The 72,089-nt window shown below is 46.6% G+C and overlaps 1 long non-coding RNA gene across 2 annotated transcripts; it reads right to left on the reverse strand.

The window, feature by feature from the left end:
- Positions 1-17,803: 17,803 nt before the first annotated feature.
- LOC106977486 (uncharacterized) lies at positions 17,804-55,544 on the reverse strand. 2 transcript variants are annotated; one of them, XR_008299986.1, is made up of 4 exons: positions 55,312-55,544; positions 53,668-53,852; positions 36,113-36,322; positions 17,804-20,704 (listed from the first exon to the last, which is right to left on the reverse strand). It is a non-coding gene; the product is annotated as an uncharacterized LOC106977486 (long non-coding RNA). The 2 variants fall into 2 exon arrangements; XR_008299987.1 differs by lacking the exon at positions 17,804-20,704 and adding an exon at positions 27,997-28,646 and having other exon boundaries at positions 55,312-55,542.
- Between the last annotated feature and the right edge of the window lie 16,545 nt (positions 55,545-72,089).

A 72,089-nucleotide genomic window follows, 5' to 3' on the forward strand; every position in this document is an offset into this window, starting at 1 on the left:
AGCCTGCGCCTCCCCCCACAACCTTTTAGGCCTGCCTGTGGCATCAGGACCGTGCAAGATTTCAACATTGCTGCCAGACTGTAACCCCTCACCTTGTGGATTTCCAAGCCACGGCCAGCTGCTCCCTGCCCCAGGGCTGGGGCTCCCCCGTAGGCCCAGGGACCCGCTTTCCTGGGGCACTTCCCAGTCCATGCCTCCACAAACAGCAAGGTGTTTGTGGAAGTGTAAGTAACCCCTCTTATGGGGATATTAGGGACCCAAGCCCACTTAGTCACAAAGGTGTAAGTGACCACAGAGGGAAGGGGATGGCATCTTCTAACAAGATCAGACAGAGAGCAGGCTCTTTAAGTGCACTGTTTAAAAATCTCAGCAGACTTTGAGCTTCCACGTGGGAAGAAAACCACCTGGGGCCAGGCTAAGTCTTGGACATGCTGCTCTCGGCCACACTGAGCCCCTTCATTGGCACCTGTCCCTCCAGCTGCAGACAACATGGCTGGCCCTGGCTAGGGAGGTCTCTGCACGAGCAAGCGGCCCCAGCAGGGCTCCGGTGAGAATGGACCAGAGCCCAGGGTCCAATACGAGGAGGAATCCAGGTCAAGGCTGCGCCCTGAACAGAGCTGATGTGTTAACTAACCTCTGTAGTGCTGAGTTTCACACGCACCTGAACTCCTTACCGTCGGGGTCCCCCAAAGCACAGTGCCCCCCTGCAAACAAATGTCGATTTGTACACTTCCTTTACCCTCAGCTCATTCCCTCATCTTGCCCACCATCTTCTTAAAATAAGCAAAAAATGGTTTGGGTGCCTTCCCCAAGTAGAGAGGAGTTAATACGCCTAGTGAGGGAACTGCAATTAACTATGGGATCGGTGTTACAATCAGATCCTGTCGGAAACAACACAGGGATTTTCCACGCTTGCTCGGGTTGCAAACTCCCTCTCAGGTTGCAGGTTAGCGCTTGGTGCAGCCTCGGTTCAGAGCAGAGGAAACGCACAGAAGGGGACAGGCTACTTGGTTCCTGGGGGGCAAGTCCGCAGAAGATAATGACAGCGTGAAGCCCTGGAGGAGAAAACCGGAAAGACAGACGTGTGTATGGAGTGAGAGGAAGAGAAAAGGGGCAGGAAGCGGGAAGGGTTAAAGCTTGACAAGGCAGGACCAGCACCTGGCTGTATTTGCTCAGCTGGCCGGCCACCTCCCCCAAGCTAGGCCCAGGTCACACTCGATCAGCAGCAGGCTGGAGGATTTGCTCCGTGAAAGTGGCAGCTGCTCCCGGTTGGACTTTGCTCGAGCTCCCTGGGCAGAGAAGCGAGATGTCCAATTTCATGAGCATCTCACTGGCTCCCCAGGTGCGTCAGAAAATGGAACACTTCTTACCTAGGCACCGCCAGCATGCTTGTGGGTAAGGAGGAAGCGGATCAAAGCAAATCAACACTTCCTTTAGGAAAAGCATCCGCTCGCTGTAAGGATGGTCCGCTGTCTGGGTGAAGGGCAAGCCCGCTTCCGGAATCTGTGTGCTAAGCTGTGACCCAGGGGACCGGACAGCATGTCCACGGCTGTGGGTGATTCGGAAGTTCTGCCATGACACGGTCCGCCCGATTTGCTGAAGTGTAGTGATGTGGTTCAAGTACGAAGACTTGTGTTTCGAGGGCCTCCCACCGTGCTTCTGACATTTCACATACACGCATAGAAATTTAAAATTTTCTGAGTAATAAAAGGGAGTCCCTGCTTAAGAAATGTCACCGTAACGCTGTGACGTGAAGATTGATATCACAGTAGTATTAAGAAAAAATAGGATTGCCTTATCTAAAGCTGTGCCGCTTCCTTTCCAAGCCATTACTAAGACCAGAAATGAAACGAACTCCATGTGACTTTAACCTTCATAAAGTGTAAACTTGGCCAATCTGTCAAGCAAATAGCACGTAGTTATTGTCTGCCTCCAGCTGGGTGTCACTGGGCAAGTGTCACAGAAGTGTGACACTTGTTTCCGGGACTCAAGACCTGCGGTGCTACAACCAGGACAGTCCCAGGCAAACCGGGATGGTTCGTCACCTTTGGTGTAACACACAAGTGGGCCCAACACGGGGATTCCTCTACTTTCTGCCGAATTAACTCCTACCCTCTTGTCAGGGCTCAATTAGGTCTTTGCACGCTCAGTGCCTGAACCTCAGGGTTTCCCCTCCGAAAATCTCCACAGTGCTACGACCCACCTAAATGCTCTCCTCCTTGGCACAAATGACATGCTGTGCTCCTGATACCCCAGCAGCAGCAGCACCTGGGAGCTTGTTCGAAATGCAGCATCCCAGCCCCCAACCCCAATCTGCACTTCTAACAAGATCCCCCCGAGGATGGCATCCAAATATGAGGCACAGTCCTCTCCCTTTCTCCAACTGATTTGAGAGACGGACTTGTGTCTTCCAACCAGGGTGTAAATGTCCGCACAAAATGAGGCTCTATCTCCTGCCGTGCTAGGCACGCAGCGGACACTCGAGTACCTTAAATACTTGGATTGCGCAAGAGTGCTGGAAAGTAAACTGGCCGTGTGCTGCGTGGAAATCACATCGTGCTCTCTTTGCTTCCTCAGCCTCCGACACCATGCTCTCTTCCTGTTTCCAGCTGCCTCTAGCCTCCTCTCCCTGGGCACACCTTATTGCTTCCTGCGGGAGTTAACAGACCAAAAAAAGAACATAGGCACAAAAAGACAGTGTGGTGGCATCTTGGTTAGGGAGTGTGGACGTTTGTGATTCGTCTTGGCAGTTTGCGTCTGAGCCCCTCCTGTGTGAGGAGAATCCCCCAGCCTTGAGTCTTAGGGGAAGTCAGACAAAGCCTGGTTTATGTCTTCCTTTGTGGACCATACTTTGAGTATGGACAACTGGACAACAGAATGTTCTCAAGTGTTCACTAGGAGTGTTGGCATGTGACCTTGGCTTCTCCCTTCAGACACTCTCCACGCTGGTCCTTGCAGACAGAACTGGTTCTGCAAAGACTCGGAGCCCAGGCAACTACTCTCAATGGGGGTGGGGGTAGTTGTGCAAGATTCCCGGGGCAGACAAGGAGTGAGGCTGGGAGGGCAGAGCAAGGCGGAGGCTCCAGACCAGCAGGAGAGACTGTGGTTCTCTCCCCAGGCTAGTCTACAACAAAGTGATTTTGTGGCAATCAAGTTTCTGAGCCTGGTTCTCAGACTTTCCAGTTCTTCAGCTACTCGGTATACTTTCAATAAATTTCACTTCCGCTTAGATGGTTTCTTTTAAGAGCACTGACTTATAGGAGATAGATGTTCACTTGTGAGGGTAAGGACCTCCCTTCTGGATAAGGAGGGCTCCAGGTTCTCAGGAGGCAGGAGAAGCCAGGGGATTCAGGAAGAGTAATTAGTGCTTGAGAATCCAATCCAAGAAGTTACATTGTTTTGCTTTCCTACTACCTTCTCTGAGCACGAACCAATCAACGGTTTGATTACATTGGAAGATATTCAGCCAAGTCCCAGGGACCTATGGAATATCGCACACATTGTACTCTTTAACACAGGAAAAGAAAGTCACAACTATTTTCTTCACTTTGGAAACTGCTTGATCTGGCACAACAGAACTCAGTCAATCCATCAAAAAACTATGTATTGAACACCAGCCACATAGAGACTTGGCTAAAAGTCTGCCCAGTCTGCCTGGTGGAGAACATCCAAGCCTCAACTCACAACACCCCACAACTGGGATCAGTTAGGCCCATGCAGAGTCTGCTTTAGATACTTTTGAAAAAGTAAATGTCTTCCTAAACCTTCCATTCACCCTGCAGTTCTTTTTCCTTCTTGTTGGGTGATGGGAGAAAGAGGACAGATACAGCATCCCCTGAAAGGTTTACTCACTGTGGCCAGAGCTTCGTTATTGAGGAAACAAAAAATCAAAAATCACAGAGGAAAAAAAAGTATCCTCTATTGTCCAGGAATTAAATACACGTGGTCGTTTTTTTGTTTGTTTGTTTGTTTTTGTTTTGTTTCGTTTTCCCAACGGAAGCCTGCCTTTCACTGGCTGAAGTCTTTACATCTGTATAGCCTAGAACAGGAGGAATCGCCTCTGGGAGCAGTGAATGATGTGGTTCCTGAGTGTGGCCCGCTCCGGCCTGGCCTGGAGCCCCCGTGGAACACCTCAGAAGACTGGAAACCACTAGTCCACTGAATAGATGGAAGCTTGCAGGGGGTCAGTAGGACAGTACCCATTCCCCAGTGGGGACCAAAGGGCATCCGACACACTGACAGCAACATGGACCTACTTCATCCTTCAGGACATAAGCCAGATGGTCCTTCCCATACAGCGATGTCAGCTCAACTCAACGGGCACTCTGTGAACACACTCCCTCGAGTGCTGCTGTGAGCAAGGGATTGGCTATCCGTGGAGTTTACAACTTGGTGACCCTCAGAAGCAAACTAGTTACGACGGAGTGGTCAACTTTCGTCTTTCCCAAGGATTCTTTTTTTGGGAACTCATCGGAAAGACAGAACTAACGAGTCATTTGAAAAGTTTGGCTCACCCTTGTGTTTGGCTATTGGTGCATAACACCCGATCTTTTTTACTAACCTTGGAAACGCAGTCGACTTGGGGCTTCTGCTTCCTGCTTGGAAATTCTGCTGTAATGTCTCGTGCTCCAGCAGCTCTTACAGCCTTGGGGATGAAAGCTTTACCTGGACGGTGGTAGAGCAGAAAGGTGGAAGAAGACTGTCCCTAATGACTTCTCAGCGCTGGGTTCCTTTACAAACAAGAATAAAGCCTGGATGGTGAAGCTACTGTGACCGGGTTTTTAGCTGAGTACAGTCCTTAACTGATAAAGGCTTGTCATGGCGGCGCTATTCAAAGGAGAAAAAAGAATACTTACACATCCAACAATAAAGGACTAAGTTGCAGTAATATATAGTTGGCCAAATGGCTCTTTTGTTAAACACTCCTTCATCCAATTACAAAGTATTTATTAAGTGCCTACTATATGCTGGGAATAGTGCCAGACGTTGTCGAGCCAGTGATAAATAAGCAGATACGGACCCTGTCCTCCAGGACTTGTGGGAGACTGCGAAACGGAACAGAAACACGTTCCTGTACGGTCTATGGTCCCATTACACTGTGCTTCCAATGTCTGCCCTTTGGGCGGGACAATGTGAGTGGCCCTCCCGGACCCCTCCATTGTGAGGACACCTGGGGATATCTCTCAGTCTTCTTTTCGGAACCTCAGTAAAACTCAAGTTTGAATATCGCACAGAACCCAAGAAAGATGCTTCCAATGCAGCGTCTTCTTCGGTGCAGGTATGACTGTCTTGGGCAGGCTTCTTAACACAGGGTGTAGGATGGGCCGGGTTTGGAGGAAATGGGGGCACAGCGGCTGTCTAGAAGGCTACTGCAGTCACTGGGGTGAAAAAGAATTCCCTGATGCAGCGAAAGCAGGCAAGAAGAGAAGGGGAAAAATGTCCAAAATGTTACAGGGAAGGAGTTTACAGGCCGCGGAGGCCCTGGATGCGGGAGGGTGAGGTGAAGGGGAGATTGGAAGGCGGCTCCAGATGTCCAGCCTGAAGACTCAGGATGGCAGCATCCAGAGTTGGGGCAGGAAATGGGGGAGGAGGAGCGGTTCTCTGAGATGAAGCTAAGTTACCAACAGAGGAAGAGCAGTGGTTTTACACATTTCGTTGCACAAAAGCAAAGCCCAGCAAACCCAATTCAACTGGCGGGCGACTTGTGGGCACCTGCAGTGTGTTTAGCACAGCATATTCTATAACCTCATTATCACCCACTGCTGGCAAATAAGCCGTCCACACTTCCCCTCCACAAGCGACGCTTTTTTCAGACGTCTAAAATTTTTTGCTCCCCTTAACTATTTTGGAGGGAAAATTTCCAAGCTGTTGCTACAGACTTCCTAACTTGTGAGCTCCGTTAACACAAGCATCGTATTCTCTCATTTATCTGTACCATCCCTGCATCACTCATAATCCTTTGAATACGGGAGGTGCTCAGATCGAATGAGGGCGTTTAGCTTTTCACACCAACTCAGAGACAATGTGACGTACGTCAACTATGTCCTTGTGATGCTTTAACACATAACCAAGTGTGTGTGTACACAATACATCCCGGAGACTCGTGTCTGCGTTGCTGGTTCTATCCTCCTCCCTTGATGGGTCTCTCGGCAAATCATTTATGATTTCTGCAGACTCTTCCTGTGACGATCTCCGCACCCCTGCCTTAGTATGCCAAAACCAAACAAGCAAGGGGAGTAGAAATCTCATCTTAGTAGAGCCAGGAGGCTCTGAGTGACAAAATAAGAACACGTCTTTTGAGAAAAGCCGTGAACTTCCATGCCAGGTGACAGCACCAGCACCCAGCAGCTTTGCTAAGCAGGTAGCACACACTGGCCGGTCACCGTGCGAGGCCACCACAAAGAGTGCTTGGAGAGTATCTTCATCCAGTGTCCCTCTAGGGCAGGCACTGCTGTGATGCCCAGTTTGAATAGGAGGGAATCAGGCTGATGAGGTCCCATCATTAATAAGTCACAGAATCAGGATTCAAACTTACATCATCGGACTCCTAAGCCCATGCTTTATAATAGGGTTTTACGCATCCCTGGAGGCCTTTGGGCTCTTCCTTTTTTCTCTCTTCCTCCTCCTCCTTCTTACTTTTCCTCCTCCTCCCTCTTCTCTTCCTTCCCCTCTTTTTCATTTTCATTTGTTTTGACATTCAAAGTTTTATTCCCAAGACACAAGTCTGCTAGGGTCCAACCTTCAGATAAGCCTTTTCTGTGTGATTTTGTATTTGCCCTCGAGTAGTTTAAAACGTGGCTGGAGACTCTGGGCATGGAATACGGCAGAAGTGCAGACAGCGTGTCTGGCTCAGTGACCCACTGCACGTAATGAAATTTGTAAGTCTTTAATCCCCACCACGACCTGTTTTCATTCTTCTCGCCCACCACCGTAGACTTTGGCGCCCTATATCCAGTCTTGATGGGTTTCCAGGTTTGTACTGTTTCTTTCTTGCCCTCCTTCCCTCATGTCCCCTCCATCAGAAATTACATGTAGTCTTGAAGACACAGTTCAGGGCACACCTTCGGGGTGCGTTCCAAGCTTCAGCTTCAATTAGCAGCATGTTCCGTGTTGCTTTTCTGCTTGACCAAATCTCTCCTGTTCGTCTTCTCTGGAGTTTATGATGGTGTGTTTCTCTCCCACTAGATTATGCCCAAGAGGCAAAAACGATGTCTCAACCCCTCTCCCGAGTCCAGAAGGGTGCTGTGCTCCTGTTTCTGTGTGTTGGCTGAAATCTTCATATGGGAAGACACTATGTCTTTCAGCATGATCACAGGTACATAATCTCCAACACAAACAATGCAGCACGGGAGAACTTCAATGACTCTTGCTCTCCAACATCAATCTCGGTAGGAAATTGCTTCCAGCAACATCGGCCTTGGCATGTGCTAAATTAAGTCGCATGTCTTTGTCCTGTTCATGCTACAATGGGCACAAATGTATGACGCTTTGATTCTTCTCAACAAGGGTCAAGATGTCTTATAATTTAAATTAATAAACCTTCAAAAATCATCTTACTGGGACTTTATGAAGCTTGCTTCAATCTAATACAATATTCAATGTAAGTGACTTTTTAGTGTATTTGCTTGAGACTATGACCCATGCCAAAAATTACCAGAAAGGTCAGCAAAAATAAACTGGCGGCTGTACTTAAAGGTTTGTGGTACACTGCCCAAGATATCTTCAGCCAATATTTTTTATGGCTGCCCAATCAGTGTAGGAAAGGTCAGCTAGTAAATCTTTCATAGTCTGCACTGAAAGTAGTCTTCACTTATTCCTTCTTACAAATGACTAGGACCTATCCAAAAATACGGACTGGAAGTATACCTCAATAAAAGTTTCAGGGAATTTTTGTGTGTTATTTACTTAGTTAACTCAAACACTTATCGGGGCGCCTGGGTGGCTCAGCCCGTTGAACATCGGACTCTTGATTTCAGCTCAGGTCATGATCTCATGGTTCATGGGATCAAGCCCCACACTGGGCTCTGTGTTGGCAGTGTGGAGCCTGCTTGAGATTCTCTCTCTCTCTCTCTCTCTCTCTCTTTCAAAATTAAAAAAGAAAAAAGCTCAACACTGGGAAGGGGAGGGGCAGAGGTAGGATCACACAGGGAGAAGATGAGCTGCAATGAAGTCTTAGGGCAGCCTCAACCGACAATGTAAGGATTCTGATGATGAGACAGCTCTGCAAAGCTGTCCTGAGTTGGGGGCAAGACAAACCAGGCCTTTATATCTCCATGCCAATCAATTTGTGGACATGGTCCGTTCCCAGAAGGGAGCATGACCTTGAACAAGGTAGCTTTATTCACCTGAGCAAATCTCCAAAGGGGACCAACAGCTGAGGTGGAAGGGGGCACGGCCAGCAGGTGGGGTAAGGAATCTCTCATTCCTGTAAAGGTCCATCACAGCGTCCCCCAGCTTGTGGTAACTGCAAACATGAGATTAAACGAAGCAGGAGTCTTTACGGTTGTCTGCTTAGAATCTTTCGTGGGCAAATATGTGCTATGAACTTCAAGAGGGGAATTTACTGTACAGACCTTCCCAAATTTACGTGAGCTCAGAGTATTCCTGGGGGTCCGTATTAAGTAACATTCTTTGATGTTAGGATACTTAGGGTACACGTGCACCAGCAATCACAGTGCCACTGGACAAGTGGGAAATAAAGGAGATACAAAATGCACTAGGGTACAAAAATGGACTCCAAATGGATCACAGACCCTAAAACCATGAGACTCTTAGAAAAAAAGCATAACTGTAAATCTCTCTGATCTTGCATTAAGCAATGGTTTCTCAGCTAGAACATCAAAAGCACAAGTGACACAAGAAAAAGAAAGACACCGGCCTTCACCAAAATGTAAAGCTTCTGTCCTTCATGGACTGCTTCAAGTAAAGAAGCAACCTAAAGAATAGGAGAACATACCTGCAAATCCTATCTCTGATAAGAGATTTGCACCCAGCATGTAAGAAGAGGTATTACAGCCCACCAAGAAAAAGACAAATAACCTAGTTTAAAAAGTGGCAAAGAATTAAAATAGACATTTGCCCCCAAACAGAGGTATGAATGGCCAATCAGCACATGAAAAGATGCTCCATGTCATGAGATATCAGGGAAATGCAAACCCAAACTACCATTGAGACGCCAGTTCCCACCCATTCGGATGACACGGTCAAAAAACAATAACAAGTGTTGCTGAGGATGCGGACCAATGGGAGCCCTCCTGCATTGCTGGTGGGAATGCAAAATGATGCAGCTGCTCTGGAAAACACTTTGGCAGCCCCTGAAAATGCCAAAAATAGAGTTAGCGCGTAACTCCGCCGTTCCACTCCTGGATATATACCTAAGAGTGGAGACCTACGCCCACGCAAAAATTTGTATACAAATATTCATGGCAGCATTGTTAATAATAGCCAAAAAGTGGAAGCAACCCAAATGTTCGTGAACCGATAGATGACCCACATGTGGAATATCACTTGGCTCTTAAAAGGAATGATGTAGTGATGCATGCTACCAGACGGATGAACTTGGGAAACATCTCGTTAAATGAAAGAAGCCAGACCCAGAGGTCAAATACTGTGCGATTCCATTGGTAGGAAGTGTCCAGAATGGGCAAATCCAGAGAGACACCTACAGCAGATTAATTGTCAGGGGAGGTAATGGGGAGTGACCGCTGATACATATGGTATTGCCTTTTGGGGTTAACAGAAATATTCTAAAATTAGACCGTGATGAAAACTGCACAACTCTGTACCCATACTGAAAACCACTGAATGGTACTTAAAATGGTAAAGCATATGGTATGTGATGATATCTCAATAAAACAGTAGGGGCAGAGATGAGAGGTCCACAAGTTTTGTCAAAGGGTACCAGGGAAGTCTGTCGGAGCTCTCTTGCTTGCAAGTGATAAAACTCAAACTATATTAAGAAACTTCTAAAAGGAAGTGAGAAAGGAATTTGTCGCCTAGCATAGCTGGGAAATCGAGAGGCGCAGCTTGCTTCAAGGCCTCACCAGAGGCACCCAGCAACCACAGACTGTTCCCCTCAGTGCCTAGCAAGTCCAGCAGAAAGAAAGCTGTTCTCCTCCAAAATCCCTAGAGCAATCAAAGGGAAGAATCTGACTGGTGCTGCTTGGAATGCAGAGCTATTTCTGAACCAATTACTGGCAATAAGATGGCTAGGATATTCTAATTGGTTGTCCTAAGTCATGTGACTACCCCTGTGGGCGGGTACTCATGGGGGGGGGCGGTGGCGATTTACAGTCTAACAAGGGAATGGAGAATGCAAGCTGGATGTAAAAGGAGAAATGAGTTTGCAGGTGAAATAGAATATAGGAAAAAAAAATGCAAAGGAAGAGAATTCCAGAAGAAGGATTCGTATGATGCCCTTTTGGTTACCTGTGATTTTCATGTCACTTCCCCCCAACCATCAGAGTCCTTCCTGGAGGATTAATAGTAATGATATTAATCTAGTAGTTTTACAGTAGTTTTATGTTCTACAATGAAGACTAGTCAACTGTATTCTAAAAGGCAATGATTGGTATGAGGAATTAATATAGACTCCAGGTTAGGACTTAAGCCTTACGCAGAACTTCTTGCCTTCGGGATAATTTGGCTCAGCTGGCCTAGTGTAACCCACCCCAAGATCTTTCTTCTGCCTTTCTTCTCATAGCTCCCCTCCTTGGCCATCAAAGAAATTGGCACTGCTTCCCCACAGATCTAGTCTGTGCAGCTCAGTGAGTAGAATTAAAACTTTCTCAGTTGCCCAAGGCAGAAACTTGAAATCACCTTTAACTCTTCCCTCGACATGCAACCCATTATCAATTAGTAGAAATGATGCCTTTTAACCGTCTTGAGCATTGCCTTCTCACCTCTGTTCCCAAGGCCAATGCAGTGATTTACCTCTTCATGAATTCTTGCTTGGGTGGCCATAATGGCTTCTCCTGGTGTTCCTTCTCCATCTCCTTAATCCATCCTTCATACTCCGGCCACAGTGAACTTTTAAAAATGCAAATGGCTACACTTGGGCTTAAAATTCTGCTCTCGAGATGTAGTCCACCGTCAGTTCCCTTGGATGTATATTCCCAAATCCCAAACGAAGTCACCCAAACTTTGGTGTGTAAATAAAAACACCTCTGGGCCCCCAGCTCACAGTGATGGAAACATGGAGCTCTCATTTATCTTCTTCATCTCAGAAACCTGAACCAGCCCTGGATCCAACCTTCGTTTACTTGTTTCTGACTTGGTCCCAGATGCCTTCAGTATAAATGTGAGGTATATCAAATTGGAAGCATTGACTGAATCACCGAGAGACAATAAGTGTGTTTTCAAGTGAAATAGGCCACTCTGTAGGGCTTGCAAGAAGAATAAGCCAAACCCTGTTAAACTCTCAAGTCCCTCTTTCTCTTTGAGGCTATGAAATAAGTCAACACTGGACCTGAAGAGGAAGGATTTGTGAGAACAAGTTCCTTGGAGAGCTGCACTAGCAGGCCCTTCCCTCAAAGCAGGAAAGGGCGGGATGCGCCCCTGTCACCTCTAGTTGCACGCAGGTGGCTCCAGGCAACTATTCAGAGACTTTAATATGTATCCCTGGTTTGGGGGAATAAGTGACAGAGTAGACTCGATTGGTGTCTTTCTACTGGAAAGTTTAAAATGGGAGAGACAGGCTGGCTAGCTGCTGATGAGCAGATCAAAACAGAGGTGGGCACCCGGCCTCAGCCTGCATAGCTAGACTTCGTTGGGACAGACCAAGTAGGATGCTTCCATGGCCCTGATGCGGGCCATGAGCAAGAGGAAGCCAATGATGACAGCTTAGGATCAGTTATTAAAGCCTCCCGGGGTGGGAGGGGAGGCTTCATTTTAGGTGCTACAGAGAGTAAATGACCAGCTAAACTAGAGAAACATCTACCCAGGTAAGAGGTCTCTGGAGTCAGGAGGGGGAGTAGGGTTGAGAGAAATGGGATCTCCAAAGAACGTGAAAAAGTGTCCCTTCCGACAGGGAGCTTTCACAACTGTCAACATTCGGAAAGCACAGAGCCATCTTAGGACGGCGTCCGTGAAGAAAAAACTTTCTTATTCCCGTGACCTGTCCTCCACCCCTGAACCAGCACCAGCCTGAGCGATAAAAAGTGGGGGAGAAGACGGAAAAAAACAGTCAGGAGATTTTCTGTGGAAGGCCAGACAATAAACATGTTAGGCTTTGGGGGGGGGGGGGGGCATCCAGTCTCTGATGTAGCTACTGAATTCCACTGTTGTAGTGTGAAAATAGCCAGAGATGATCTTTCAATGAATGGGTGTGGCTGACTTCTAGTGAAACTTCATTTACAAAAGCAGGAAGATCGAGCTCATGGCCCATACTTTCCGGATCCCTGCCCTCCCTACACTGTAGGTTTCAGGAGGGGAGGAGCTTTGTTTGGTTATTATTGTATCTGAAATGCACATTGTAGATAGCAGCAGCTTCTCCGTTACCTATAATGCAGATCTGGTTAAATACAATGAATCCTTTTGTTATCTTTCCATTAGGACCCAAGAGAAAACAGCCAGTATCCTTGGAGAGAGGAAACTAAACTAAAAGATACTTGACTGTAGTCAAAGGGCTTCTTTCTGTGAGGGTGAGCCACACAGTATGGGAGCACAGCAGAGCAGGTAAGCTTGTATAGGTTACAAAGAAGGCATATTCTAGCACATTAAATGCTATGCATAGGCTTATAACTACATCACAAAAATGTAAGCTTCCCATTGGACGTGGTTTATCTTCTTTATCTTTTCAAGACTGACTTAGCACCATATCCTGTACATAGGGGACAACGCTAAAGGGAAGATTAAATAAAAGAAGGTCAATGCCATTTATAAACAGCCAAAGGGATGTTCAAAAATGCATGTATGATTGAAGACAGATCTTTCCTGAGAAAATTCTGTTAATTAAAGGTGCAGTAGTAGAAGAAGGAAAGAAGCACCATCTGATGCCAAAGAAGCAGTTTTATCATTTGGAAGCTTATTATAATTTTAATTTAGTCCAGGTATGACAGCAAGACATTGTGTTAATGACACACACTTTTATAGGGATCCTTTTCGTTGACCGTGTTGGTAGCACAGGTTCTATCAGCATTGAACTGCTGAGATCTCTGGGCTACATAGAAATGCTAGGTGTGTACTTGAATTGTTCAGATCCAATTAAAATTAACTACATACCTACTTTTCTCTGGGCAGGGGGGATATAGCATACTGCCTGGGGGCACCAGCTCTGAAGCCAGACTGCCCAGATGTGACTACGGGCTCCACCACTCACTAGCTATGAGGCCTGGAGAAACTTAACCTCTCTATATCTTAACCTCAGTTTCCCCATCTGTAAGATGGAGAAGAAAAATAATTGCTTCACCAGAGGTTGTTATGAGGATTAAATAGAGAGTATGTGTTCAGTCCTTAACACAGTGCCCAGCCTATAGTAAGCACTCAAAAAATATTAGGTATGATTATCATCCTATTTAATTTATCCTCACAATATTGCACTGACTTTGGTGTGATTACCATATCGTACCAAAGAGGAAGCTGAGGCTCAAATGGTAACGTCCCAGAAGTCATCAGTGGCCCGTAGTCAAGGATAACTGGGTCAAGTTCATCACACCAGGAAGCCTCCCAGAGGAGGGCTGGGTCAAGGGCCATTATATGTGTGTGTCTAGCTTTGGTTCCAAATTTGCTTTAAAAGAGAATCTAATCCCTGTACTACACCATTTCCATCTCCTCTAAAAGTTAAAATTATTTATGAGAACTTCCAGGTAGACTTTCCATTAAAAGTACTAGATTTTCCTCTATAACAAAAGAAAAACTTATTATTCGAAAATAGCATTGCTTTGTTAGGAAGTGTAATAATAGTCATCGTTTTGTGTAGTGTCCCTGGCTGCTATTCAAAGCCAAGCCCACTATCCTTTCATTGTTTTTTCTTTAAATCAGGAAAGACCTGAAATTTGGCTCTGAAAATTTCCTTAATTTGTAAGAAGAAATATTCCCCTGGAAGTCCAGTTGTTATGACCAAAGAGGAAAAACAAAGCTCTAACAAGAAATGACCAGCACTGAAACCACGGGGTTTTCAGAATTAAATTGTTGAATTTGTGTCACATCCTTTCTTGGCCATTCTCTAGACATCTCTGCCAAAACTAACAAAAATCACTGCTTCAAGCAAAAATCTTCATAGGTAGTGACACTGATAATACCTCCCCATGCAGAGCCTCAGGGAAGCATCTGGATGGAGCTCAAAGACAGGGATGTGCTGAATCATTCCCCCAGGGAGGGGATTTCTTTAAAGCAGTTTCAGACAGAAGAATAGTCACCTTCTGACCTCTGAACAGCTTTCTCTGGCAATTTCCAGAATGTCTGCTTCCAGAAACATTTCTTCCTTTGTTTCACCCCCATCAAAAAGCACTTACACAACACTCATTCACCTCTGGGGAAGCATCAAAGATGCAGGGGAAAAAAATCATACATATGGTCCCCGTAGCCTTGGAATTTATAATCTGAGATGCAGACACGTGTAAAAAGGGTACACAGACAAGAAGAGGTATTATGCCAATACATGGCCAGACAGTAAATTACAGAACTTACCTTCTATCTACCTAATCCACTTATTCTCCTTCCGCCTCAGTTTCCTCTTTTTCTTTTAACTGAGAGAGAGAGAGAGAGAGAATGAGAATGAGTGAAGGAGGATGCAGAGGGAGAGAGAGAGAGAATCTCAAGCAGAGTCTCTGCTCAGCATGGAGCCCTACTCGGGGCTCAATCCCACACAACCCTAGGATCATGACCTGAGCCGAAATCGGGTCAGATGCTTGACCTACTGAGCCTCCCAGGCGCCCCTAAGTTTCTTCCTTATAACTGAGGGAGGTAGGGATTCCATCGGGCACTAACACTGTATGAGCTTAGGATGCGTAAACCTCGAAACTGAAGCAAGTCACCCACACTCAAGTAATTCTCTGTCCAGGCAGATAAAGGGAATCCACAAGCTGCATAGACTGTAGACGAGACAAGCCTGCCTAAACTGTCAGAATGACAGAAGAGATGGCTCTGGGCCCCGAAGTAAGAGACAGGGAAATACAATTTTCAAAAGTTTAGAATGAACTTGTATCAAAGTGTTAACTTGTTAGTGAGAACCAGGAGGCCAGTCAAAGCTGGTTCGAAGAATATTTGAGAAACCGAGTTTTTATAGCACTGAAGAAAGAATTTTGGACTAAGATTTCTAGGGTAGGTTCAAAAGTGGTTCATGTCCAGAGGTCAAAAAAAAATCACCATGTGGAGTTATATTTTCTACTACACTGAAATAATTTAATTTTTTATCAGGCAAAATTTTAAGAGCTAACACATTGCTTTAGAGAGTCTGGGCCCCAGTCAAGGGGCCAAACAACAGGGAAACCCATCAATAATTAAATATTCCCTGGGTGGGCCTGTTGGGTGCGCTCCAGTGGAAAGACTTCCTTTTCCTCGCTCCCAAATTTTGGATAGAACTGGGGGTCACAAATGATCTCCAAGAATAACTTTTGGTTACACACACACACAAAAGAGGCTGCTCCCCCTGCATTTTTGTCTTAATTAATTTACCTAAGTATAGAAAGAAGTGTCAATAAAATATGTAAGCTTCAGTGAGGATGGTCAGCAAACACAGAATCATAGAATGACACTCACAAGATGTTTGCGACTTCGTAAGCGATCTGGGTTGCATTTTCAATGGTCTCTATCACCTCTCTTATTCCCTAGTGTTTTCTCTCTTTCGTTTTAGGATTTTCTTTTTTCATTGACTCTTCTTCTGCAAGCTAGGAAACCATACCTAAGAAATTCGTCTCCTCTGGTTTCACCTGGAGGAGCTACACATTTGAGTGAATTCTTCTCTCTTTTTCTCTAGGTCCCCCAAATCTGCAAAGGTCCCTGGCTGCCAGGAAGCGACCTTCTTTACTGGTAGGAGGACTCTGCAAGTTATAGAACAGGTATCAGATGAGTTTCCTAGAAAGGTTTTATGAGTGTTAGTCCCACATAGAAAGCACAGCTATTATCCCTTGGTGGTGAGTTTAGCATACCTGCTAATTTTTTTTTAAGAGAGCGTGTGCACGTGCAGGGGAGAGTGGCAGCAAAAGAGAGAGAGAGAGAGAGAGGGGGAGAATCTTGAGGCTCCGTGCTCAGTGCAGAGCCTGACGCAGGGCTTGATCCCATGACCTTGTGGTCATGACCTGGGCTGAAATCAAGGGTCAGATGCTCAATCGTCTGAGCCACCCAGGCACCCCTGATTAAACAAAATTTATTTGTAAAGATGACCTTCCAGGTATAACCTTTGCTATATAATTATTTTTTCTAATTAGATCCAGGTTAAAAAAAAAAGATTCTTAACGAGACTCTACAAGTAACTGTATTATCATGAAAATGAAAGAAACTCAATAAAAGAATTTTTCCTGAATTCTGAGGGGTCAAGGAAAACAACCGACATGTTTCGTTTTAATTGTAAAAGCACAGCCTACCCTACTAAGTGTTAAAGAAAGCTATAAGGGAAGAGAAAGAAACAACAACAAAACAGCCTGATTACAAAGGGGGCAAAGGATTTCAATAGACTTTCCTCCAAAGAAGAGAAACAAGTGGCCAGTACGCACCTGAGAAGATGCTCAAGTTCACCAGTCATTTGGGAAACGCAGAGCAAAACCACAATCAGATACCGCTTCGCCCCCCCCATGATGGATTTAAAAAACAGAAACTAAGGTGTGCTGGTAAGCGAACTGGAGCGCACGCATTACTGGTGGAAACGTAACAGGGCGCCGCTGCTGTGGACACAGCCGGACATTCCTCAAAAAAATTAAACACAGAATTACCATATCATCCAGCATTCTACTTCTGGGTTTATACACAAAAGAAGGCAAAGCAGGGACTCAAACACATATGTGCACGCCCAGGTTCACAGCAGCATTATTCACAGTAATAGCCAAAAGGTGGAAACCCGAGTGTCCCGTCGACAGTTGAACGGGCACACGGAATGTGATACAGACATACAACGAATGATTATCTGGCCCTACAAAGGGAGTACACCGTGACGCAGGCTACAACGTGGCTAACCCTTGAGGACATCATGCTAAGTAAAATAAGCCAGTCACAGAGGACAAATACTGCGCGATCCCACTTCCATGAGGCCCCTAGAGTAGTGAAGCTCCCGGAGACAGAAAGTAGAATGGCGGATGCCAGGGGCTGGGGGGAATGAGGAAAGAGAGGGTAGTGTATAAAATGGAGAGAGAGTTTTCGTTTGGGGTGATGAGAACGTTCCAAAGAGGCACAGTGGTAATGGCTGCAAGCAAATGAGAATGGACTTAACGCCACTGGATCGTACACTTAAACGTGGGTAAAATGCTAGCATATTTTACCACAATAAAATGCCATTGTATTTTCCCTAAAGGGAAAGCACAAATTGACACAAAATGCAGGCATGTGTGGGCATCCAGGACCCATGGCGTATTTAATGTGAATGTGCATACGGCCGCTGAATTATCTGATAATAAAACCCAAAGGAACAGCTTCTCTGTAGTGCATAAAAATAATAGGCACAAATACCTACACACATGCATACAGAACTGATTACACAGCTTGCAGGGCTTAGGGCAAAATGAAAATGAGGGCCTCTTATTAAAAATATATATATGCGTATACACACATACATATATATCTGATTCAGTAAAAGGCATTTATTTATTTATTTATTTATTTATTTATTTATTTATTTATTTTTTAATTTTTTTTTTAACGTTTATTTATTTTTGAGACAGAGAGAGACAGAGCATGAACGGGGGAGGGTCAGAGAGAGAGGGAGACACAGAATCTGAAGCAGGCTCCAGGCTCTGTGCTGTCAGCACAGAGCCTGACGCGGGGCTCGAACTCACGGACCGCGAGATCATGACCTGAGCCGAAGTCTGCTGCTCAACCGACTGAGCCACCCAGGCGCCCCAATAAAAGGCATTTTTAAAGATGACATGCCAGGCATGACCTTGGTTCCCGAATTATTTGGTCTAATTATATCCCGGTAAAAAGAAGGTCACATTTCCAAAATGAAGTTGGCTCCACGTTTCAATGGGCTAGCTTATTTAAAAACTCTTCAGGTATCCAAACACCGTCCGTTCATGACTTTGATTTAATATTAAGCTAAGGTTTTACTTTTAACTAAGGACGTTGAGAATTATATTTAAGCTGATGCACTATAGAAAGGATACGGTAATAGTTGATGTAAAACTTGTCAGAACTCTCATTCAGATTAGTGAACGCTAAATTTTACGCTTCTCTTAATTTTAACCGTGACACAGAACTGATGTTGGTTCATGGGATCAGTAATCCACTGGAGCCTCAGGAGAGGCAGTTCCTGAGACTACGCAGCACGCGAGGCCCTTCTTGGGCAAGTGAGCCCTTTTGGGTCTTTATGTGGCACAATCTCTAAAGCTGCCAAATGTTCAAAATGTTCAAAACACGAATGCATAATAACAGCGTAAACGCGTCAAAGATTCCTTTTACTCATTCATGAAGGAACAGGTAGGGAGACAAGCTGACTGAGGGAGCATCTGAAGTATGGTGTTAAAGCCACTGAAGAAGAATGTGGGATAAGACAGCTACTGGGTTAGATTTTCAAAATTGGTGTATGTCCCTCCATAACCATACCCTTTGGGGTCATCTTTTCTACCAGGCAGAAATCATTCGTGTCTCCATCTGGCGGCATGAATCTCCAAGTAACCAGTGGATCCAGGTCCTGATCAATAGCAAACGGTGAGCCAAGTGAGGGTACGCATCATTGAAGAATCCTTGGAAGAGCCTTCATATCAAACTCCAGCACAGCAGTGAAAGGACACGCATCCCTCCCTTGCCTTATTTTCACACCGTGGGTAACTGTTCTTAGCAAGGCAGGCGGCTGGTGCAGTTCGAAGAAGGAAGGGTGAGCAGGTGAGCCCAGCACGAGAAGGCAGATGGCTGAGGAGGCACGGGTGTAACAGGAGTGTCCTCGTAAGATGGCCCTTGGATCTGCAAGGCCCAGGGCGGCACGGTTTCCTGGAAGAGAGCTGCGCTGTCTGCACCGACAAGGGGAAAGTTGTGGCACGACCTGGGAGCTGACTGGCCCAGAGCTCCTCAGGCAGGACCCTTGGAACCGCTTTGAGAGCTTTCTTACTCCGATCCCTCTCTGACCTGAACAGTCAGTGCAGGTCTGTGTCAAATGGACTTCTAACGTGTGGTCTAGAAAAGGCATTCCCACCACTTTGCTCCGGTGCGCAGGGTGAAGGGATGCCAAACCACTGCCCCCTTGGAAGGGACCCCCGTGAGCCTTCCTTTGCTTGAGGAGGGCTGTCCCCGAGGCTCTCCCACTGCACACGGAGCTTGCTTCCCGATTCTGTCCACACCTCTACCCTCACCGCAATACCTCGTGCCAAACAATACTCTGCAGCTCAAATTCATCAGCCCCGTGCCAAAGACAACCCCCGGTGGCCCCCACCGCATCGCAGCCCACACCCCTCAGGCTCTCTGCCTGCCTGTCTGATGCTTTCTGTCTCATCTGCCAGCCCACAGGTCCTTGTCCTTGTCAGTCCCTCCCTGACACTGCTCAATGTGTCCTCTTCTGTGCATGCTCAGCTGCTTTTCTCCACCACCAGGCATCTCTTGGCTCTAGGTACCTCCCCCCTCTGACTAGCTCCCTGCTCGGCGTAATCCCACACCTCCAGCGGCTACATCCCACCGTCCCAAAGTACTCGGCTTTCGGCTTCTCTGTGTTCTACATCTTTCTTGGCTAAGGCCTGAGGCTTCCCCCTCCACTCTGCTTCAGGAACACATCCCGTTCTCCCCAGGGTTTCAAACACACACCAGGTGGCCTGTGGATTAGACCTATGGTTCCCTGGGGTTATTCAGGACTTTGGGCCATTTCCAGATTGTCTTTGCAGCTGTAGCTTTCCCAGGCTGGCTGCAAGTTCCGCACACGACCCAAGGCTGGGGTGGGATTAAATGTGGAACCCCTCCCTCTGCCCAGGTGTCTACCTGCACCTCAGGGCCCTGGGGCTGGGTCCTTGGAATCACCTCATCACCTTAGGTTCCCAGAATCCCAGAACAACCCTCTGTGACTCTCAGGACAGCTCTAAGAGGGATCCAGGCTTCTTTCTTCTCAATCGGCCTTTCCAATTTTTGGAAAAGGCAGAGATATAATTAGGGGAAGTATCTGTGCCTGTCATCCAAAGCTTTTAGAAAAACCCACACAGGCAAGAGCTCTGTTCACCACTTCTCCTAGCCTGTCAGGGACCAAAGAGGTAAACGGAGGGAAAAGGAGATGCCTTTCTGGCTCCCCTCCCTCGCCCCCAGCCAGCCCCAACTCGTCAGGCTACCAGGGGAACCCTCACGGGGCACAAGCTCCCACGATCCCTTTAGCATCAGCTCTCGGCTACACACAGGCCGTGACAAGTATCTGGGGAGGCTTTCCTCTGACGCTTCCAAAGGAATCCAGAGGCCCTGTCCGTCCTGCTGGTCTTCCCCCAGGAAGGGTAGTTGTAGGGCTCGGAGCTGCTGGCCAAAAACTTACAGCTCAGGTTTGAGTCCCAGCTGTAGCATCTAACGGTCATGTGAATTTGAACGACTGACTCGTAACTTACCTCATCCACAGAGGGAATATTATCAAGGCCCGTCATACAGCAGAGGTGTTCTGAGAACCAAAGGAGGTTTCAATCACTTGGCAGACAATAAGCATTAGAGACATCTTAGTATTACCACTCATGGTAACAACACAATCAAGAATCATAGTAACATTTTAGGTATATCCTTGATACGCTAATTGTAATAACCTCTATTCTCTGAACGCCTATCGTGGTAACAGATCTTAACAGGTGCTCAGTCCCCCATAGACTCCCTTTTCTTAACCTCACACAGTGAGCCTCTATTTCCCCATTTCTCTTGCCCAGGCAAGACATGCATTATTTCCCGAGGATTTTTGTTTTTCACACCTTCTTTCCCACTTCCTCCTTAAATTCTCTCCAAAGACCCACACCTTGGACGGGGGGGGCAGAGTTCCATACCATCGAGGCACGCTTCAACCCACTCTGTCCCTCCGTCCAGTGCGGCAGTTCCTTCCTCAGCTCCAGTGTCACCATGGCACCTCCCAAAGCGCACAGGCGTCACACGGAGCAAAGGTTTTGTGACCAGGCACATTCTCAGAAATTAAAGTTCTGTTGCTTCGCTTGGAGAGACTTTTCAGACTTGAATGCCCTGACATACATCACAAATTTCCAAGTGAAGGATGTAGAGTGCTACTTCCCAAACCTATCTGGCCCTGGAACCCTTTTTTTTTCCAGCACAGTATCTCACGGGGTCTGTGTCCCAGTGTGGACACTCGTCTTCCCACATCAATGGGGATCACTCTTCTGATCCTCTGCCAGACAAAATCTCACCCTGCGGAGAGGTTTCCTTCCACACTGAGCACCCAGCGCTGCCCGGCTCACAGTCCTGTCATCCCCCGCCAACCTTAGCAAAAAAAGCCAAGGATATACTGTGGTGGGGGGTGGAGGAATGCAAGCAGGATTAAGTGCGCAGGTCCCTCTGGCACCAGCCTCTCTAGAGAGAAAAATCCCAATCTGCCAGCGGGTCTAGACCTATGGGCTCCTTGGCCCTGGAGACCACCCAAAGAAACTCCCATCCCTGACAGATGAGGAGAGATTTATCATCCCATCCCAAGCAAGCAAGAAAACACTGATCTCCTGGGTAGAGAGGGGAAATTCCACCTTTCCTCTGAAACCGGTTTGGGAGTTTCAATCCTACTTGGGGATCTGGGTTTCTCCTTCAATTTAAGTTTTCACTTCAGCTTGCATGCAACCATGTGTTGGCTGTGTGCCAGGTGCTCTGCTAGCCCCTGAGGGAGCCAAGGCTGCAACAAAATTGTCACCAGGGGAGCACGATTTGCCCTTGAAGGGCCTGCGACACATGTCTTCTTTGTCTTGGCTTCTAACAGAGATTCTCGGAGCAGCCTTAGTTGTTGGGGGAACCAGCGCCTTGTCAGGCCACCGGGGGCCATCGTCCCTTTCTGCTGTGATGCTATGCCCGAGGGATAAGTCTGCAACAAATAGCCTAATTGCTCTCTGCTGACAACCCATGGCCGGGGGCAGAGATAACTTACCGTGAAGTTGCAAGAGCCTCTGCCCTGCACAAGCCCCTTCCAAGACCATGCCCCTGACATTGCATTTATAATTTAGTTTCTTTCCCTTATTCCTCAACAGAATAAGTACTGACTTCACAAATCCCATCTCCACCTTCGGTGGGTGAGAGGCCCACACCTTTCTAATTTGGTCCCATTTCATGGAAAGTTACTGGACCAGAAGATGGTTCTGGAGTTGATGGAACATGACAGAGGTTCTGTGATCAGCTCTCGGTTGGGTACATTTGCGGAGAAGACTGTTTCCTGGCCAGGCACTGCAGTTGCTGGGACTGAGTCACTGGGACGGCCCCAGCACAGCCATGTGCGCCGTGGGACAACCGAAAGCCAGCCGCTGACCTTGAGCAAGCCAGGGTGCTCAGAATCCAGCTGGCCAGTGGGCCGAGCCATAGAATGAATGACTCTTTTCCTACCCAACCTCACTTTCAGGAAAGCTCTAGTGAATATTAGGAGTTGTCCAGCCCTTCTCACCCTGTTACTGTATGTGTATATTTCCCCCCAGACCTTTTTTTTTTTTTTTTCTTGACATTGTGCAACTCATCATGGAGCTTCCACAGAGAGCAAGTAGCCAGCAGAGACATAAATAATGACCAGTGTTCCCCATGACAGGACTTCCTATTCGAGTAACGGTTGTGTGTGACCAGCTTGGGACTCGTGCCCTTTGCCTCAAGCATTCTGACCAGGGTCAGCTTCCTGGGGCTCAGCCCCCCTTTGTGTCCTGAAACTTCAAAGCAAAATGCTTCGTTGTCTCAGGCATGTCAGAAATCACTGGATTCTCTTTAAAGTTCTCTATAATCCATTTCCCCCACTTGTCGCTTCTAAGATAAAACAAGGTTCTCTAACCTTTTGCTGTAAAGCACGTTGGACAAGAAAATCCAACCAATGGTTTCAGGGCAGTCATTTATTTGCGCTCTTGCCCATCCCTTTGGGGATTAAAATAGAAAACAAAATCCATTCTACTGCCCAACAGAGCAGCCTCTCTGGAAGCATGAGACGGTTCTGTGGGTGGAGAGCCAGTGCCGGGGAGACAGGCGGCTCGCAGCTAAGCAGAGACGCCGCCCTATAAAATAGGAAAGAGCCCCAATAAAAAGGCGGGCTTTGAAAAAGAACCCCCAGGGCCAGGCCCACTTGGTGGGAAACAGATGTGCTTGTGACGGAAGGGGGTCTGTGGGCCCCGTCTCTCACTCCCCTAACAGTACAGCTGCGCCTCATGCCTCGCTGGCAGGCCCCGCGTGGAGCCAGGGCCTGAGAGAATTGTCCCTTGCAGCCGTCAGTTACTGGCTGGGTGACTGGACATTCCCTGAGCTATGACCCTAATATAAGTGTTCCCAATTAACAGGGAGAAGGGAAGGGACTTCAGATCCACTACTTGGAAGGGACAGTTAGGAAAACATGTCTTAAAAGTGTATCCTCCTCTGCTTTGAAGGAAAAAGAATTGATAGCTTTCTGTCTTCACTGTTGAAGTCCTCTCTCTACAGAAAAGTAAGAAGGCTTCACGGACAAATTCTTCCCACATCAGTCTGCCTCCTGTCTGCTCCTTAACTAAACAAGGGTCACATTCTGCACTCGGCCACCCTCCGGCTGCTGAGACATGTGGGCTTCTTCCCAAGTTGGTCGTCGGGTCCGGGGCCCGGGCACTGTCCTTGTCCTCTACATCGTGGGCCGGAGGTCACTGCTCATGCCAGCAGCTGTATCCACATTCAGAAGACCTACTTCCGGTTCATGCTGTCTTTATGATACATTATATTTTTACACGAATGTTGACAGTCTCCTGGTTTTCTCCTTGGTTTACACTGCTGAGACGGAACCCGGGTCCCCATCCCGTCCCAAGTCTGTGACACAATGTTTACTCTGACTCTATTCAAGCCTGTCTCCGTATGGAGGTTCGGTTGATAGAGGTACCGTCTTCTTCGTCCCCCTTTTGACTTTGACCTTGTTTTTCTCCATGCTACCTACCATACAGTGAGCACCTGCTCTGAGGCAGGCACCACGCTAACCGAGCATTACACACTCACTCGGTCTAATGCTCGGTCTCAACCAACCAACATCAGAGAGAGAGGCGGTCTGAGCTCAGACAGGGCCTACAGCTAAGCCTGGTCTGTCCAGCTCCGGAGGCAGAGCTCAGCCACTGACCGGAACAGCTTTACTCTCCTGCTGCCCCACTTACGAGCACAGCAGAAGGAACAGAGTTATCGGAAGAGGATCATGAAAGGTCCACACTCTAAGGGACCCCTGTGCCCCCAGACTAGTGCCATCTTCATTATACAACCGGAAGCAGTGAGTGCCAAACCGGCTTGCTCAGGGCCAGCCAACTTATTAACTGAAGATGGAGAGATAAGGTGGAGATCTAACAATGTTGCCAGCTCGTGATGCCTCTGGGAGAAACTTTATGGGGAAGATGCTGGAAACCATGACTGAAATTTGGGACTAAGGTTTGTATACGGATTGGTTTTTCCATGCTTCTCCTCTTCCCACATGATGGAAACACTGACAGCTGTACAAGCACCCCATAAAAATACAGGATTTCTGCATGGAAGGTAAGTAACATTGGAAGCTACTCTCTAACAGCCTTGTGGCTTTTCACATAATGTCTCCTGTAACTGTCCTTTACCTGCCCCACCTGTGACAACTGAGGTGACAGTAGCCTCATCTTTTTTTTAATCTTTTTTATGTTAATTTTAATTTTTTAAAATTTACATCCAAATTAGTTAGCATATGGAGTAGATAAGGAGTAGATTCCTTAATGCCCCTTACCCATTTAGCCCATCCCCCCTCCCACAACCCTTCCAGCAACCCTGTTTGTTCTCCATATTTATGAGTCTCTTATGGTTTGTCCCCCTCCCTGTTTTTATATTATTTTTGTTTCCCTTCCCTTATGTTCATCTGTTTTGTCTCTTACAGTCCTCATATGAGTGAAGTCATAGGATTTTTGTCTTTCTCTGACTAATTTCACTTAGCATAATACCCTCCAGTTCCATCCACGTAGCTGCAAATGGCAAGATTTCATTCTTTTTGATTGCCGAGTAATACTCCATTGTGTGTGTGTGTGTGTGTGTGTGTGTGTGTGTGTGTGTGTATACACACCACACCTTCTTTATCCATTGATCCATCGATGGACATTTGGGCTCTTTCCATACTTTGGCTATTGTTGATAGTGCTACTATAAACATGGGGGTACATGTGTCCCTTTGAAACAGCACACATGTATCCCTTGGATAAATGCCTAGTAGTGCAATTGCTGGGTCGTAGGGTAGTTCTATTTTTAGTTTTTTAAGGAACCTCTATACTGTTTTCCAGAGTGGCTGCACCAGCTTGCATTGCCACCAACAATGCAAAAGAGATCCTCTTTTGGCATCCTCGCCAACATCTTGTTGCCCGTTGGCCATTACGACAGGTGTCAGGTTGTATCTCATTGTGGTTTTGATTTGTGTCTCCCTGATGATGAGTGATGTGGAGCATTTTTTCATGTGTCGGTTGGCCATCTGGATGTCTTCCTTGGAGAAGTGTCTATTCATGTCTTTTGCCCATTTCTTCACTGGATTATTTGTTTTTTGGGTGTTGAGTTTGAGAAGTTCTTTCTAGATTTTGGATACTAACCCTTTATCTGATATGTCATTTGCAAATATCTTCTCCTATTCTATCGGTTGCCTTTTAGTTTTGCTGATTGTTTCCTTTACTGTGCAGAAGCTTTTCATTTTTATGAGGTCCCAGTAGTTCATTTTTGCTTTTGTTTCCTGTTTGCTTCCAGAGACGTGTTGAGTAAGAAGTTGCTGCAACCAAGATCAAAGAGGTTTTTGCCTGCTTCCTCAGCAGCCTCATCTTTTTAAATTTTTTTTTATTTTTAGAGAGAGCGAGTGTGAGTGAGTGAGGGAGGGAGGGAGGGAGAGAGAGAGAGAGAGAGAGAATCTTAAGCAGGCTCCATGATCAGCATGGAGCCGAACGTGGGGCTTGATGCCACAACCTGGGCATCAAGACCTGAGTTGAAATCAAGAGTCGGATGCTCAACCGACTGAGGCTCCCTGGTGCCCCAACAATAATCTCATCTTAACTTGAGATACAGACACTTCACAACACCTGGCCTCAATGCTGACGTCTGGGTTACCCCACAGCACAGGAAAAGCATGGCTGGAAATCAAAGGTATGTGGTGTGACCAGAATAAGCCAGAACTTTTCTGTGTCTCCTCTCTGTCATCCCCTGATGGGGGCACCTGGGTCCCCTCTTCCATAATGTTGGCACCCTACAGCAGAAGCTGCTTGCAGTGAATGAAGTTCTCTCCATGTTTAGAGGGGAAACATATCACGTTCAAAAGTAAGTTGAGTCCCCTTCCCAATCTTGGACCCAAGATTGAATCCAACCTCTTCACCCCCTTCAGCTGATCTCAGGCTAATTCCTCAAGCTCAAGTCCTAACTATCTTTGCTCCTGGATCCTTTGCTGATAACCCAGTCCACAGCGATGTGCCCCCCACCTCCAAATCTCTCTGAACTGCTCTGGTATTGAGCCTGAGCTAACTGGAAAGTTTTTTGTTTATATTTTTGTTTTGTCTTTTTTCTTTTCTTTTTCCTTCCCTTCCCTTCCCTTTCTTTTTTCTTTTCTCTTCTTTCTCTTCTTTTCCCTCCTTCCCTTCCCTTTTCTTTCTTTTTTCTTTTTTTTCTTTTCTTTTCTTGCCTTCCCTTTTCTTTCCTTTTTTTTTTCTTTTCTTTTCCTTTCCTTTCTTTTCAGTAGCTCGCATCACCACACCTGAATTTGGAGGCCCTTGAGGACCAAAGCCTGGTTCATCTAATACCCAGTATGCCTTATATCTAGCGCAGCTGCGAAAGGTCCTTGGGGATGATCCATCCATGACAACATTGCCATCTGTGCCGTGGTTCCTGTTTCCTGAAAGAGGGAGCCAGTGGCACAGGTTTATAAAGAGTCTGTCTCTCACTAGAACATTGGCACTTGTGGGGCAAAGAAAGCTTTTTATAGATTAAGTGGTGCTGCTTGGGACTTGCGAATGGGGGGCTGGGCCCAGTGAGGGGAAGGAAATGCTTTTTCTCTGCTTCACCTCTGTGTCATGAAGTTGTTCTGGCCACTCTTGCCCATGGGGAGGGGGAGGGCATTGACTGCCCGGACAGAAGGTTCTCCAATGGCCTCTGATAGGAAATGCAGGCTAAGGGGGTCCCGCAGCAAAGGACTCAGCCTTCCTCGGCCGACTGCCCCCAGGGCAAGTCCAGCCTGTTGCTCAGGCTTGTCCGGTGGGGCTTTGGCTTCTTTAATAAACTGTGTGGTAAATCTCAGCCCTGCCGACATTTGTTGAGAAGACATTTCACGAAAAGTCCCAGTTGAGAAGGAACGCTGGCTGGGCTCAAGCCACTTCTGAAAACAGGCAGCTGCACAAAACCCCTGGGCGCTTCTGTCCTGTGAACTAAAAGGATGTCACAGGCTGGGCTGGGGACATAAGGTGCTGGGAGAACCACGGGGGACAGTTCACAAGGTGGCCTCTGACACTGAAGCGTGTTTAAGATGGGGATCCTGTTTGGGAGTAAAGGAATCTGGAATGTTCCCCTTAACAGCTAGATTAAACTATGTTGGCTTGTTGGTGTGCAATGAGCCCAGCATGATGTTAGGTGACACTTGAAACCAAAAAAAATACCGATCACTGCCAGAATAAGTATTTAAGAGGCAGGGTTCCTCCGGGCATGCTTAGGGGAGAGACAGATATGACCGAACATGGTCAAAAAGGTCGGTGGAATTTGTGTGACGTCTACAAGGATTGCGTACTAAGTACAGGTGTGTGTGTGTGTGTGTGTGTGTGTGTGTGTGTGTCTGTGGTGTGTATCTGGGGATGCATCCTAGGACCAGGGCATGGCCTGAGATACACAAGAGGAAATATGCACCATGTTTGGGGGTCTTACACTGTAAGAAGGTATAGCCAGCCAGAGACAAAGGGTGACTAGTAGCAGATAGGCAGAGTTTGTTATGTTGTGGGGCCTTGAATGACAAGCGAGGTAGTTTGGTTTTTCTCCCATGACCAAGGAAGAACTGTGGGGGGCTGGGGCACATGGAACGGAACAGCAGGATAAGGGTTTTGGAGAGAGTCTGAAAGCAGAGTGCAGAGGGCTGCCGTCATGATTCGGGCAGGATGCTAGCCAGCAATGCGGCCCCCGAGACTGCTCAGCAGAGGACAGAGACAGCAGGCATCTGGGAGGAAGATTCAGTCTCCTACTGGCCCTTCCTGGAGAATGTGCTTGTTTCCCTTTCCAGCCGACTCCACACACACTGAAGAATTTGAGAAGAGTTTGGAAAAAGCATTGCTTTGGTCTTATTGTTCTTCTGTCCACATCCTCATAGCTTCCCTACTGTTCACCACATGGAGCTCAAACTCCTTAGCTTGCCTTCAAGGCATTTACCAGTGATTTTCATACTTTTTAAAAGCAGCATGACTTTTCTTCAAAGGTGACCTTAAAAACCAAGAGGTAAATGTCAAAAGCAGAGCATCTCTGCCCAAACCTGCCCACAGGCCTAGCACATTCTCCCTCTCCAGGCAGTCGACCCCCATATGTTCTAGTCTCCAGTCCTTCAGCCACCACCCTGTCCCTATTCCCCCAACCATGGAGTCTCTGAGACCCCTCCCCAAAAAAACCCCAGGGCTTTGAACCCAGGTGGAACCCGTTTTCCTACCAGGTCAGTTTCAATCTGCCTTTTCTCCCACTGCTCTTCATGCCCATCAGAGAGCTCCATCTTCTGCCCTAAACACACATTGGACCTTGGTATTCCACTGCTGCTGCTTGCCCTTACCCTGAAATGATGACCCCCACAGCATCTCGCATGCTTCCAGACCTCAACGTGTCCCACTCGTGCCTATCTTCTGCCATCATTGTCATCATCACCATTGTCATTACCACCATGAGCATCACCACCATCATCACCACCATCATCATCGAACAAAAGCTTTATTGAACACTTACAATACCCATTTAATGTAGATTTTTCTCATTTCACGTTCAGGTACATCCAGCTAGGAATTATTATTTCCCTCACTTTACAGACAGACAGGAACTAAAGTATAGAGTGGTTAAGTCACATTCTCAAGACTATCCAGCTAGGGAGCAGCTGAGCCAAGAATCAGACCCAGGCAATCCAACACAAGAGCTCTCAATCCCAATAAGCGCCCTACAGAGCCTCCACAAACACATACATGTAGGCTGGATGAATCAGGTTGATGAGTGAGAGAATACAAGTAACAAAAGAAAAAATTCATTAAAACATTCAGCAAATATGCATTATTCCTACCGTGTGCCAAGCACTGTGCCAGACTCCAGGCAGATGGTGGAGAAGGTGGACGCTATCTCTGCTCCCCTTGGAACTCAAAGTCTGGGGAAAGGAGTCACAGGTGACCATGGGTTTTCCAGTGTGAGTGATTCAGAGATGAAATGACAGTGCCACTGGGAGAGAATTCAGGAGGAGGAGTGAACTTAGAGGCAAGAAGATGATTTTGGCAGGCGGTCTGCTGAGCTTTAGGTACCAAGGTAAAACAAATTAACAAATGAAATTGTTCAGCAGGTGATGGAGATACTGGCTGGGAGCTCAGAGAGAGACAGTGGTGGGAGATGTGGACCTGGGAATGACATAAATAATGCTGACGCCTAAAGATAGGAGCCTATACCAAGATTAATTTGAAAAAAATTAAGTCGAGAGCCAGAAGCCAAGCCTTGGAGAAAGTTCCAGAGAGGATGGACATCTCCTGAGAGAAGAAATGATCACAAGGTATCAAAGAGGCCAAGAACTGAGGTGTGAAGGAGAGGACAAGGTGGTCAGCAGTGTCAAAGATCTCAGGTCAAGCAACCAAAAAGAACACGAGTTCTTTCCATTTCAGCTTGAAGAAATTTTTGCTAAACTCTACGAGCACGGTTTTAACAGAGGTGTGAGGGTTAATGATAGGTTACAGGGGACTCGTGTGTGGGGGGGGGTGGGGGGGATGCATGATGAGAGAAAGGCAATAGCCGTTTTGTAAAGTCACACCACATTGAGACACTGGCATGAAAAGAGAGTAGTAACGGCCAGTTACAGGAAGAAAATAGCGGACAAAATCAGTTTTACTAATGATGTGACCTGACCCATATATAAATACGTTTAAATAGGACAGTCACTAGATTTAAAATAGAACTCTTTAAAGCCATGCCAACTAAAATGGAACCCCCAGAGTTGACCTACACAAATCCCAGGAGTTCCTACTTCAATGAATGGTGGTCTCTGCTCTCTGTTTTCTGTTTGGGATCATAACTTAGCTTGGTCGCTTTCTTTCTTTTGTAACTAAAATTTTTAAAATAAAAGAAACAATCTGGTTAATCCCCCAAATGTATTTTTCCTTAGGGAAACATTTACATTCTTATGACCCCAAATGCTAAGCCAATAAAAGCAGGAGCAGAAACCATTATTCATTGTTATCGGCAAAAAAAGCAGAAGGGAATGAAAGGCTCAAAGAATTTTGGTGTTTTGGGGGGAGAAAAATGACTTTTTTGTCTTTGTATTTTTATCTCGTCTGCCACCATAATTTAGATAGACAGAAAACAGGCCTGGCAATTGGCCGTACACATAAGGCCAAATAGCGCATTTCCCAGAAGATTTAGAAAAAGACCACTGGGGCTTCTTTATAAAAACGTGACAGACTTAGACGTGGGACCATGGGAGATCATGAGAGAGAACTCTCTCTTGTTGAAAGAAATTGCTAAATTCAACACCAGAGTGCACTGACTTGGGAACCATGAAGATACAATCTTTCTAGACTACTCATTACACGCTGACCTCTGTTCCAACTCAGGCCCAGACAGTAAAGCAGTGGGCAAATCAGAAATAATGAAATAGCAACAGCCTTGAGGAGAGGCTGGGGCAACCGAGGTCATCTGGGCTGGAAAAAGAGGAAATGGAGAAAAAGATATGGATCACATGAGTAGCTGTTAGCTCTTTCTGTTAAGAACCAAACAAGAAGAAATGGTTTTAAACTCCCACAAGAAGTCTTTAGCTTGAGATTAGGAAAGACTTTCTGACCATCTGGTTTGTAAACACTGTATTGCTAAGGGTCATTGACATTACTCAGGTTCAAATCCCGTATCTTCCTACGTGATCTTGAGCAAGTTATTTAACCTCTCTGTGCCTGGATTTCCTCCAAAGTGGGAATTCAGTAGTAACTGCGTTGGAAGGATTTCACGAGTTGATCCACATACAGCGCTTAGCAGAGGAGCACACATGACATCACCAATACTTGATGAGTCACCATTGTCATCATCTGCTATACCCAAGCAAGCATCGCCTCGGCCCACAATTATCAGATACGAAGGAAATGTATTACAATTTTTCTAAAACTAACTCAGTGTCTATTTTAAGCCCCCATTTGGAGGAAACATCTCTGGCAATTCGGGGCCACCTCCTTTCCTTGTGCACGGGGAGGGATGACTTCTGTGTGGTCAAGGTGTTGGGGGTGGGGGGACTGGTGCAAGTCTTGTCCTGGGGTTGTCGTTAGTCCACACCAGCATCCTCACAGATCCACACAGGCACCTAGCATCCTTGAGGCCTCCTTAGGCCCAACTCTCTTTCAGCTATTTCCATGGTCTGCTTGGGAACAGATGGCCATGGGATCTGGAAAGCTCCTCATAGGACTCCAGCCCTGAGTCTGGATCTCCTATTTGGAGATCTAGTCACTTCCCCAGAGCTGGGTGTAGGAGCGGTGAAACCCATGATCCCTCTGCCAACTGATTTCTCCAGGACCTTTTATTCCCTTCCTTAGGTCTTGACCAGAGAGGGCAGGGGATGGGACCTACTTGGTTTGAGACCCCAAACTCTACATACACAGCTTACTTGTGCTCTGAATCACTCTTCCCTGTGAATTATAAGGATAAGTGACGGACTGAAGCTTTGGTTAGCTCGCGGCATTATCCCACTGTAGTCTGAAGATATTAATCTTTCTTTTTTTTTTAAATTTTTTTTAATGTTATTTATTTTTGAGAGACAGAGAGTGAGCCATGGAGGCCCACACGTTTCTAGACTGCATTTTAACCTACAATTTTCTACAGACTATTTTATTATTGTTTTCTTTTATTTATTTATTATGGTTTCTAACCAAACAGTAATAATACTCAAACCAGAAAATTTGGAAAATCCAAGAGAACATTTAAAAAAGCCAGTCATGTTGGGGCGCCTGGGTGGCTCAGTCGGTTGAGCATCTGACTTCAGCTCAGGTCATGATCTCACAGTCTGCGAGTTCAAACCCCATGTCAGGCTCTGTGCTGACAGCTCAGAGCCTGGAGCCTGCTTCTGATCCTGTGTCTCCCTCTCTCTCTGCCTCTCCCCCTCGTGTGTGTGTGTGTGTGTGTGTGTGTGTGTGCACGCGTGTGTGTTCTCTCCCTTTCTCTCTCTCTCTCTCTCTCTCTCTCTCTCTCTCAGTATAAATAAATAAACATGGGGTGCCTGGGTGGCTCAGTCCGTTGAGCGTCCAACTTTGGCTCAGGTCACGATCTCATGGTTCATGAGTTTGAGCCCTGCATTGGGCTCCGTGCTGACAGCTCAGAGCCTGGAGCCTGCTTCAGATTCTGTGTCTCCCTCTCTCTCTGCCCCTCCCCCACTTGTGTGCGCTCTCTCTCTCTCTCTCTCTCAATACTAAATAAATAAACACGGGTGCCTGGGTGGCTCCATCAGTTGAGTGTCAGATTCCGGCTCTGGTCATATCATGATTTGTGAGTTCAAGCCCTGCATTGGGCTCTGTGCCGACAGATCAGAGCCTGGAGCCGGCTTCGAATTCTGTGTGTGTCTCTCTCTACCCCCGCCCTCCCACTCGTGTTCTGTCCCTCTCTCTCAAAAATAAATAAATATTAAAATTTTTTTTAAAAGTAAACACTAAAAATTATATATCAAAAAGTAATATGAATAATAACACAATAACAACTATTTGAACAGTGCTAGTGATGTGCCAGGCACTGCTCTAAACATTTTGTCCATATTCACTCACTTAACTTCATAGTAATATCATGAGATACACGCTCTCATGATCTTCATTGTGCAGATGAGAAAACCAGGGCATAGAGAATAAATAACTTGCCCAAGATCACCCAGCTGGTAAGTGAGAGGGTTGGGATTCGAACCAGAGTGACTTCAGAATGCATGCACTAACCATTACACAACACTGATGAATGGATAGGAGATGGATGGATGGAGGACGGTGGATGGATAGACAGTGGACAGTAGATGAACGACGGTGGATGGATGGACAGATGATAAAGGATGGAGAGATAGTGGGTGGTAGGTGGAGGGAGGGAGGGAGGCAAGGATAGATGACGGATGGACGAATGGGTGGTAGCCGGATGAAGGCACTAGGCCAACAACGGCTCAGATACCTCTCTTAGGTACATGTGACATCAATATTTAAAATTCATGCTCTGAACACAAATTGTGGTTTTTAACATTCTTCTGTTTCAAAATGAAGTGGAGGAGGGTCCATTAGGAGGATTACAGGCTCTGAGCTACGTAAGAACTCAGCCTCTAGTGTATTACACCTTCCTTGGAAAAGAAACACCCCCGCCACTTCTCGTGTAAGCCTCTGTGGAATGGAAGCAAAGAAGTTACACTTTTCCAAGAGGAATTAATCCCAGAAGAGTTCCTTCAGAATCTTGGATACGAAATGTTCCTTTAGAGCCAAGACTAACACATATCTTAAATAAAAGTGAAAAGAATATTTCCAGTTACCCCCCAAACCATAGATTTCTGTCTCTAGTCAACAAGTGCTTATCTTAAACCTCCAAAGAATTAGATGAGCTCTCCTTAAATTTTACTCTCTAATGAAGAGACCAGTTTGAGGTTCGCCAGCTCTGTGGCTTTGGCATAGCAGTCACCAAACCTCAGTGACAGGCCTGCTTTCCATCCTCATGATAATAATCTTCTCACTACCAAAATTTTTCTCTAATAAAAGCGGTTTGTGTGCCTTACTCTTAGCAGACTCCTAGAGCCTGATTAGATAAGAAAAGAAGGAAAACACTGTGGCTCTAGGGAACTGAGTGGGACTGAGTGCTTACTCTGCCCCAGAATAGCTCACATGCCCCAAGAAACCATGAGCTTTGAAAAACTTAACCTTGGTAGATTTTCAAAGGTGTATACATTTGCCCTTTTCTGATTTGTGTTTCAGAGATAATAATTGAGTTTTATTTCCTTTTTTAACTGTTCGATGGATAGGTCTAATTAATGTCATTAGCGTTTTCCATTGGTCTGGAATTTGACTGTGCCTCAGTGAATTTAATTCTCCATTTCGGTTAGGTCATGTTCTACAGAATTCTGCAAGTGAACAGCAGTGGGCGGAAGGCTGGTACATGATGTGGGCTCAGTTACTTAGAGCCACAAAATGCTATACAAGTCACTGGACATTTCTCAGCTCCAGCTGTCTGACTGGCAACATGGAGACAATGTTGTTCACTCCACCATGTAGGTATTATAAAGGATGTATCATCGTCAAAGCTGGTGGCAAAGTGTAGCAATTAATAACAGTTAAGTAACAAATAAGAGGCATTCTGTTAAGCAGAAGAAATCATGATAAAGTAACATTTCATCATTATATTAACATGGCTTTGAATCTACAGGGTAGGTAATAACCAAGCTTCATATACCAGAGACAAATCCCTCTGAAAATATCAGTGAGGCAAACAACAAAATAATTTACCATCATATGCAAGTAATACTAAAAATGAGTTGCTATTACTGGTAATGGCCTACATAACCTACATTTAGGTACAACATCATGCCAAAAAACCTTTCCTTTACTCTTAGAGTGGGTAGGAGGGAGTAGGTCGGGTATCCTGGTCTTATCACGTAGAGGGGGCATAGTCAGGGGGCCATCAGTGGCCTTTCTCAATTTTAGTTCTTTAGAAAAGATGGGGGGGTATTTATGAGGGTGAACTAGCTGGAATTTATGGTACTTGTGGTTTCCAAGAGAGTTTAGAGTATCAAAGAATCCATAAGCTTTAATTCCACCCATCCCCTTCCTCCCTGCAAATAACATTCTCCCCAGAGATGGCCGCATAAACTGCCAGGAACAAGTATGTTCTAGAGCCATCGGATTTTCTTCCCTGGTACTGTGTCAGAGTCTGCAGCCTGGTCCTCTAAAGGCTATTCCCAGTGTCCTAAGCGCTATTTAGGGCCTCAAATACTAACCAGATGAGCCCTGACCTCAGAAACCTCTGGGACTCTAAAGATGCTTTGTCCACGTCCAAATGACCAAAGGAGACACCCCACCCCTCCTTCACAGCCTCTTGTCACTTAAGTAGTATCTATTAATAGCTCTTCCCAGTGAGCTTTGAATGGGCCCAGCGCATGAATTTCCAGCGTCCCTTGCTCCAGCTAAGACAGTGAAGGATTTAGGAATCATAACACATGAGGGAAGGCTGAAGGAGCAAGAAATAAAGTCTTAATGTGCTGATTTTAGACACTTAAGGGCCTTTTTATAAAAAAGGAATTATCTTTATTTGGCATGACATCAGAGAACAGAATGGGGACCAATGAGTAGAAGTCCTGTGGAGGCACATTGTTGGCTCAGTATTAAGAAAAACAACCTTTAGCATCAGAATGGACCGCCTCATGAGGTAGAGTTCCTTAGCACTAAACGTGTGCACGCAGAGGTACTCTGACCACCTATTAAGAGGAGTTATCTTGTACTGAAGAGAAATTTGGTCTAAAAGCTGGACTCCAAGGGTATGAGGCCCTTTCCAATGCAGATACCAGGATTCCAAGTTCATTAGTGAGTTTTCTCGGACCTGGAAATTCCCCCATCATTTCTTAGGCCAGACCTCCCCTTTCGATCTTTGCAGAAAGCCTGAAATAAGAACAGTTCACATTCTCTGGATGTCATTCTCCCCACCCAGCTGAAAAGGTGACTATGACAGACACCCACCTGCGAGATGGGGTTCTTATTACTGTCCCTCGGGGCAGGTGCAGGAGGCCGGTCAATGAGGTTAGCATTTCCTCATTTTCTCAGAAGCCCACTGCTCTTGTATAACCTTTCTTCCTGTAGAACGAAGGAATTTGTCGAGTTCATCACATCTTTCTCAGGAGTATGCAGAGACTAAAACAGGGCCTGGGCCGCAGTAGGTACTCCATTAACCTTTGTTCAAAGAATGGATAAACACATTTTAAAAGCAGGAGAAAACAGTGTACCATGCTTGACCCAACAATTAACTATCTTAGCCATTCCCGACCCACCTGTAAGATAGGGACAGATATACTAATGGTGCCTTGCTTTTGGGTTGCCTTTAGGATTAGAGGGTATGCAATGAAGGTAATGTGCTTAGCAGGGTGTCTGACACATAATCAAGGTTTAAGCAATGCTGGCTCCCCTCAGCACTGTTATTCTGTTATTATTACTTTTATTTTCAATAATAACCATCTGGGACAGGGTAGAGAAGACAGATATTTAACATTAGAACAGAATTTCTTTCCCGTTACCTCTTACATCACATCATATCACTCCATCTGGAGCTAGCAAACTATTTCATGACTTTGAGGAGGAAAATCCAGGACTTCAGCTAGCAAAAGGAAGCCTTTCCTTGCTTCAGAGTCAGATTCCTCAGAGCACCTGGGACCAATGCTCACTGGTAATTCTAGAGCCGGCTGTGACATCGTCCATGTGGATTTACACATGGAAATGAGCCTTGGGCTTCAAAGGGGGCCAGGGGACGTCTAAGAAGACTGTATATGGTGAGTACTTGCTGGAAAGCATCATAAAAGAAGGGGTCTGTGACTTAAATTTCCAAAAGTACTTATCGACAGTTGAGACAATCTGGGAAAACCAAAACATGTATTTTTAAAATCTTGCCAATTCTAGCTATGGGCTCTGCCAGTCCCTCTGGATGGGGCGGGACCACTGTGTCTCCATTTTATGCGTGATATGCCTGTTGGACCCGAATGAGGAGGAAAATGGAAAAATGAGGAAGGCACGACATCTTCCCCAGTGAGCAGTCTGCACACACACTTAGAATCGGCAGTAACATCTTTCCTTTGTGCTAACATTCCAGCAAATGACCTTTTCTTTATAAGCCGTGAAACTCCTGAAGTGTTCTGCTGATTAAAGACTTAGTATAGAGGCAAATGATTTATTATCATTTTTTTTTTTAAAATTACAAAGGCCCAAAGAGATTCTATTATTTGTCAGTAGCCACAAATTATTCATTTGCTAAGTGGCGTGAGAGGCCTATAATCCAGGCGCCTAATTAACCATGAAACCATATGCCCTGGCAATAAAACTTCAAAAATTATCTAGTTACACCAATGGCTGTAAGCACTATACAAGTACTTGATAAAAGCTCCAGGACAGCCTGGATGTGACTTATTAGCAAATTATAAACCAAGCCCTTTCTAAACAGGCGGGTAACAACAGGCCTTTCAAACACCTTTTCAACATAACTTATTCTACCGGGTCCTGCTATCGCATAACCACAAGCACAAATGCAGTCCGCACTCCCTTCTTTACGGATTCAAGATGGCGTGTAGATAGCAATTCTCAAAAAAGGGTTCTCGGAAGGTCAGCTGTGCTCTTCTCATTCATCAAAAGAAACTGAACCGTGAATACAAGTAATGTACTTAGTTTTAGACTACTTACGTGATTAAAACCATATCCCAGAAGAGAACTTGTAGATTTATCTTTTATTAAGTGTAGGTGGTCATGACATTATTGTCCTAAAAACAGAAGTTGTCTTTTTTTTTTTTAGCTGATCTTCCCAAGTGCTTCTCAAAAATAATTGCTTCAATGTTCCCCAACTGATGTGAATTTAATCTAAATTCTATGATGAAGAGGTTCATTGTCATTTGCAATAAACCTTTGCCTCTTTATTTGCCCAACATGATGGCCATCTGACATCCTGGTTTCCTTCTTCTAGACCTTGGCCAGGACCCCAGCCATTGTTAAAACAGCACAGCGTATTCATACCTAATTTCAGTGGCTGGTTGTCATCAGATAGTCATGTAGTCCATTATCCCACACAAAAAAAATTCTGGTGGCTATACTATTAAGCAATTATTAATTAAATGGAGTGTGATGGGATGCTTAAAGTGACCCCAAGATTAAACTCTCATTTGGACCTTGTTTGATGACTAACAACCACTATCACCAATTTGGAGATATTACAACAAAACTCTGCTGCTGACAAAAATATTAACCATGAATGATGAAAATTTTCAGCTGGGACCAGAACATCTGGAGTCCATTAAAACTGGAAGATTTTCCCTCTGAGTCCTGATTGCCAAAGTTAGAACCAACCACCCAGAAACCGTGGCCCTCATGCAAACTCAATGTTTATGTTTCATTAAAAATGATTTCAAGGATTTACATCTTGCTCTACATGGCCCAGTTCCCACAATTACAGCCTCTAATCTCACTGGACATATCCTTGTGCATAGCAACGTTCCTCCTCTCTCGGGCTTGGAAAGAGGAGCTTCCTGGGGAATAAGTCCAGATTCCTTTTTTTTTGTATCTAGAGGCCAGTCAAGAGTGAGGAGCACAGCATCCTGAGATAAAGGAGGAGAAGAAAACTAGGATTCAAGACCCCACAAATCAATATTAAAATGTAAAAGACACTATGCTAGGATTTGCTCCCAAATATATAATAAATCTATAAGAAGCAAGAAAAATGACTAATGGAAGTTATATAATTTCAGCTATGTATTAGTGTTCTATTCTCGTAACAAATCTCCACAGATTTAGTGGCTTTAAAACAACACAAGTTCATCATCTTGCAGTCTGAAAGTTAGATGCCCGACACAGGTCTCACCAGGCTAAAATCAAGGTGTGTGCAGGGCTTCCTTCCTTTGTGAAGATTCTGGGAGAAAAATCTACGTCTTTGTCTTTCCCAGTTTCTAGAGGCTGCTCACACTGCTTGGCTTGTGGCCCCTTCTTTTATCTTAGAAGTCAGCAAGGTCACACCTTTCTGACTGCTCCACAGGTACATCTCCTTGATTAATATGGGCCTAGCCAAATAATCTAGAAAAATCTCCCCAAATCAAGATCCTCAACTCAATCACTTATGCAAAATCCCTTTTGCCTTAGAAGGTAACATATTCTGGGCTCCGGGGATCAGGATGTGGTCATCTTTGGTGTGGGGCATTATTCTACCTATCATAAGCTATTTCTAGACTCCAGATAGTAAAGAAGTTTGAAATCCAAATTTCACCCATCTTCTCCCTCCTCATCATTCCTTTCAGAATTGAATTTTAGCCTGTTGCTTTTACCCTAGGAAACAGGAAAGAAGTTTTCACTGCAAAATGCCTTAAACATAGAGCAAACCCAAATTTGAATAGTCCACAATTAACTTCTTAGCTGAAAGTTTTCCAAAATTTTCAGAGAGACAATTTGTTTATTTTCATTTTTTTAAAGTTTATTTATTTGGAGAGAGGTAGGGAGGAGGGGAGGGGCAGAGAGGGGGAGAGAGAACCCCAAGCAGGCTCCACAGCTGTCAGCACAGAGCCCGACACGGGGCTCCCCATCTCATGAACTGTGAGATCATGACCTGAGCTGGCACCAAGTGTGGGAAGCTTACCAACTGAGCCGCCCAGGCGCCCCCTGGACACCTTAGTTGTTAAAGGGACAGTGCAGCTATTAAAAAAGCAACAAAACAAAGCAAAACAAAACAAAACAAAGCCACAAATATGATTTTCCCTATGTTTTCTGCTGCGAAGAGTGTTACCAAATATAATCTTCACTTATTCGTTCAACAAATACTTGCTGTTTACCAAGGCCTAGGTTCAATGCTATTTTGTGGATTTTCCTTACAGCAGCTTCCTATCTCTGAGAGTCTAGCTGATATTCTCCCACTCTTATGACCTTAAATATTGACTTTAGTCAAGGGGTATCTGGGTAGTTAAAAAAAAAAAGAGAAAAAGAATGTTCTAGTCTGTCCTAAAGACAGCTGAGTTGAACAACAAAATAGGAGGATGTTCTCTTCTGAAGACAGCCGAACAGCTGTTCCAGCAAATATTAGGTATTCTTGCCATGAAAAATAATGCATGAAGCGTAAGTGAGCCATGGAGGCACACACGTTTCTAGACTGCATCTTAACCTACCATTTCCTACAGACTATTTTATTATTGTTTTATTTATTTATTTATTTATTTATTTATTTATTTATTTATTTATTATGGTTTCTAACCAAACAGTAATAATATTCAAACCAGGAAATTTGGAAAACCCAAAAGAACATTTAAAAAAGCCAGTCATGTTGGGGCGCGTGGGTGGCTCAGTCGGTTGAGCATCCGACTTCAGCTCAGGTCATGATCTCACGGTCCATGAGTTCAAGCCCTGCATCAGGCTCTGTGCTGACAGCTCAGAGCCTGGAGCCTGCTTCGGATTCTTTGTCTCCCTCTCTCTCTGCCCCTCCCCTGCTCGTGCTCTGTCTCTCTCTGTCTCAAAAATAAATAAAAACATTCAAAAAAATTTAAAAAAAAAAGCCAGCCATGTTATACGTCAGTTATATCTCAATAAAGCTGGGGGGCGGGGGGCAGTCGTAAGGCAACCATAAGGTAACAACTGACAACATAATATGTTTGAAACTAAACTCTCAATATTTTTCCCTATGCATATGAAAAATACATGTATTATAACCCAAAACTGATGTATATTCGCCCTTCTACAGTATTTCCTGTGCTGGTTAACAGGCACCGAAACAGAAATGGAATGGTTGCGTCCTTTCATATGAATACACTATAGCTTTCTCCAAAGGTCACCTTCGGTATTGGATACCTAGTCTGTCTCCAAAATTCATTGTCACACATAACGCTTTAATGAACTTCCACATGAAATTCTTTGCAGACATCTCTTAATTTCTCTGGGTAAAGTCCTAGAAATTGAAATGCTGTATGAAGGAATGTACAGTTTTTAAAGTTTTTGATAATATAGCAACAAATGGCCTTAAAAAAAAACAAAGCTATGCTGATCAACACCTCTGCACTGTGTAAAACTGCCAGGGAAACTTACCTGTCACCCTGGTTAAGAAGAGGCTTTTTTTTTTTTTTTTTTTTTTTCTGAGAGTGTCAGAAATTTAGCATTGGAAAGGATTATTGAGGAAGGTCATCCAGTCTTTAACCTTAGTGGTATATAATACACTAGCCTCATCTGGTGAGATTCTAAAAACTGCCAGTCTCAGGCCCGACTCTTGGAGACTCTCATTTTATTAGTCTTGGGTGGAGCCTGGGCATGGAATCATCTTAAAGCTCGTCAAGTGGCTCTAATGTCAGGCAAGGCTGAGAGCCACTGAACTCAAGGGTCTTTTGAATGAAAGAACTTTGCAGACGTTTGGGTTCAGATGTAGGTCAAACAAATTCTTGGCTTTTTCCTTTAATTCTTTGACTTTACAAGACTATTTTTGAGAACACTGGGATACTTTATAAACCTCTTTAAGGGAATCACATATTCTTTTAGTGATGTCCAGGTGAACTAGAAATGGCAGCCCTGGTGCCATCACCAAGACTTCAGTCCGAGGGGAGAAAGTAGTTCCAGTGAGGGGTTTGGCATTGCAATCTGGTCAGAGATGGAGAGAGCCCACTGTGGACACCCACCGAGTCTTAGAGGACAGTGTGAACTGGGGGGATAGGCGCGCCTTTGGAATTCAACATACTATTGAATTCTAGCCTTGTCATTTGTTACTGGGTGACCCTGAGCAAACGCTTCACTGTTCTGGGTCACCGTTTTTTCCATCTGTAAAATGAGGCTCTATTCCAACCACCTCACAGGGCAGGGGCGAGGTTTACGCTGGGATAATAACATACGGTTCCCAGGCACTGATCAAAGACAACCACCTTTACCAGCCAGGAGTGCTTCATGCATAGCTTTCTGTGCAGTGCACTTATTTCTTGATTTATTTTCAATATAAGGGGACCCACTTGTTCCGACTATGCTCCCAGTTAGGTCACATGGGTTCTAAGACCAGCTTTGCCACTCCCTAGAGTGCAAGTCACAATTTCCTTGTTTAAACATCTCAAGGCCCCTCCCAACCTCAACAGTCTCTAGAAGAGATCTTTTCCCCTGCTTGGAATTTTTGATATTCACATTAACCGTACTGTAAGAGAACATTCCACGGTACTAGTTAAAAAAAAAAAATCTGTAACTTATGGAGCGCCTGTTATGCACATATACATGTTATGGCATTTAAAGGTCACAACAAACATGGGAGGTAGATATTTGCATCCCCATCAATGGGGGAGGGAACAGATCCAATGAAAAATATTTTTTCCATAATTACGAAGTCAGCATTTGGCACAAATGAGATTTGAACACAACTTTATCACAGTGCCCTTGTCCCCAGCATGCTGAATTCCTAAATACTGCTGGTTATTACAACAGGACTGATTATTCAGGGATAAACTCTTCCTTCAGGGTTTTTCATTTTCCTCTTCCCTATTCTCTGACTTCTTACCAATTGTTATATTAACCCCTCCACAAGAGTTTTTGCGGAAATGGGAAAAACTCTAAATTCCTAGTGATCTTCTAGATTTCTTGGAGTGACCCATATCAATATTGCCTGCCAAATTCTAGGGCACCTGGGTGGCTCAGTCGGTTAAGCGTCTGATTCTTGATTTCAGCTCAGGTCATGATCTCACGGTTCATGGGTTCTAGCCCCACGTCAGGCTTTGTGCTGACAGCATGCGAAGCCTGCTTGGAATTCTCTATCTCCTCTCTCTCCTACCCCTGCTCGCATGTGCACTTTCTCTCTCTCTCTCTCTCTCAAAATAATTAAGCTTTAAAAAATTTAAAAATACATATCCTACTAAATTCAAAGCAAGTACATCCCCAGCTCATCTTTTCTTAGCTGGATCCCCCAAATGTCCCAGACTACCCCAACCCTGACCCAAGAGCTGACGAAGCAGGAATGGAAACCAATGGCAGTCTGAACAGATTCCAGCTAAAATAACTGTGCTTTTCTAGGTTTATAAAATATACGAACATGTAATCATATTGCTCAGGCCCCTTCCAGGGCCTCGGAGACGGTTCACTGAAATGAGGGGCCCCTAGGTATTTGCTCCCTCAGCGGCAGGAGACCCACCTCCAGCATTTCCTTGCTCAATGGCATTTTGCAATGAGACTTGCTCTCATTCACACATGGCTACAGACACATTCATAGTCAAGTGGAAATAATGACTGCTATCAAATATGGTCTAATTCCTCTGTTACTGCTCTCATAACTGATGGATTTCCTTTCTTAAAATTCAGAATTATTTGATTTTAATTATTTGCAGCCATCACATGATCAAAGAACTTCAGGGCTAGAAATAAACAGAGGCACTACTAATCCACAAACCGTTTGGATTTCCAGGGATGAGAACATTGAAGCCTAGAGAGCCTGTGTGACCCAGGCAAGCTCCAGAGACAGGCTCTTGTCCATAGCAGGGCACTGCTGAGCGCTTATTCTGCCCAGGAGAGGGAGAAGCACAGACGTGCTCACCGCCCTAGGGATTTTCCTCTGCTTGGGGAATCTGGATATATTTCAAGCAAGACAGTAGTTGATAGAAGTGAAATTATTGCCAGAGGCAAGAAGTGTGACCTCTACCCCATTCAATACTTTTAACATTCAAAATATAGAAAGCTTATTAGCTTTACCTATCAAATGTGAGCCTCCTACCACTGATTCATCCAGCTCCTCCTGAACCAACTGGGCTATCAGTGCTGCAGAGAAGTCCCTTGGGGGTTGAAGATCATACGATTTGAAGAAACTTCCAAAGGCTCTCCCTTTTTATCCAAACTTTATTGTTTTTTGCCAGAAGCACTATAAAACGTTACTGCAACGGACAGGTCCAGTGTGTTTTATAAAGTACAGGGGTGTGTGTGTGTGTGTGTGTGTGTTTAAATAAGACAGAATATAATCTTTCTGAGAATAGAAATACAAAATAGTTGAGCTAATCCCAGGAGGAAAATGACCAACCCAATAAACTATTTTCCAAATTAACTGCATCCTCTAAAATAATTTTGTGGATCCATTTTTAAAGAAATCTTCACAAATATAGAAACTCCACATAATCAATCCATGTCAACATTCAAGAGCAAATGACTTGTTGCTTCTGGTCATGGTCTTAAGTGAGAAGGAAAATCTTGGCCAAACGACTTGCAGGAGATTATGGGAGGGGACAAAGAAGAAGTGGGGTGGGGACCCTCCCTCCAGCCTTAAGGTTTTAAAATCTTTCTTCTTTTTAAAACCGTGGAATCTTTCTTCACATGGACTGGCATGAGCTCAGCAGTGAAACACAATGGAGGAAGTTGTTCCAGTGAAGGCAGGGGTGAAGGTCTTGCTCCCCCATCTTCCCTTACATACATGGACACACAGACACACTTCCCCCAGTTCTATTTCCTAAGGCGCCTGTGAATCCCTAGAAGCCCCTTGAGGCGCAAGTTCTTTAAAGTCTAGTTAATGAGCACTACCAACAAATACAAGTTTAAGGAGCTAAAGGAGTCTGATAGTACCCACTTGCAATCATGCTGATGGATATGATGTGGAATTAAGATTTAAAAAAAAAACAACTTACTTGAAATTGAAAAAGATCAAAACTCTAGAATAGTGTGGTCTAACAGAACTATCTGCAATGATGGAAATGTTCTGTGTCTGTGCTACCCAATACATTAGTCACGAGCCATGTTTGGACATGGAGCCCTTGAAATGGGGCTAATGGGATTGGGAACTGAACTTTTAATTTTATGTAATTTCAATTAATGTAAATGTTAATGTAGACGGCCTCACATGGTTACCGGCTACTGAATGGTGCAGTTCTAGACCATTTCTCTTATGTAGGTAGAAATACAAGGAGAGACTTTGCAATGAAATACATGTCTACTCTCCTTGTGGAAGCATCTGATGAAGCCGATCATTCCCTGCCCCCCACCACCTCATCCTTCTTAATCTCCTCTCTGTTCCACCGAAAGGAAAGCTCAGACAAGAGCCCTTCTGTATGAGCTTCTTGTTGCTGCTATAACAACTTGCTACGAGCTAATTCTTTTTCAGTTCCTGAGGTCAGAAGTCCACCCTGAGCCTCTGTGGGCTAACATCAAAGTGGTGGCGAAACGGCATTCCTCCTGGAGGCTCTGGGAGAGGATCTGTCTTCTTCACTTCCCTAACTCTTGAGGTTGCAAGCACTCCTTGGTGGAAACCCCTTTCTCTATCTTCGCAGCCAGCAGTATGGCATCTTCCAGTCTCCCTCTGCTTCCATCATCACATTTTCTCCTCGGATTCTGACTCGGAACCTCCTGCCTCACCCTTATAAGGACCCTGTAACTACCTTGGGCCCATCTGAATAAGCAGAGATAACCTCCTGAAGCTCAAGATAAACTCAAGAACCTTACTTTAATCATAGCCACAGAGCCCCAGTTGCCATGTTATTGGGCAACATATGCACAGCTTTTGAGGCTGTAGGCATCTTTGGTGGGGGGGTGGGCATTATTCTGCCTACCACACCTTTTCTTGTGGATTAACTTGAAGTAAGGCTAGTGCCTTTCATTAAATTCATTAATGGCCAGCTTCGAAAAGGTAGCCTTGGTTGGTAAGGCTTCACCACAGTTACCCCCAAGTGAGGTGAGGTTTTCTCACTCTTTCCTTTAACCTGGTGGTTCCCCAAATTTAGCCAGCATCAGATCACCCGTGGGCTTGTGAAACAGATTGCTGGACTCAAACCCCGGAGTTTCTGATCCAGCAGGTCTGGAGTGGGCCCAAGAAATTTGCATTTCTCAGCCAGGTGCAATCATTTTAACATATGTCCATAAATTCTTTAACATCCCTCCTTTCAAAAGATGGAGCCTTACTTTCATCCTTTGGAGTATGGGCTAGATTTCGTGACCCAATTCTAACTATATTTGATGGATGTGAGGGCATGTGATTTAAAGACAAGGCTCTCTCATTCTCTAAGCATCAACTTCCAGCCACAGTTGAGCCTTCAGATTACTGCAGCTTGCAGTAACAACTTGACTGCAACCTCCTAAGAAGCCCTGGGTCAAATTCACCCAGATAAGTCACTTCTAAATTCCTGACCCACAGAAACTGTATGAAATAAGACAAGTTTGTTGATACTTAAAGCCACTAAACTTTGGGGTAACTTATCACACAGCAACAGATAACTAATACGTCAGGTGGTGCTGATACCACTGGTTTGGGGACCACATTTTGAGAACCACTGGTCCAACCCACACACTGTGGAAGGCACCAACATTTCCCCTGCCTGCCTGGATATGCTTCAGAGAACCAGAGGAGGGTAATGTTCTTTGGTTTATATGTACTGCATATTCATTTTCTGTTTTCTGCAGATGTATTCTGTTACCAGCAGCCACTCTCTTGCTGAAGAGCTTTTACTGGGAAGAATAACAACAGTATGGCAACTGATAGCTCCACTCCAGAAGCCCATTTCTGTCTACTCAGGCATCAAAAATGTCCTACACATGGGTGAAGAACCAGGCAGGTTTAAGGAGAAGAGGAAATGTTTGAAAGACTAGACCATCACTCTCTCTCACCCTCTGTTCAGCCCGGAGGTGACGATGAAGAAAGAAAACAAAACTCTTGACAAGAGAGGGACGGATAGTACTAGGAGCCAGGAGAGCAAAGGGGTGTCCAACTGTTAAATAATGGGAAACCGAAGCTTCTCCCATTGTGTCGGAGAGGCCAGTTCCTGAGCCAGCTGTAGAGGAAATGGGGAGTTTACATTATCTGGGATGTCAGTAAGAACTGAGTGGACACACTTCCTGTCTGGTTCTCCCCAGGGATCAGCAGCCTCTTCGGCAAAGATGCTCTTCCAGAGGTTTCATTTGTTGTTTACTTTCTCAATCGGCAAACGTGGTCCAAGAGGGGAAATATGGCTCCAAGAGGGAGGGAAGGGAATGGTCGTGGATACAGAGCGCCACACAGAAGGGAGCGGAGGGGGGCTGGGAGGCGGGGAAGGGTGGCAGTTTGGCAGGATGGCTGTCTCTGATTCAGGCAGCGTCAGGCAAGCTGGCCAAGCTGGTGCATTTCAGCGATACCCGTTCTCTTTAATGGGGTGTCTCTGGCTTTTCCATTTATTTTATAGAAACTTAAAATATGACATATGATTCCATTTATGTGAAATTCTTGGAAAGGCAAAACTAATCTAGAGTGACAGAAAGCAGAAAAGCGGTTGCCCCAGGCCAGTATTGAGGGAGGAGTGGGAATTTGGGGTGTGATGGAAACGTTCCATATTTTTGCTGTGCTCGTGGTTACCCGGGTGCACACATCTGCCACACTTGATTGAACTGTACGCTCAGAATGGGTACATTTTATTGTACGTAAATTATATCTTAATAGTATGGATCTTAAAAAAGTATGACTCATGAGGAGCCCTCTGGTGGGGCATCAAAGACTGGTTTGGCAAAAACAAGAGTTATCTGGTAGAAAAGGGATTCAACTAGTTGTGTGTGGTCTGAGAAATGGAACCAGAATAAATGTGTGCATGCTATAGGAAGCAGATTTCTATTCAATGTATTTATGTCAGTCATTTAACAAAGGTTCATTGAAAGCCCTATCTGTAAAGGTCTTTAACTCTCAGATGTAAAAAAAAAATAATAATAATAATAATAAATAATTTGGCTTCTCTATTACCCATTTTCCATTTAAAAAGCCAATCTTTCAAAGAATGGAATATCCTTTGATTTGAGGTTTTCCCATCTTCCCGGAGGTCGTGTCTGACTTCTAGCAGGTTCTCTTAGTGCCAAGGCATTGAGGGGATGTCTAGCCCTCAGGGCCTACTCCATACATCCATGCAGGGATCTTCCCATTCTCAGCCTTGGCCATGAGCCACGTGGTTGAAGAGCTGGCGCTGGCTGCAGTCCACGTAACCTTGACCTTCTGTGCCATCGCTGAGCCATGTTAAGGGAGGGCGTCGTGGTCACTCTGCTGCTTTTGTGCCATAGTGGATATGGGGTATCCCACACCCAGCTCTCTGCGAGTCTGTCTCTCACCCCATGTGCCTAGAACTGTGACAAAGACACAATATGTGTGTGGTGTTGCTGCTTCCCAGGACGCCACCTTGCAAAGTGGACCCCAGGTTCTCCAGTCTTGGGTCCCCCGAAACATCCTGGAATCGCGGAGACGCGGCCTTAGCCTAGTGGTTAAGAGCAACAACTCTAGACCCAGACCCCTCGTATCCGTGCTCTGCCAGCTGCTGGCCATATCACTGGGGGAAGCATTCATTTCTTCTGTCTGAGTCTCTGCCATCTGGGGGAAGTCATAGTTCTTGGTCCACAAGACGCGGTGGGGGGTCTGATGAGGTAACACCCGAAGCTCTTAGAAGAATGTGTGGCACGAGGCTCTTGCTTACGGACTTTCCACACCTCTGCACGCCCTGCCATCACGGTTTTTACCTTTATGGCTGCTTCTCTCTCTCCCTGAGCCACTCCCTCGCAGAGAGAGGGTTTTGCCTCTGGGGCACCTGGTATAATCTCTTTAATGGTCCCGGTTTGAGAAAACACTTAGTCCAAAGGCTTTTCTTTATTTTTTCCTGCTTTCCCCTCTATGCAGGCCTCTCCCTTGAAGCAATAAGGAAAGAATAACTGCTTGAAAGAGCATAGGGAAAAGCGGGAAATAAGGACAGAAAAAAGTTCATTTGTATTGATGTCGTCAAATCCAACACGACATCAAACGCATTCTATTTTCATTAAAATGCAGGAAAAGGTGCATCTTACAATAAGTGAAATTCTGCATTTCCTTCTACACAATACAATATCTGTTCTACGCAATACCCTGATGAAGGAAACCAGTAGGAACCCTGATCAGGGTTCAGAGGAAGAGATGTGGCTTGAGTTATTCCGGTCAGAGGAAAGCTCAGAACCCTGAGCTCAGAACACTTTACAAGGGCTGGGAGGAAGAAAAGGTTTCTCTTCTGTGCGCTGTGGTAGGAATATTGGTACAAAGCCTAGCATAACCGTAGCCATTCGCTATATGAGTTTCCCAGGATTGTCATAACAAATTGCCACCAACTGGATGGCTTAAAACAACAGAAATTTATTCCCGTACGGTTCTGGAGGCCAGGTGTCAGCGGGTTCGATTCCTCCTAGAGGCTCTGAGGGAGCATCCATCCTGGGCCTCTCTCCTACATCCTGGCAGCCGCTCCAATCTCTGCCTACATCACCATGTGGCCTCCCCTGTTTTTTTTTCCTTCTCCGTGTCTTCTCCTCTTCCTCTAAGGACACCTGTCATTGGATTTAGGGCCCATGAAGATACTCCAGGATGATCTAATTTTAAGATCTTTAATTACATCTGCAAAGATCCTTTTTCCAAATAAGGTCCCGTTCAAAATTCCAGGTGGACATATATTTTGTGGAGCCATCATTCAAGCTGCTGCAGAGTAGTTAAAATGTAAGGGTTTTCTAACTGAGCTTCTGGGAACCCACATGATACTCAAGAGTATGTGGCTGATGTTCAGTACTTTCCAAATGGCAGATTTTGAAAGGCAGTGGACATCTACTACCTGGTTGAAAGCCGGGGAACGAAATTAAAGGAGAAAAGAAGGGCCAGGTACTCGGAAGAAAAACATAACTTCAGAGCTTTCCTAAATCTCTCCTGGTGCCCAACTGATATCATTTCTAAATATTTAACCACATGTCATAATTACTGTGGTCTGAGTCTTTCCACCCACACAGAAAGGGCTAGAAACGTGACCATGGCCAGACAGCCATTCCTTCCATGAAGCTCAGGAAGCAGACGGGACATTATAGCCCTATAGGTTCCCGGATACTTGTCTAAATAGGCTTCCCCTGCCCTGCCCTGCCCCAAATGTGTTTTGTAACTGTGATCTCTCATTCCTGCTTCCTAGGAAACTTCTCAAAGGGGTAGCCCTCAGCTCTGGCTCCATTTGAGCCCCCTGGTGACGTCTCAGACCTCAAAATATTTAGAGAGGACAGCGGCCTTATTCTAAGAGTGCCTTTGCCAGTCAATTTAATTGTCAAGTGACAATTTAACTCTTCTTGAAAGGCATATGGGGCATATTATGTACAGATCAGGATGCTTTAGTTTGGAAGGAACAGAAGTTCAAACTTAAAATGGCCAAGACATTAAAAAGACTTTAGTAGGGCTCACAAATAGAAGTCCAGATGTATGATGGGTTTTAGACTTGGATTGATCGGGGCTCTGGCCCCATTTTTCTGCAGTTCTCTTCTTTTCGACACGTTTCGGCGGGCTTTCTTCTTGGTAGCAAATGGCTACAGTTATTCTAGGCTTTGTACCAATATTCCTACCACAGCGCACGGAAGAGAAACCTTTTCTTCCTCCCAGCCCTCGTAAAGTGTTCTGAGCTCAGGGTTCTGAGCTTTCCTCTGATTGGAATAATTCAAGCCACATGTCTTCCCCTGAACCAAACAGGTAGGATTATTCTGACAGGTAGGATTGATTAGATTAATGAAGGCCCACCCCGAGCAGGAATGGGGACAAGCCCCCAAACCAAATGTGGCTCCACCAGCAGGGAGAGACGCACTGGCTGCCAAAGAGGCAGCACCCAGTGTTCCTCTACCCCCCCTCGCAGCCAAGCGAGGCTGACGTTCTTTCTAGAAGCATTCCTTTCTCCAGGGGTTCACAAATGTGCTTTACACTTTGCAAAGGATGTTCATTTGAAAATCACTGTGATGTAGCAAATCACACAAATATTTGGCGTGGAGATAAAAAAAATCATCTAATGACCTGTGGTCCTTTCAGAATTAATTTTCTCTGATCCGAGGCATGATGCGGTGAAGCCCCAGCTCCCCGGTGTGTTTAAGAAGGTGTTTGTTTGTTTAATTAATTTATTTATTTAGAGAGAGCGTGCACACACACAAGTGCAAGCCAGGGAGGGGCAGAGAACGAGGGAAAGAGAGAATCCCAAAGAGGCTCTGTGCTGTCACCAGAGAGCCGATGCTGAGCTCGAGCCCATGACTCTGGGATCATGACCTGAGCTGAAATCGAGTCAGACACTCAACTGGCTGAGCCTCCCACATGCCCCAAGAATATGTTTTTGATTACTGTGAGGTTTGCCCATAACAACAAACATCTTTTAAACTTGCCTCTAAGAGGTCATAAGATGAAGGAAGAAAAATAGATAACAAAATTAACCCAGGAAAGAAAGAAAGAAACCTAGTTTTTCGCCAATGGATGATGTAATGGCTATTTTGATGTGTCAATATAGCTGGGCCACAGTGCTCATGTACTGCATATAGATATAGATATACCAAACATTATTCTGGATGTTTCTGTGAGGGTGTTTTTGGATGAGATTTACACTTAAATTGGTGGACTCTGAGTAAACCAGACTGCCCTCTAAGTGTGGGTGAGCCACATCCAATCAGTTGAAGGCCCAAATAGAGCAAAAGGCTAACTTAACATCCCCCAAGCGAGAGGGAACTTTCCAGAACAGCTTTCACTCTTCCTGGCTTTCAGCAGATGCCTTCGGACTCAACTACCACTTGCTGAGTCTCCAGCTTGCTGGCCTCATCCATCAGATTGAGACTCACCAAGTCTCCACAATCGTGTGAGCCAATCCCTTAAACTAAACCTCTTCCTATAGGCAGCCCCATCCTATCGGTTCTGCTTCTCTGGAGAGCCCTGACTGGTACAGATGGTGATAGACACGAGCGTCCCCATGGGAGGGGAGGTTACAATATTTGTCCTGAGAAGTGGGCGGTTCCGGTAATTATTGCTGCGTGACAAACTATACCAAAACTTGGTGACTTAAAACAACTACCTTACTTTTTCTCAGAATTCTTGACAGCTGAGTGGTTCTTCTGTCGGTGTCACCAGGGGTCACTCGTATGGGCACACTCAGCTGGTTTGCTAGTGGCTGGGCTCAGGCGGCACGTGGAGACGGTCGGACTTCTCTCTACATACCTAGTGTCAGGGCCCCTCTCTCCCTGTGACTTTTCCACGTGTCCCTGCGGTGGTCTATGTCAAGGCAGCCTGACCTCCTACACAGAAGCCAGGGACATCGAAAAGGGTAAAGCAGGAGCTGCAAGGTCTTCTTGAGGCTAAAGCCCGGAACTAGTGCAAGGTTAAATTCCATCGCAGTTTATTGGCTAAAGCCAATTACAAGGACGAGCCCCGATTCAAGGGGAGGGCACCTCCCAAGGGCCTCCATACTGCAAGTATGGTTTATGGAGCCCCATGATCTTATCTGATTGACACCACAGGCTAAGCGTCCCATTCTGCAAATGCATCCTTCAGCTCTATCACCACAGAAGAGAGGTTGAGATCTCCTGGCCTCGAACAACATAAGGCAGCCAGTGTGATGGCCTATAGGTTTCCTCTCCGGCCCAAATACTCAGTCTCCCTAAAGCCTAGTGGCACCTGTGAGCGCTCTCTTTTCCCATTAGCCTTCTTCAGTACCTACTGTCCCTACATGTATCGTTTCACTTTCCCCGCCCACACTAATCTGGTGACTCATATTACATGACTGATTATGACCAGATTCTCTCTAAAAATGGGGAATGGAAGATTAAAGTAATTAACCGGCTCCTTCAGGCAGGCTATTTCCTATATTAGGTCTTAATGCCTTCATTTTATCATTCAAATAATCAGGTGAAAACTGGAGCTTTGGAAACATTGTCCTTAGAGGACCTGATTTTGCCCTTGGCTTCTGGACCTCGGCTCGCCCGGCAGGCATTGTCAGCGGAACCCCATGTAGCATGCAATTCGCAGATACACAAAGCCCATCTGAGCCACCGTGAATGTCACGAGTCGTCTGTGAGAAGAGCATCTAGGAAGCCCTGACGGCCAGGATGGGAGGGTCTGGGGAGCACACACTGGTGGGAGGGGGTGGGTTCCAGGCCAGCATGTGGGATCACTGGGGGTTCTGGACCTTCTAGGCACAAGAAATCCGTGCTCAACCAGAACCTTCTCCAAGACTCTTACTGATGATGCCCAGGACGTGGCTACTTGGCTGAGCCTCTGGGAGCCCAAGAAAGAAAGTGAAGCCTTGAGGAACACATTTCAAACCCATTCCATGGCTCCTGGCAGAAGGAAAGTCTAAATTTAGATTTCTGACCAGACGGTTTCAGACACAATGTCTTACATGACAGGAAATGAACAGGTTTTCAGGAGAGAGGGGCCAGCTCCTCACCCACGGATGTATCTACCACACGGGAGGGGACACGTGTCAAGCACTTCCTACAGATGAGGCTCTTGGAAGAGGAAGGGGACGTCACAAAGAGCAATAAAGCCGACCCTGCTTTAAGAAGCCTTTGGTCCAACAGACGTGGATCCTACCTCTGCAGCCCGGATCCTGCCCGGCTTTGGGATCACAGAGGGGGCCAAATGTGCTGGGAGATCATTCTGACGACAAGAAGGTTAGTTCTGAAAGAAGTGAGAGTCAGCAAGATCTTAGCGGGCAAAGCCGTGGGCAGAACAGAGCCACGCAGGGTGGCTGGGTGAGGGGGACTGGCACCTTGCCTACGTTCTATAGTCTTTCACCTTCTTGTCTCACCTGACCCTCACCTGACCTTTCACCTTCTTGTCTCACCTGAGCATCACTGCCTCTTCTGCCGAGGAGGACGCTGAGACCAGAGAGGTGAAGCGGCTGCCTTCAGGTCACACAGCCAGTTCAAGGCAGGACTGTGCCTCAGTCACGGCACTCAGGCCGCAGAGATCCCGACACAGGGGAGACAGGGAGGAGGAATGTCAGTCTTCTCCCCCAGAACAGGCATCCTGCCAAGTTCAAAAAGCAAAGTGCCTTGAGTGGAAGACAGCCCACAGGTGAAGGCAGCCCCCTGGCCATCTGCCCAAGGGAGGCTGGCACAGTCGCCTGTGACCTGGGGACAGCGGCCTCTCCTGTCCCAGACAACAGCACCTGCTCACCTGATCACCAGGCAGAGGAAAAACAAACCTCTGACAGCCCCACATCCTTCTGAAGCTCTCCCCAGACGTAGCGCCCACGGCAACCAAACAGAGGGCCAACAGCACCATCCCGACCGCCCTGAAGAACCCCACAGAATGCAGGTGGAGACATGCCCGCAGTGGGACCGCCCACCTAACTGAGCACTTACTATGCGCCAGGCGTCACACCAAGCGCTTGCAGTGGGTTACCCATTTAACCTTTCCACAGCCCTGGGCGGGAGTACCGTTACTACCCCACGCACCAGCTATAACCTCCACCCTGGAACTTCCCCTTCAGACACTCCAGTAACACCTCCCCTCAGGAGAGCCTAGCAAGTGACAAGTGAATGACACAATAGAATGTAAGCGCCGGGAAACCAAAGTTTGTGTCTGTTTTGCTCACCGATGTCACCCAAGCTTCTAGGACATTGCCAGGCACGTGGCAGATTTTCAATACATATTTGTCGAGTGAAGCAAAGAACCATACAACCACCCTAAGATGCACATGCTGAGTTGGCCAAGCAATTTGCTCCCACACGTTGGTCCTGAGGGTTGAAATTCAGATTTTTCCTTACTAAAGCCTAAGAGTAAAGTCCCTCGATGCTGTAATTCTATATACAATGTGATTGGTGAATGAGCCACATGCTCAGCCCCAGCCCTCGTTCACAGGGAGAAGGTTACAGAGGGAAGGGGACATACTTATTTGCCCCCAGGCTTATTTGCCCAAGGTGCACTTGGTCTGGCTGGATCCCTACCGCTCTGTCCACCGGCCCCAGGGTCTGGATTCACCTGCTCAGATATACCCCAGCCACAGGGAGTGTAGAATTGGCATGAAATAATATGTGCCCCTGAGCAGTAAGAGGGTTCCTCCCACACTGGCGTTTCGCTAGGTCTACACAATCTGCCAAGTGAGTGTGTTTGGCTCTCCAGATAAACGAGGAGCCAAAGGGTGTCTTTCTGACTGAATTCTTGGCATTTTATTCGCGCTTCTAAATAAGCAAAGTTAACACTGCCAGTGTTCTCTGGCACCGCTGAGGGCTGTTTAATGAATAAGAGAATCACAGATCGTGGTGGTAAAAGGGCCTCAGAAGTCACCTGATGCGGGGGTTTTCAAACCTTTTAGTCAATGGAATCCTTCTTTCAAACATAACCTTACCCTGAAATTTATCATTGTATACTATCGATCATACCTTACAGAACACACATGAGATTATATTACAGGAGAGAAGCTGGCAGTGCTGTGGATAAAGTCAGGGGGCAGCCGAGTCCCCTCCCCCCGGCCCTCTCTTACCTTTCTTCCTTCTGGCAGCCAGTATGGGTTCCAGAAACACCAGTCTAACTTCACCCCCTCCCTAATGCAATGGGAAACAAAGGATCAGGGAGGTGAAGGGACTCGTCCAAGGTCACACCGCTAGGTAACGACCATGCTAGGGCTTGGGGTTAGCACTTGCTGTAGCGCGGCGCCCGCGCAAACCCACTTTCTACAGCCCGGCGCCCGCGCACACCCACTTTCTGCAGCCCGGCGCTTGCGCAAACCCAATTTCTATGGCCCGGCGCCTGCGCAGCACACCCACTTTCTACAGCCCGGCGCCTGCGCAAACCCACTTTCTAACCCTTGCACTGGAAGAAACACCTGCTGGCGCCGGGCAAGTGTGCCAAGAGGATGCTCCGCCTGCGTTGGTTGAGGGTGTTGCTTATGAAAGACAGTAAGGGCTACTTTAATATAAAATCTCAACTCTAAGGCAGAGTGCCCCAGCTCCTACTTTGGACATCCGAAAGGTGACAGGGCACTCACTGGCCTTAACTTCTCGTGTCCCGAGGAAACCTTAGTCCTCAAAATGGGCTCTTCAATGGCAGAGAATGCACAAACAAAACAGTCTTTTATTTATCAAAAATGAGGCGCTGGGAGTCATGTTAGGGAACCCAGCCCGCGCTCACCCTTGTGCAACCATCAAGACACAGTGTCCTCCCTGTGAAAGGCAGCACGTGACTCCGTAGACTCTCGAAACTTCCTCTAGCTCAGAGATGCTAAGAGCCTAACAGATACAGAAAACAAATAGCTTCTCCCCCAGGTGGAGGAGTCTCTTCTCATACTGTCTCCTACCCAGGCAGGGAAAGAAGTGTAACCAGATGAGCCCGCGGCCACAGTCAGGGCCACGTGCCCTCCAGTGAGCAGAAATGCTGTGACTCACACAAATATACTACATAAATGCCTCCAACCCCCCAATACCCCTGCTTCAATAGGTCTTTCTTTTGCTCGGCTTCTCGGTTACCTTTCTCCTTAGCTTAACCTACTTTAAAAAAAATTTTTTTGAATGTTTATTTATGTTTTAAGAGACAGAGAGACAGAGTGTGAGCGGGGAAGGGGCAGAGAGAAAGAGAGGGAGACACAGAATCCGAAGCAGGCTCCAGGCTCTGAGCTGTCTGCACAGAGCCCGATGCAGGGCTCGAACCCATGAGCCATGAGATCATGACCTGAGCCAAAGTCGGACACTTAACCGACTGAGCCACCCAGGTGCCCCGTTAGCTTAAACTTCTTTAGAAAAGCTGTCCACAGACAACTGGAGCCCCTAATTATTCCTTAGGCCTCTCTCCTGTTGGCCTTGTCTCAGCTGATAGCCTAGTGCCAGAGACTGAAAGGGGAAGCTCCTCTCCTGCACCCTTCCCTTCCCTCCTGCACCCTGCTCCTCCCTCCTTATGCCCTTCTTCATCCTCCCTGTACCCTTCTCCTTCCTCCCTGCACCTCCCCTCTCTCGCTGCACCCTCTCCTCCATTTCTGCCCCCTCCTCCTTCCTCCCTGCACCTCCCTGGACTCCTGCACCCTTCCCCTCCCTTCCTGCACCCACCCTCTTCCTTCTTCTACCCCTTGCACCCTTCTCCTTCCTCCCTGCACCTCCCCTGCCTCCTGCACCCTCCCTTCACCTCCCTGTAACCCCCCCCCCCATTTCCTGTAGCCTCCTCCTCCTTCCTCTACTGTCCTCCTCCCTCCTGGCACCCTCCCCTCTTCCTGTACCCTCCCTCTCCCTCTCTGCACCCTTCCACTCCCTCTCACACCCTCCCCCACCCCTGCACCCTCCCCTTCCCCCTGGCACCCCTGTGGAAAGTCACATGGGGAGTCTTTGGCTGGAACACTCAGTGGTGCTCAGAAATCCTAAACACTGTGGCCTTTGCAGTGCCTGCCAGGGAGAACAGGGAGTCCTCTCTCAGGCCAGACTCAAGCAGGCAAGATGGAAGCAGCCTTATTAGGTCATCCAGCTCAGGAACGGGGTGAGCCTCTTTCTTCTACTGGCCAGCCCACAAGAATGAAACTCCTGACCCGGACATCTGTATCCTTCTGCCACTAACTCCCCTGTCCCCGCCTATGAGGAAGTTGCTCTCCTCCAAAGACCAACCAGTCCCTCTGTGGCTGTGCCCCATTCCCATCCAAACCTGGAAGGAAGGTGCCAGGAGCCATCTTCTCCCCCAGAGACTCCGGGAGTCATCTTGTCCCCCAGAGACTCCATGGTATTTGTTTCAGTTCTGCCATGTCCTTGCCCCCTGTGTGTCCCACACATATAGCACCTTGTAACATCCTGTATCAGGCCCCTATCTGTTATGTTTGTTGTCTGTCGCCTGTTTCCCTGCACTAAAATGTAATTCCCTGGGGAAGGGATTGGCTGCTTTCAATAAATATTTACTGAATGGATTTCTTGTGCACGGATAACACCCAGCACACAGTCACTTGCCGTGTGTCCCATGCTTCCTTTCCTCAGCTATTTCTGCAGGTAAAGCCACCTTGTGTTCACATGCAGAGAGAGCACAAGAAGTTTCTCCTGGTCATTTCCCTGACCTGTACCATCTGGAAGTCAGCAGTCTCCCTCTATCTTCTTGGGGAAAGTGGGTTGAGCTGAGTCAACCCTCACGTACTTGCCATGAGCAGGTGCATTTCCAAAGCTGGGAAAGCGTTCTCACGACTCACAGAGGATGAGAAAACATCAGCAACCCAGCAGCCCCGAGAGGCCCTATTCAGGCCTGGCCCTAACCTCTGACCTCTTGCCCCAGCACCCACATTCTTCATACTATCACCTCCCAGCGACCAAAACTGCTCCCGAGGCAGAATTTTACGAAGTGCCACATTGAATGCTGAATGAGGCCTGACATCTTTCCTCTCTGAGAGCAGCTGTACTTCCAACAGGCCGGTTCAAGTCAAAGGAATGGGGACATGTCAGCGTCTGCACGAGGTCTGGGGTCCGGCCACCCAGACTGGCTGGATCTCTGCTCTTTAAACCCATAAACCTCTAGTGCCGGGCCTACTCTTTAAAAACATTAATTTGTGTTTCTAAGTATAAAAATAATGCATGCCTGTAGGAAATTTCAAATTATAACATTATATTAAAAAACATTTCTTTTTAATGTGCTTCCAAGTATGAAGCAATCCTATCTCCCCATGGGAGAGGAGGAGGACCGTTATCTTGCCGAGCCTGCTTGCAATTTGTAACCATTTTCTGTTTGCGCAAAGTCTGTAAGTTCGTTTTTTAAATGTAATATTTCGTGTAAGATACAGTGAAGAACAAAGGGAACTCAGTATTTTTCCACATCTGTGAGCAGAAGCTGCTTCTGTAGATACAGTGGCCTGTGCCAGCCCCTCCTGTGGCTTCCTGCATAGGGGACAGGGTGACTGTATGGTATAGGTTGTTATCCAGGGAATTTTCTTCTTTTCCTTTTCTTTTTCTTTTTTTAATTTTTTAATGCTTATTTTTTTGGGGGGGGGGGGAGACAGAGACAGAGCATGAGCACGGGAGGGGCAGAGAGCGAGGGAGACGCAGAATCCGAAGCAGGCTCCAGGCTCCGAGCTGTCAGCACAGAGCCCGATGTGGGGCTGGAACTCATAAGCGCCCAAAACAAACAGTATTTGATTTTTAAGTTACTTCAGTGTATTTAGTGTAATTACTTCCACTCCTGGGGCGCCTGGGTGGCTCAGTCAGTTACGTGTCTGACTTTGGCTCAGGTCACGATCTCATGGCTTGTGAGTTCGAGCCCCACGTCGGGCTCCGTGCTGACAGCTGGAGCCTGGAGCCTGCTTCAGATCTTGTGTCTCCCTCCCTCTCTGCCCCTCCCCTGTGCTCGCTCTCTCGCTCCCTCGCCCTCTCTCAAAAAATAAAACATTTTTTACAAATTAAAAAAATAATTTTTAATTAAAAAAAATGAAACAACATTGGAGCACCTGGACGGCTCAGTCGGTTAAACATTCAACTCTTGGTTTCGGCTCAGGTCATGACCTCATAGTTCATGAGTTCAAGCCCCACATTGAGCTCTGCACCGACATCGTGGAACCTGGTCCAGATTCTCTCTCGCCCTCGCTCTCTGCTGCTCCCCCACTCGCTTGCTCTCTCCCTTTCTCAAAATAAACAAACCTCATTAAAAAAAAAAAAAAACCACTTAAAGCATCTGCCAGCTCACCATTCATCGTTAGCCCTATGCAGTTTAGAAATTTTCTTTCTCTTCCTTTAATCCAACCATTACCATTTTTCTTACTTTTCTTCCTTAGGAAAAAAGAAACAGAGCCAATCTTTTCCTAACTCCCAGATTTCCTGAAGAAGCATGGAAGAGCTTGTGTTGGTGAAACAGCGTGAGGGCTTGTACGTAGCTTCCTCAATGGTATGGAAGACGTGCCAAACCAATGCTGTGGACTGACACCTGTCAGGGCTGGTCCACGTTAAAGTGTGGAGGGTGGGTCACATGTGAGTGCAAAGATTACAAAAGGTCTCCTCCTCAAATTAGATTTCTCTTCTGTCCGTTGGCAAATAACCTGCAATCCCATGGTGAGAACCGCATTCTTGAACCCCAACCTCTGTTAACAGGCGACCAAACTGAAATCCCCGAAGGGTAAATTGACTTTAAAAGGCTTTGCCATGTGTTCAAACGCACATAGCCGGGCAAGAGAAATAGCCGGGAGATACTGGTGGTAACCGCATCCCAATCACAACGACTCTGAATGGATCTTTCCCAAGCGCTGAAAGGTGCCAGGAAGGGGAGGAATTTGAGGGCACTGAAACCCAGGAAAATTGGGTGGGAGTGAGAACATAACCACAGAAGTAAATCCAGAAGAACAGAAAGGCTGAAGACACCAAAATCTGACCGAATGTTTTCCCTTTTCTGGCTTATTTATATTTAAAAAGAATATACCCGACGAGTCTTCCTCTAGTTCTGGCCCTAGTTAACCATGTGACCACGATATGTGAAAGGATTGGACCAGGATCGGTGGTTCTTCCAGTAACTGAGAAAATACAGATGCCTGGGCCCTACCCCCAGAAATTCTTATCCAGATGGCTTGATTCACAGCCCCGGCATTTGGCTTTGTTTGTGTTGGCCTTTCCCCACCCCCCCAAGAGCTTCCCGGACAGATTCCAAGATTCAGGAAGGTCATTTCTAAAGTCCCTTTTTAATTCTGAATTCAGATTCTGTAAAATATAGGCGGCAAGAAGCCTTGCATTTGCTCACTTTTCACTGCCGGCAGAGCGGCCCGGCCCACCTACACACACCCCTGGCCTTCGCAGGTGCACGCACAGAGGGTCTGCACTCAGAGGCTGGATGTTTTCACAACGCCACATCACAAGGCGACCTCTAATGGCAATGCACGCTGTAAATTGTCCTCTCCTCCTTCCTCGGAGGGTTTAAGAAAGAAAGTGGGGCAAGGGTGTCCCTCACGCCAGGGGGTAAATTCTTGATTGGCCTTTTGAAAAGATTATATTTCCCAATTAGCACTTACCCAAAGCTCATTGATTAGGTAAAACTCTGTGTGTGGCATCTCTGAGGTTGTTTCTTTTCTGACTCTTAGAAGTGCTTAAAACATGGAGAATCTTTTAAAAAGAATTTGTTAACATTTATTTATTTTTGAGAGACAGAGCGCGAGCAGGGGAGAGGCAGAGAGAGAGAAGACACAGAATCTGAAGCAGGCTCCAGGCTCTGAGCTGTCAGCACAGAGCCTGATGCGGGGCTCGAACCCACAAACCATCAGATCATGACCTGAGCCAAAGTCGGACACTTAACCGGCTGAGCCACCCAGGCACCCCAACGGAGAATCCATTTTAAATGAAAAAAAAAAAAAAAGAAAAGTTTGGAGGTGGAAGTGAATGCAATCGTAATTTGTCATGTTTCCAAGCATTATAAACCTCCCTTTGATGTGCTGCTATAAGTTAATGAAGACTGTGGGCTTCTGTCTTCACCTCAGAAGCAACAGCATGAGCATAATCGACTGATTTTCCTGATAACCTCCGCGAATTTGCTGTAGCACATGTTACCAGAGCCATAATGACACATACACACACACACACAACGGGGGGAAATGAGCTGTGCTCTCAGGCAAGTCAGCCTCATAAGTATTAGAGAATTTTTTGATCCAACTCTGCAGGCCCAGAAACACCCAAGAGCTTTCTCAAGTTCATGTAAATGTATGTAGTCTCCTATTGCCTCAGAAAGTGTCCATTTCACAATAATTAGTGTCTTAGCCGGAGGACATGTGCGTCTATTGTTGTTATTTTCCCATCCCTTAAGTACAACTCCTTTGGCCAACAACCACTTATGACCTCAAACTCCATCTGATTTTCATCAGATGTGCTCTTTGCAGGGAAAAGGAAAGCCAAGTCACCCGTTTACAAGGTCAGCACAGATATATCTTTGCAGGTGCCACGTTGTGTATATGAAAAATAATCGAGGTACAATTTCTAGAAAATAGCCAGTTTTTATAGCTGCTGTGAGTTTTATAGAGGAATGACTATAAGACGTCAGCCCCTGGGCCATCTCAACATCTCATCAGCTATAAATAGGAGACCTTGAGCAGTGCAGATGTTTGAAACATACAAAGAATCACCATCCAGGAAAAATGAATAAGAACGTGGATTTTCTGCACACCTGACCATATGGAAAGTGAGTTAATTTTATTCCAATGCATTACACTCAAATGAGAGATTGTTGTTGCCAATGTGAAAAGCCAGGACCTCAGTCTGGGTGCAACAAAGCCATTGATTTATTACAGACCTTCAAAACTAAGGGGGAAAAGTAATCTAATTCTGGGACCAGTGCCATTCTTTCATTACTGTAGGGGCAGGAGACGACGGCCTTCATGGTCTAATTTGATGAGCATTGCAGCCTGCCACGGTGCTTGGAATTTCTACCATTAGACAATCCTCCATTTTGTTCAGATGTTGTACTTCCTGGATTCCAGGAGCCTTTTGGTGCAGTATCCCTCAGTGGATACTTCCAGGGATAGAAAGCTAACTACAATACGACATTAATTTTGGAAGTTCTTTCTTGTGTTGAGTGCAAGCCTTTCCTGTAACTTCCATTCATTCATCCTAATCTTGTCCCCCCCCCCCCCCCGCTTCCTTCAGTACCATGGAATAAATCTATTGCCATTTCCCCATGGTGACCCTTCGAATGTTAGGGGACAGCAAGCAAGCCTCTGCTAAGCCTTCTTGCTTCAGGCTCAAAACGCTGCACTTACTCAACCAACTCGGAATGATGTCACTTCTGGTAATCCTCACTTGAGTCACCTCTCTATGCACCTGATCATTGACATATGAGGGCACCATACTAGGTGCGGTCCTCCAGAATTGGTCTGACCAGAGCAGCCTATGGCAAAATGCCACTACGTTCACTGAAGTGCATTGTAAGGTCATGTTAATACTTGGGGGGTAATTATATCGTGGTTCATACAGAGCTCACAAGAACTAAAAACCCCTCCGGATTCTTCTCGTGAATTCCTGTTAAGCCAGGTCTGCCCCAACCTGAACATGCAGATATGTAACCTATATAAATAATATGTAAAATCAATCCTAATTAAGCTTCCTTTGTTGTTATGGTCAAGATCCTTTTGAATCCTGATCATTCTCTCCAGGCTATCAGTCAGTGAGCTCCCCCCCCCCACCGCCCCCCCCCCCCAGCTGTCATCTATAAAGTGATTTAAAAAAAGCTTTGGTTTTCTGGTCCAGGTTGTCAAGGAAGATGAGGACCCAAACACAGCCGTCAGAGGTGACGTCCCAGTGGACAGCCATCCACTTTTGAGCACACGATGTACAGCCAGATATAAGCCTACCTGCTGACTCCATCACCTAGTCTACGTTTCTCTATCTCACTCACGAAAGACGCCATGGGGGAAGTTTTTCAGATTCCTCACCAAATCCGAGTATGGGATACGAAGGTTTGGTGTTGCCTTATCGGTCTTCTGCTCTCTGGGAAGCACATGCACTGTTCCTGCTGACAGAGGTACATCAGTCTGCCTGGTTAAAGTTAATGTTAGTACAAAATAATAAACTGGGTGGTTTATCATGAGAAAAAATAAATAAATGGCTCTTAGCTCTCTTACTTTTCTCACTGGACGAGTGAACAGATTTCCCTACTCCACGGAGCTTTCCAGAACTGGGGAGCAGATGGACAGTACCACACACCATCACCCAGAGCAGGTCATTCTGGGCATTTCTCATTGGAATGTGGCTGAAAAGACTATTTTGGCTGGTGATTTTCCTGAGCCTCAGATCGTCCCAGGATCTGATATTATTGCTACCATGCTCTGCCATTTTGAGTCTCTCTTCTTGCACTGGGAACCTCCTTCCATCCTGTCACCTTTTAAAATGTGGGCTTCTGGGGCGCCTCCCTGGTTCAGTCAGTTGAGCGTCCAACTTCAGCTCAGGTCACGATCTCCCGAGTCGTGGGTTCAAGCCCCGTGTTGGGCTCTGTGCTAACAGCTCGGAGCCTGCTGCGGATTCTGTGTCTCCCTCTCTCTCTCTGCCTCTCCGCCTCTCCCCCGTTCACACTCTTGTCTCTGTCTCTCTCTCAAAGATAAACATTAAAATAATAAAATAAAATAAAATAAAATAAAATAAGATAATAAAATGCGGGCTTCTCGGATAATTCACTACGCAACCACAACACTTCTGTTGCTGTGTCACTACCACTGAGATTATGTCACTCATGGGGAGTATTTCTGATCACTACTGCCGCAGATCTAGGGAGGGGGGGAACATCTCTGGACCCCCATGTAGCAAAGAATTAGCCTTACCTGAAGAAAGGTCTGGCCTTTGCCGTTAGCTACTGGGAGGTGATCTCTAGCCCTCTGGAATGTTCTGCCTCATGAGAGGGCTTTTGTTTGCACGGAGGATTTGGCCATTGTACGTCACATGATTTATGATGGGACATACCATATCAGTTCCAACCTGCAAAGGTATTAGCCCAAGCCTCCAAGAGGGGCTGCAGACAAAAGGTCAGCCACACGGGCAGCATGTGACCGAGTGCCATCAAAACAGTGTTCATCAAAGACTCCTGTGGGCTTCTGTGGTTGGCAATGCTCCGTGTGTATTGTCATAGCCAGGAGGAGGTAATGCCACCCATGACTCCACAGGAAGACACAGGCTATAGAACAAAGGCCAGGCCCCAGTGCCAGCTCTCTTAACACCACCCGAGTCTGATGGGAGCCAAGAACTGTAAACTTGAACTTGGCCTTTGAGATTATCGTCAAGGTATTTTTTTTTTTTTCAAAGCAGCAAGATAGAACATATTTTATTTAACTGAATAGGTTGTTAGCCTGATTTATTGTCTTTAGGTATCTAGACATATGGTATGTGGGTCTCCATTTGTACTCTTCCCCCAGGCTCTGAAATGTTAAGAGCCAGCCAATGCTGATTGTCAGAATTTTTGTTTTTAGAGGCTCCTTCCTGATGATAGTATCTTTTAAGAAAGGCTGCTAAAGGTTGACAAAGCATCGCATCTAAATCTTCTCAGGATATCTTGAAATGTATGGGACAGGCTGTGAAAACAGGATTCCACTTGTCTCATTGTCTGCAGTTCCAAAAGAATGCGAATAAAACAGTAAACGCTCAGTGTCCCCACATTCCCAGGTGGAGGGCTAGGCCCCCCACCCCCGCTTCCGGTGCCTATTGCTGCATACCTAAAACAGTGAACAGTGCACTAAAACAACAATTTTATTGTCCCTAGGTTCTTTGGCTCGGATATTTGTACAGGGCATGGGAAGAACGGCTTGCCCTCCCGCTGACAGACGGGCTTCAGCCGGCATGCCCAAAATGGCAGCGTGAGGCTGGCTGAGACGGCTCAGCGGGCGTCGTGTGACTGGGGCCTTGCTTCGTCTGTTAGTGTGGACCCTCAGTGCTTTTGTGTGCCCTCTCCACATGGCTACCTTGGGCTTCCTCATGGTGGACCTGGTAGTTAGCCTTCTGACAGGGTTCCTGAATTCCAACAATAGAGCAGAAGATGCCAGGTCTTTTAAAGTCTCTGCCCCAAACCGGCACAGAATCCCTTCCGCCACGTTCAAGGCCCATCAGGACCAGGCCAGGTTGGAAGGCACGGGGGGCGGATAAATTCCCCTTTCTTGGTGAGTGGAGCAGGATGCATGTCCGGGGAGAGAAGGAAATGATTGTGGCCACCTTTGGAGATGATACACGACAGTTACCTGTGTGCAGGTGACTATGGATTCTGTGCAGTCCTTAGCTCCGTACCCCCCAAGGGTTTAACATGTTTGAGGTCAGAAATCAGAGAGTTTCTTCTGAAAAACTTGCTGGATTGTTGAGGCGCTTTTCTTTCCCTGGAGCCCAGTGAGAGAGGCTTTGAGGGAACGTCATAGTTGGATTCATTTCCCAGCCTTGACTTCGGCACTTCCCCCAGATACGACTTCTGGTGTTTGCCCGCCATCTGCCTCACCAGGGGGAAGGAGCACCAGCCTTTGGTACATCACGTTCATGTTCGTAGCAGCATGAATACACAACAGCTGAAAGGTAGAGGCAACCCAAATATGCGTTGACAGATTGAATGGAAAAACAAGATGTCGTGTATACACACAACGGCTTATCACTCAGCCTCAAAAAGGAAGGAAATTCTGATACGTGCTACAATATGGATGAACCTAGAAGACATTACACTAAATGAAATGAGCCAGACACAGAAGGACACATATAATCTTACTGATATGAGGTAGCTAAAATAGTCAAATTCATAGGGATAGAAAAAGAATGGCAGTTGGCTGTGCCCAGGGGTGCAGGGAATGGGGAGTTACCGTGTAATGGGTACAGAGCTTCAACTGGGGAAGATGAAAAGTTCTGGAAATGGATGACAGCGATGACCACTCAGCAATGTGAATGTTCTTAATGCCGCCCACAGAACTGTGCACCCAAAAATGGCTACAACGATGAACTTTATGTTATATATATTCTACGGTGAATTTTTTTAAGTTTATTTATTTTTGAGAGATTTTGAGAGATTTTGAGAGTTTATTTAGCTCTGGATCTGTTGTGTGACCTGCATTGCAAACCCCCCAGCCTCATCTATCAAAAGCTGTGTGAGCAGGTTACAGGGTAGGCTGGGCTCCACAGCCAACCCACGGGATGGGAGAGCATTGGAGAAGGAAGGCTGAGGTAGGTGCTGAGCTGGCTGGTGTAAGTGACCTCTCATGGGAGACCGTCAGTTACAATCATAAACTCAGAAAGATAACGAAATTGGCTACGGTGCAGTCTATTTCTCCCCATGAGGTCTGCATTAATCAGCTTTTCCTTCAAGCATGCTCTGTAACAAATAATCCCTAAACTTTACAGCTTACAAATGTCGACTTCTCTTGTTTATGGGTCTGCAGGCTGGCTGGGACATTTATGTTCCAGCCTGAAGGTTGGGCTGTTCCTCCTGTATTTTATTCTGGAACCAGAGCACAAAAGAGCAAAACAGATCACACCTGCACATTTAAAGAACCTGCTCGTTATGTTCTCTCACATCCCATCAGCCAAAGTGAGTCAGTTGCCCCAACCCAGCACTGATGGGGGAGGGACATATATTGTGCTGACTCTGGTTGTGCACACATTACATTCCCATGGTAGGGAATAGAGATAAAATTCGATTCAAGGAAATGAAGCATTGGGATGGCACCCCCATTCGCCCCAGGGTGCAAACTGTAGGGTGAGCAAGACTTAAAGGACAGCAACATTCAGGTCAATCCCATCAAAGACATTGGAGAGAGAGTCCACTTGACTGGGGCGGGGGTGGGCAGTGAAGGCTGACAGGGGCTCAGAGCTTGAGTGGACTGGGCTAGGATTTCAAGTTGAGCCCTGCCAGACCGCAAAGCTAAGCCAGGTTCAAAGGTTGCAGTGGATGAAAACTCAGACAATATACTTTGTTTCGCTACGTGGAAGACCCCGGCCACGTGCTGGGGCCCTCAGCAGCCGGTGTGCACAGAGCGACCCAGTGGAGGAGGAAGAGCCTAGAGCCTTCGAAGGTTGAGCCTTCGATGTTATTGAGGCTGGGACCTGGGGAGCACCCCTAGCCCTCCAGGTCTTATTTATGTAACATAAATTTCCTGTTGGGCCTAGTTCTATACTCGCGTGTTTATTTCTTGGTGCACAATTGGGCCTCTGGGAAATGTCAGTGGAAAGGGCCAGGCCGTGGCCTTTCACTAAGGCTCATTTTATGAGGGGAGTTGCAAAGAGCCAGATGCTGGTTGTGGGGACAGACACACCCGTAGTCCGTAGGACTGACTGCACACTGCACTCTCTGGAGGGAGAGAGCCCTGAGAGATGGCCAGGCCCCCCTGGCATCAAGGGGCTCAGGGTCCACTGACACATGCCCCTCAGTGTCCTTTGCGGGTTCTGGGTAACGCATATAACCCCCCACCTTTTATCTCCACCAACCCTCTAGAATTTCATCCCTTGCTCAGTGCTAGGATTTTATTATTTTTCAAAGCTCTGATTGTAACTCTTTTTCCCCCTGCTTTCCGTTCCCAATATCCCTTCTTTCCTTTTTCTATTTAAAGTGTCACGTGGGGGCGCCTGGGTGACTCAGTCAGTTAAGCATCTGACTTCGGCTCAGGTCATGATCTCGCGGCCCGTGAGTTCGAGCCCCGCGTCGGGCTCTGTGCTGACAGCTCGGAGCCTGGAGCCTGCTTCGGATTCTGTGCCTCCCTCTCTGACCCTCCCCCCTTCATGCTCCATCTCTCTCTGTCTCAAAAATAAATAAACATTGAAAAAAAATTTTTTTAAAGCGTCATGTGAACTTGCCGGTCCCATCAGAGGGGCCAGGCGAATGGAAGCACGGTCCTTGTGCCCACCGGGTACTCAGCGCTAAGGCCCCTGCACGCAGGCAGGCAGTAGCTGTCCAGGCCTGCAGGAGGCTCGCCCTTCCAGGGAGCATCACCTGTGCACCCCCAGCCCTTCACACAAGCTCATTAATTCTGGGGCTGACCAGAGGGAACACGTTTGGGTAGTACAGACTCGGTTAAGGGCTTGCAGGCTACAGGGGCTGACGATGCGGCAGGCAGAGCCCACGGAGTCCCAGATTTGGAGCTGCTTCTGTGAGCCCGTGCATGTTAAGGCCAGACATGGGTGGAGTTTGGGGGCGGGGAAAGCCAAGGGCAGCAGGGGGCCGGTCAGGGACGAAGGAGAGACAGGACTGGTCTTTCCCACGTCACTCTCTGCCTGGGCTCAGCCCTGACTGCATTCCCCCACACCCGGCTTCCCCGACTTTGGAAAGTAAGGCTTCTTATCGGGGCGCTGCGAGGCTTAGTATGCAGGCCAGCTGAAGCTAACCTTGAACCGTGGTCCTCAGACCACTGCACTTGGCTCCGGCAGGCTGCAGGAGAGCAGAGGGGTCTCTTGAGAGTCGTACTGGGAGGGATGAGGCAGCTGTGTGTGAACACCAACTGCCTGAACCCAGGCTTCTCCCGACTCCCTCCTGCCTTCACCAGCAACTCGCCTGGAGTCCTCCTCCGGCCCCTGGTGGCTTTGAACATGGCTCCCAATTTCTTGACCCCTGTCCTTGAACCTAGGCCAGGCAGTGTCATGGCGAGAGGGAGGCCAGATAGCGGCTGGGGTATAAAAGGCAGGCAGTGTGGCACACATCCCCGGATCTCCTGCTGGGCCCCCGCAGCTGAAATCCCTCTGAGTCTGGCTCTCCAGCTGTCCCCATCCCGGTGCCAGACTTACACGACTGTGACCAAGCCATCTTGGAGCGCATCCATCAGCCGCCCCTGGCTCAGCCCCCCGCCCGTTGAGTTACTGTGTCTTCAGTCAGCCCAGCCGAGGCCCCGGGGAACCAAGACCAGCAAAGAGCCAGCCGTGCCGGGGCCTGTCTGGGTTCCCCTCCTCCAATCGGCAAAAGGCAGAAAATGGCTGTTTCACGCCGATTAGTAACTGGAACGCTGCCTTGGCATCTGTGCCTCAACGATGAACACGGCGTGCTTTGCTGATGAAATGAGCGTTCGGAAAGGACTTGCCCTAGTGACCCCGGAGGGCGTGACTCCGGGGCGGGCAAAGCCCAGTTCACGGCCCAGTTCGCTTGTTTGGCTTCAGGTTTTGTCTTCATGAGACCGTTCATTCCCCTGATCCTCGTGCAGCTCCCACGAAGACAGCGGGGCCCGGGAGCGTTTCCCAGCCAGGTTTGGAAGGGGCCACTGGTGACCCATCCCCCTTGGGCGGTGGTTGTTTCCTAGATCTGTCAGGGGATGAAGCAGTGGGCCAAGCCTCCTGCTACTAGTGAATGAGTCACTACCCATCATTTTTTCAAAGGTGGGGAGAAGGAGGAAGAAAAGAAACAATATGAGGGAACTTACAGGGCAAGCCCCGATTCACCTCGGAATTCCTTTACAGGAAGGAGGGAACACTATTACTACTGATTGCTTTTTCCAGTGGGAGGGAGAATATACATACAAAACACAGGGGCCGATGGTGCCGTAAGCCATCATTTTGCACCTTGAAGGGACTCCACATACAGCTTTGCGGTGGCTCAGAAGTGCATGCGAAGGAATGTGAACCCAATCACATCTCTCTCCAGACTGGGGATTTCACATTGCCGGTTGATGTGATGGACTCCTTAGGACAGGTTGTGTAACACTTGTTTTAGAGTTGAGTTGTGCAAGACCCCGCAGCTACGTAGGGGGTAGCAGCCCCAGCGTGTGGACTCCGGGGTATTTGTAAGCTCGAGGCTGAAACTCCAGCTTGGTTCACAACAGAGAGAATTCACCGGAAGGATTCAGACCTAGAACTTGGTGACAGTCTGACCTGTTAAAAAAATGATTAAAGAAGACAATTCAGGTGATATGAGGAAAGCTGATTTAACACTTCCTGACGTGAGCAGTCTCCATTCCCAAGAGTCCAGAGAACCACAAAACGAGGCAGAAGGCAGGAAACTTTTAGAGGATAAAGAATAAGGAAGAAGGAAGAGAGAGAAAGTGAATAAGAAACAGGAAATGAGCAATGAGCCCAGAGGATTAGCTGACTGGATAGACTGAGTTTCTGGTCAGGTAGAACTTTTCCAGGGACATGAAAGCTCTGTGGGTTTTCTGTTTGGCTGCGAGGGCACCAGCTATGGTGGGGTGTTTTCCATGGGAGCCCGGCCGCCAGCAACAGAGACACCCCAAGCAGGGGCAGTTCCGTCCGGGCCTAGAAGTTTGTTTCGGCAAACCCAAGTATGCCACTTAAATACACCAACTTCAGTGGCTTCCCGTCATCTCATCTCTGTCCCTTGGTCCCCCCACCTGCATCCAAGGAGCGATTGCGATTCAAATTTCAGAGATGCTCCCGGATTGTGAAGAACTCACCAGGTCTAGCTTCTGTGTCAATGACTGTCCCTTCACCAGAGAAAGGCATGGCCCTTCGAATAACAAGGTCCCTCGAAGCCATCTCCTGAGAGAGGGTAATTCCATCTCCTACAAGGCGGTATACTGGTAGATACTGGAAGATACTACGCAGCCCCTCCGTGGGAAATGCTCCCACCAAGACGGAAGAGGGCTGAAGGGAACAGATAGAAGGCCTTCTCCTCAGGCCAAGAGTGGCCCAGCTGGAATGAACCGTCCAGCTCAGAAAAGATAAGAAACGCGTGTTACTTATTACTTGGTGAGCTTCTCTTTTTAAGGCATTTTGCCTGAGTTACGGGCCTGATAACAAACGCACAAAAAGCTGGGCAAATGTTGATGTAATGTAACAATGTGGAATGATGACGTAATCTCTGTAGTAGACAAGAGCAGCTCTTGAGTTAGAAATAATCTTTTTATGGCAATCTTGACTAGATCTGATACCAGATGCGTGGTAAAGACACTCACTTTATGGAAATACCTTGCTCCTTTGAAAAGAAGACGGAAATGACCTATCATGTCAGGCTACATGTGTGCAGCTCTGTGCTGTTTGGGTGATTTCACTCTTCTTCAGTCGCCTCAAATAGAACAGGCACAGTTCGGCATTCCCTTGTTTTTTTGTGCCAAAACTACGTGACGGAAAACGTGGGTCGCCTGACAGCATCCAGTCCTGCCTTTGCCTTGTGGGTCTGAATTCATCGTCGCTCAATGAATGGTGTCATCTCAACAAGCATACTGTCCTTTCTTAGACCTGTGATCTTGAAGAAATCAAGAATGTCCTCTCACTGAGCGTCTTCAGCTTGAAGTCTTTGGGGGGAAACTGCACCGAATTTTGAAGAATTTTTCACAGGCTCTGGCTCGTGACACCCTCTGGGAAGGCTGAGACCTGGACAATATCCTCTTCCCTCACCTTCCCCACACAAAGTAACCAGCATCCTGAAGTCCGTGTTCCTTATACCCTTGCTTTTTAAAAAAAAATTTTTTAATGTTTATTTATTTTTGAGAGACAGAGAAAGATAGAGCGTGAGTGGGGGAGGGGCAGGGAGCGAGGGAGACACAGAATCCGAAGCAGGCTCGAGGCTCCGAGCTGGCAGCACAGAGCCCGACGTGGGGCTCGAACTCACAGACCAGGAGATCATGACCTGAGCCAAAGTCGGATGCTGAACCGACTGAGCCACCCAGGCGCCCCTACCCTTGCTTTTTTATATTCTGTTAATCTCATCATTACTTATTCTAAAAAACTATATTTGTTTCTAGCTCTACAATTAAACTGGTTGATGCATATACGGCTATATTCATAATAGAATTCTCTATTCCCTTGAGAAGGTCTTAAGTTTTTAACAGATATTTAAGATGGAAAGCAAAGATTTGCGGATTTTTTAAAGAAAAAAACTGCTTCTAAATTTCGTTCCTAAATATTTCTATGATATGAAAGAAAGGGTGGCTTTGAAAGCTGCTATCCAGGAATACCTATG

This window comes from Acinonyx jubatus, chromosome B4 (genome assembly GCF_027475565.1).
Source record: "Acinonyx jubatus isolate Ajub_Pintada_27869175 chromosome B4, VMU_Ajub_asm_v1.0, whole genome shotgun sequence".
Taxonomy (NCBI): Eukaryota; Metazoa; Chordata; class Mammalia; order Carnivora; family Felidae; genus Acinonyx; species Acinonyx jubatus.